The sequence below is a fragment of the Lupinus angustifolius genome, chromosome LG08 (assembly GCF_001865875.1).
Source record: "Lupinus angustifolius cultivar Tanjil chromosome LG08, LupAngTanjil_v1.0, whole genome shotgun sequence".
Lineage (NCBI taxonomy): Eukaryota > Viridiplantae > Streptophyta > Magnoliopsida > Fabales > Fabaceae > Lupinus > Lupinus angustifolius.
In genome coordinates, this window is record NC_032016.1 from 20,465,757 (window position 1) to 20,537,845 (window position 72,089).

Sequence of the window (72,089 nt, forward strand, 5' to 3'; positions counted from 1 at the left end):
TTAGCGAATCATAAATAATTTAATCAAAATATAAATCAAATCAATTAATTATCATAATCAAATGAATTTCTTTAATATTTTCATTATCACATCCTATTAAAGAGAAATTCAATCAAAAAACATAATAAAAAATCAAATAACAAAAATAATTGTGGATGACAATTATTTAGTTTTTAGATAATAGAGCAAAATACATTCAAAGGAAATCATGTCTAATAATTTGAGTTTCTAAAGTGTAACTACCAATTAATATCACTCAATTAATACATTCAAAGATATTAATGAGTTTTGTTAATTTATTTATTGTGTTTATTAATATGGAACTTGAAAAATATTAAAGAAAATAATAATTCAAATAAATAACAAAAAATTGAAATTAACATCCAAAATAATTGTTCATTTTTTATTGAAAGAGGCAAAACACATTAGAATGAACCAAATAAAGAAAAACAATGCATAATTAAGAAAGCGGTGTTACTATGTCATCTTCAACATCTTATCAACATTCTTTCTCCTCATTTTTAACAGTGTCGTTGAAAATTGCACTGTTGAATAATCATTATTTATTATTACAATATCTAGCGTAATGAATATTTCATTTATTATTAATTTGGTTAAATTATTATTAATTATTTATGATAATAATGTATTTGTTTAGTTAATAGTAATTATTAGCATGTAATCTACTGTGGCTAATTAATATAATTTGATAACTTTTAAAAGGTAATTTTGACCAATGAATTACTAAATTGATCTATTAACTATTTAAGAAAAAAATGTTCTCCCATATCATTATTAGACACGTGTCATGCTCCCTTCCATATCATTATTGGATACATGTCATGCTCTCCTTTATTATTTTTCCTCCAAAAAATTCATATCTTAACATATTATATTGTATACTATATTAATCTTTCACATTTTCTTTCAAACATCAGGACGTGTTATCTCTATTCTTCTCTTCACTTACATTTCATTTTTTTTATTTCATTTTTCCATTTCATTATCTTGGTGCGTCTTCGTTATTGTCTACATATTCATTGATTTATTGTTATTTGTTCTTATTTTATAGATCTCTTATTTTGTTTATATATTTTTTCATTTAATTTTCCATTTCATTATCTTGGTGCGCCTTCGTTATTGTCTTTCTCTTCCAACAATCTCTTTTAAAGTACATATTCATTGATTTATTGTTATTTGTTCTAATTTTGTAGATATGTTCTTTAAATTGTATTGTATTCGATCTCCATTTATATATATCCATTCACTTATGATATTATATTTGTTTGTTGTTATTATTAATCTATTTATCTCCTCATCTTATCTCGCCCTTATATTATTCTCTCTTCATTAGCAGTTTGATTCTCCTTTGAAGCATCTCTACAAGTTGGTTTTCTCTCAATGTACATCTCTTATTTTGTTTATATATTTTTTTATTCAAAAGAATTACTATTTTCATTGATTGTTTGTTCATGTTTCAGAAACATCTGAAGTATATCCTCTTTTGAAATAAGGTAAGGATATAAGTTTTTGCCTAAATTGTGATATTTGATTAAATATCTTACAATAATCCAAGTGTCAAGAATCTGAAGTTTCTTCATTGTCCTGAAAAGGGATGTGTGATTGTTCATAGATGGTAAGCTAATCATATTCTTTTGCCTTTGTTCATTAACCATTAGATATGTCATATATTTATTAAAAAAATGGCATCATGATTTTTGTTAATTTCTATGTCAAATTGCTTCTGCAAAATTTGCATTGACTTGGGCCACCAAAAAAGACATAAACTTAATTGAAAAGTTTAAGAAGATAAAAATGTAACGTAACTAAATTGATAATATTGTGTAATGAATGAACTGTTATACTCATAAAAAATTAAGGTTCGAGGGAACATTGCATTTGGAAAAAAGTCTAGAAAATGGATCCTATGTTGCAATTTGAGATTGGAGACTTTATTTTTAACTTTCAATTCAGAAGAAATAATCATTCTATTTATTACTCATAATTAGGGATGGCAAAATGGGCTTGGCCTGATGGGCCAGCCCGTTTGGATATGTATTTTTAGCGGGCCGGACTGAGAGTTTTAGCCTAAAAGCCCGTATTCAACCCGTTTTGGAAGCCCATTTTTTAGACGGGCCATGGAGGGTCGGGTCGGGCTGGCCCGGCGGGCCAACATTAAGATTAAAGTTCATTTGTATATCATGTTGCTCATTGCAATTAAGATTAAACTTTTACAATTTTAACTTATGTTTGGATGCTTAAGCATATAATTCTTTTTTCTCTTTGTAAAATGAACATTTAATATCTCATTATGTAGTTATCTATTATCTTCACTCTTATCCAATTATTGTACTTGTTATATTTAATATCTCATTATGTAGTTATCTATTATATTCATTCTTATTAAATTATTGTACTTGTTATGAGATAAATGTGAATTTTCATTGACAATTAGGGGTGTTTGAATCAAATTTAAACATTTAATTAATTGAAATGGAAAATTGGAAACTCAAATAGAACTACTGATTTTGATTTCTTTTGAAAAATTAATTGAATTCGACTGAGTTTCAATTTATATTTTTAATGTAGTCAAATTCAAATTAATTTGAGTAATATATATATTTTATTGTGATTGATTTATAATATAATAGTTCTGATTCTTATACACTTTTTAAAATTTAGGAGTTATAAGCTCTATTGTAAATTGTGAGTCTAAAAGTTTAAGACTATAATAGTTTATTGTTTAGAATTTACAAGTTTTGTACTAATGCAATATGTTATTATGAGATTGTGTCTTTTGTTTGTGATTTTTTGTTGTAAAAGACATTTATGAATTGTTTGAATTATTTATTTTTGTATGTGTGTTTTGAAAAAAAAAAACAAAACGGGCCAGCCCGCCGGCCTGCCAACCCTACCAAATATGGGGCGGGCTGGCATTTTGAGCCCTTATAACAATAAGGGCCGGGCCGGGCCGAGCCAGCCCATATTCTGACGGGCCAGGTCGGGTCGGGCTGTCCCATATTGCCACCCTTACTCATAATGTATAACTAGCAAGATACCCGTGCATCAGCGATGCACGGGGCAATACTTCTTTGCTGCAAGATTAATAACACATATTACCTGTACATTTATATGGTTAAGAAACATATGTTACTTGTGCATTCGGGTTGTTAAGAACACACATGTGACCCGTGCATTCACATGACTAAAAACTAAAAACACACATGTTACTTGTACACTCGCATTACTAAAAAAACACATGTTACTCATGTGTTCGCATAGTTAAATCAAAGTAAAAGTCTGAAACATGATACCATATTATTTTTATTAAAATAAATATTTTAAAATTTATAGAAAATGAAATGATTTTTTCAACATTAAATAGGATTTTTTAATGAAAAAATGGAAATCAAATCATTATACTAAATGAGTTTTTTTTTAAAAATATATTTAAAAGTTATATAAAACTTCAATTTGGAATTTGATTTTTCAATTATAATAGAGAAAAATTAAAATTCAAAGAATCTGAAATATTAAAATTCAATTGGAAAAGTGTTACAAAATTTTGATGAGGTGTAACAATGCAATTATTCTTAGATTATAGTAAACGTTAAATAATATACATATGTTAGTGTAAAGAAATAGTTTGGATATGAAAAATGATTTGAATATCATTTAATGCTCAATGTCTATTACATTTTAACATAACAAAACATAGGTACGATAAACATTCAATTTTGGTGGGGTAGCAACATAGACCAATCGCTAATTAATATTAAATTATTAACATATAAAATATATAAAAAGTAAGGATAATGTGAGAAGATACATAATAATAACATGTGACATGAATGAGTTTTTTTTTTTAATTTTTTAATAACTTAGAACATTTTAAGATGGAAAAATGTGAGGAGAATGTGACATATGACATGAAGTGAAAACATGTGAATTATTAACATATAAAAAGTAAGGATAGTGTGAGAAGATACATAGTAATAACATGTATGGGGCGGGCTGGCGTTTTGAGCCCTTTTAACAATAAGGGCCGGGCCAGCCCATATTCTGACGGGCCAGGCCGGGCTGGGCTGTCCCATACTGCCACCCTTACTCATAATGTATAACTAGCAAGATACCCGTGCATCAGCGATGCACGTGGCAATACTTCTTTGCTGCAAGATTAATAACACATATTACATGTACATTTATATGGTTAAGAAACATATGTTACTTGTGCATTCGCATTGTTAAGAACACACATGTGACCCGTGTATTCACATGACTAAAAACTAAAAACACACATGTTACTTGTACACTCGCATTACTAAAAAACACATGTTACTCATGTGTTCGCATAGTTAAATCAAAGTAAAAGTCTGAAACATGATACCATATTATTTTTATTAAAATAAATATTTTAAAATTTATAGAAAATGAAATGATTTTTTCAATATTAAATAGGATTTTTTAATGAAAAATGAAAATCAAATCATTATACTAAATGAGTTTTTTCATTAAAAATATATTTAAAAGTTATGAAAAACTTCAATTTGGAATTTGATTTTTCAATTATAATAGAGAAAAATTAAAATTCAAAGAATCTGAAATATTAAAATTCAATTGGAAAAGTGTTACAAAACTTTGATGAAGTGTAACAATGCAATTATTCTTAGATTATAGTAAACGTTAAATAATATACATAGGTTAGTGTAAAGAAATAGTTTGGATGTGAAAAATGATTTGAATATCATTTAATGCTCAATGTCTATTACATTTTAAGATAACAAAACATAGGTACGATAAACACTCAATTTTGGTGGGGTAGCAACATAGACCAATCGCTAATTAATATTAAATTATTAACATATAAAATATATAAAAAGTAAGGATAATGTGAGAAAATACATAATAATAACATGTGACATGAATGAGTTTTTATTTTTTTTATTTTTTAATAACTTATAACATTTTAAGATGGAAAAATGTGAGGAGAATGTGACATCTGGCATAAAGGGAAAACATGTGAATTATTAACATATAAAAAGTAAGGATAGTGTGAGAAGATACATAGTAATAACATGTGACATGAATAAGTTTTTTTTTAATTTTTTAATAATTTAGAACATTTTAAGATGGGAAAATGTGAGGAGAATATGACATGTGGTACGAAGGGAAAACATGTGAGGAGGATGTGACATGTGACATGAAGAAGTTTTACATTTTAAGATGGGAAAATGTGAGGAGAACGTGACATGTAGCGGGAAAACATGTGAGGAAGATGTGACATGTGGCATGAAAGAGTTTTTTTATTATATTGTTAATAGATTTAACACTCTATTTGTTTTATCTCTTTTCCCTTCACTTTATTACTCCTAATGTATAGTCATTCTATTTATTGCTTATAATGTATAATCATTTTATTTATCACTCATAATAAGCATTCTATTTATCACTCATAATAATCATTTTATCTTAATTTTTTTTCTTTTTATGTAACTACACATTGATTTGTCACAATATACCCACCATTCAAAATGGGCGGGCTATTTCTTTGCTAGATTGTGCCCAATTTCATATGTGGCAATTCCGCCAAGATCTCTTCGTTAGTTGGGGGAAGAATCCGCACGAATCGGATTTAGAAAATTTACAAGTTAATTCATAATAGCATAGAAATAACTTAACACGATTATTTACATTATAGGGTAATTTCTATGTCAAATTGCTTCCCCAAAATTTGCATTGACATGAACCACTAAAAAAGACATCAACTTAATTGAAAAGTTTAAGATAAAAACGTAACCTAGCTAAATTGATCAAGAGATATCAAATGTTCACACAAGTAATAATTAGTTTTTAGTTATCAATTAATTATATATTAAATTGATAATGTGAACTAAATCAATAATATTGAACTTGTAAATTTTATAATTGTGCTTGCTAATACAAATAGATATATGTCAACTGGAGATTGAATGATTACAACACAAAACACATACAATGAAAATAGTTCATAATGCTTGTGTTTTTATACATTTATTTTATCAAATTATTAAACAATATTACTTATATATATATATATATATATATATAATACTAATACTTACGTGTTTCTAAACATGCATCAAAATCTACTTGGCTCATACGATTGCACATGTAACATGTGCACTCTAAACCATGTGAATGCACGAGTAACCTGAGTGTTTTAAACCATGTTAATGTAGGATAACATGTGCATTCTTAATCATGGAATGCACGGGTAACATGTATATTCTTAACCATGTGAATGCATGAATAACATGTGTGTTTTTTACCATATAGATACATAGGTAACATGTGTTTTTAACTATGCGAATACACAATTAACATATACATTCTTAACCGTATGATAAAAAAATATTGTCTCATGCGAATGCATGGTAACTTATTAGTTAATTTTCTAAAAGTTAACTTTCAAACAATACTATAAGTACAATTCAATTGAAAGAATATACCAATTTATTGACTAGATTAATAAACTACACGTTACCTCAAAAACTACAAACTCAATTAATCAAAGAATATGGAGACACAAGATTGTACATTTTTTTACAGCTACCTGCCAAAATTGCAATCTAGGAAATAGGAAGTATTGGTTTTACATACTTTTTACCATTGTATTTCATACATGGAGTATATGGATACTTCAAAGTGCTTATTGATATTATATCTATACAATACAAGTCTAAATTAATGTGGAGATGAATATGTCTCTGTTTAAACAAAGAGAATAAAATATTTCATTTAGATAACTTATTTCCTTAAATCCATTCAGTATTTGACATGTATCTTATTTCCATTTTTTTCAAGAAATTTTATTTTAAAACATATTATAAAAAGAAAAATAAGACACATAATTAGAGTATAATATGGGAATAAAAAATAACACTAATAAGGGAATCAAGAAAGTAAACAATAATAAGGGAATCAAAAAATAAGAAGGTCATAAAAAATATATAAAAGTTAATAAAGTTAAACAACAACTTTATGACATGTTTTTTCATCCACACATAATTACCATTTAAGTAAAATTATACAGATCAAAACATTGCATATGTCTAAATATCTAGGACATTACAACATTTCCTTTTAAGCCTAATGACATGGTGAACAAACATCTAACACTAAATAATTAATATCATAACTCCATTAATTTCTAGAGAGTAAAACAACATATGATTATAAGATACTTGGAAATAAGATAGGGATGAACATGGATCAGATTAGAATGAGTAAGGTTTGTCCCTTATTCGATCATAAATGTTGGTCGGATTATTTTTTTAAAACCTAAAGCTAATTCAATCTTGAATGCAGACCAAACCAGTCATTGAAATCAAATCCGACCCTAGACCTCATTAAATATAATTTATGTTTTTAAGTCTTCTCAATGTTACTTATTATGAATATGTAATTTCACATATAAAATGATATATATGCATACAATGGCGGAGGATGGAAGGGACAGGTGAGGGCAACTGCCCCCTGGTTTTTGAAAAAAAATTAATATTTTTTTTATCCTTTTGTCCTACAAAATATATATATATATATATATATATATATATATATATATAATATTATCTTATAAAATGTGATGTTTTATAAAATGTGTTGTTTTATGTGTTACTAATTATATTTTGTCATAAAAATACTTAATTATTAAAATTTTAAATTTTAAAATGTGACATATAGACTGACACATTTTTTGGAGCAGATATACTCCCTTTACCTACACCCAAATGACTTGACGTTTTTATGAAGATTCTAGTTGAAAATTTTACCTCTAATCCATAATGTATGTTTATTTATATTTTTATTATTTAGTTAATTTTAATTAAATATTATTGCCTCTCCTAAGGTTTCGGTCAAGATCCACCACTGTATGCATATATATTGCTAATCATGTAATACGATAAAAAATTTAGAAAAACAATAATATCTTCAACCAAAAAATATCATTATGCCACAATGATTAAACACACATATAAACATGGTGAATTAGTGACCATGTGACAGGTTAGAATGGATAATGTTATCCTTTACGAGGCGCCAAATATTGATCTAGTCTAGATTTTGAACTCAAACTTGTCCCTAAATCCGATGAAATCCAACTATTTTTAGGTCAGATCATAATTGGACCAAACTTAATGAGCATATAAGGTTGAGTCCTGGTCGCCCCTAATATAAAGTATGGTGCAATTTCTTCTAAGATATTAAAAAGGTGATGTATCATATATCTAATACCATGAAAATCAATAGGATGTTGTCTTTCTGTTAGCAACTTAATACATGTTCATCAACTTACACTATGTTATGTTTGGATTGATGAGAAAAAATAGGGAAGAAAAACTCTGGGGAAATTTAAAATCAAATATTTATTTTAATAAAATATAAGAGAAAAATGTAAATGTAAGATTTTACCAATTGAACCGATAAAATGGTAGGATGGACATAATTTTCATACACCAGCCGTTATAATGAATTCAGATTGAGATTAACTCGAAGCAGGTGGGGCAACCAGAGAATAATTAATAGCTTTGACTTTTTAATTGTATTTATTTGTTTCCTAAGACGTGTTAATCATCTGAAATTGTTTTATTCCTCCTGAGAAGACGTGCTAGTGAACGCTCATAATTGTCATACTCAAAGGTTTCGACTCCAAGCTATCAACATCATTCACATGTTTGTTTTGAGATTGACTGTTACTATTTTATAAATGTAGAAATCAAAAACTGTCAGAATACGATGAAATTGTGCTGTCTACCTTAGAGCAGCAACAACCCAACAACCATTCCATATTTTTATATTGCATTCACACCTATTTTTTCAGCATTCTTGACTTTCCTTGTACTGGTAATCAATTATTTGTTTCCTTCGATTTGAATAAAAATTATTAAATGAATTTTGTCTACTATTACTAATATCGTTTCTTTCTCGCAGTAAGTTTTTTTGGTGTCAATTACAAAAAAATATATAAAAGAGACTTAGTTAATTTTTTTATTGTTCTTTTGTCTTAGTTTCTTTGTGTGCATAAATATGAAAGTTGTATCATAATGGCAGGTGGAACCGGTCACCATATCAATATGATTCAACCATTATATAGACCATAAAATTATATTAGTCAAATCTGCTAAAATTTGTTATACCAATGATTTCTTTTCTACAAATGGTCATTTTAGTTGTGCCTTTGTCTACATGAGAATTATATTAGTAGTTACTTCTTTTTTCATCGACAATAATTTCAATTGTGATTATATATGCAAACTTAGCAATTTACAACATATTTCTAATAATTTTTATGAAACTAATCATATAATCATTTAATTATTTTCATTTTTAAAGGAATTATTTACAATAAGCTAGCATTGACTTGAGAGCCATGTTAAAGGACATTTGATTTGATCAAATATCTTCTCATTTAGAATTAAATTAGTTTTATTTTATTTGAATTTATCTATAATTTATGTTTATATTGTTTGTTATTATTAGAGTAGTTATTATCTGATAGGAAAAGTGCATAAAACCCTATAAATTTTATGTCTTTTATAAGTAATCACAATAAATTCTTCTTAATTACCCCTTAAATTTTAATAGTTTATGAAATTGATCCATGTATAACTATATTATTAAATTACTAATAAACCAACAAGAAAATCACAACAATTAAACTTACAAACAATAACAATACAGGTTAGTAAGTGTTGATATTTGGATAAAACCGCCATCAAAATGCAAAAAAAAAAGAAGAAAATGAGTAAATTTTAGGGTTAAAAATAATTGATACAGTAATTTGTATATAAAAAATAAAATAATAAATATCTAACAATGGAGCTTAAAACGAAATGCATAGGTAGAATACTTTCACCGCTAATAATTTAACATTATTGTTAAATATAGACTAATTTCACCAATATTTAAAGTTTAAGAAATAATTAGAAATAAAAAATAGTTTAAAATTTCTATTTTTGAAAGAGATAAGGACATAAGGTTTAGGGTTTTTTATGCAATTTCCCCTATCTTATCGTTTTTAAGAACTTTTATCTATATAATAAATTACTTTGATAGACTCAAATTTTTATTATCATAAGTAATATATAGATGTCAATTCTCGACTATATGCATGATTTTTTTAAAAGAAAATTATAACAACTTTAAAGATCTCTCTATCTTGAAAAGGAACTTAATTATTTCAGTTGTATTTTTTTATATTTAAGCAAAGGTGCAAAGGCACGCAAATATATTGATTAAAAAGTTTAAAGAAGAAGGAGTGTTACAAGTCATAGAATCAGGACATCGTAAATTTTTAAGTAATTGATTAATCTAATAAATCAAATCCAAATAACATTATATATGTTGGAAGTTTATAATATGGAAGATAATTACCTGTTATCAACGGTGTTATCATAATGATCATCAAAGTGATCAAACTGGTTAGAGTATAGAGTACTGGTATAGTGATATAGTAGTTTAATCAATGGTCATTAATTAAACCGCATACCAGCAAAATTAGATATAATAATATAATATATTATTATTAATGTTAAAAAATCAATATTTTTTCAATTTCATTAAAAAATTAATTTTAAATAAAAACTGGCCGGTATGTCCGGTACGATTCAATTGAAAATCGATCGGTATAACCGGTTTTGGCCAGTTTTAATCGGTATGATTGCATGACCGATATAATTACTGTACCATACCAGTATTGAGACCGGTTCACCAGTTTGCTGGTTGAACCGGCCGACACGAACTGATTTTTATAACATTGGGTGTCCTAATTCCTATCATAAATCAATCATATATTGACATGTGAATAAATAAAAAAAATTAAAAACAAAAAATAATAAAAAGTAGTATTCTGATTGACTTTGAGACAGAACGTGATATTCTGTTTTATACATGTGATCTCTTTCTTTATAATATATGGTTGTAGTAGTTGAAATAGACAGAGATATTGAGTGAAATGAGTAGGGCAGGGATTACCCTCCTCCTAGAATAAGAGTCTCTTATCATTTTATATTATTAGATCGACATAATACACACATTAAAATTATTTTAACGGTAAAAATGACGCAATCATTTGTATGAAATGGTGCAATTTATTTTTCCACTCAGATAAATCTTTGAGACCATATATAATATTGCAAGGAAAATGAACTGTATTGAGATGTAATGGAGAAGACATGTTAAAAATTAAAAATTGTAATGAGGAATTAAATAGCCAAAAAAAATCAAAATCTGATTCTCGATCTCTATCCAGCTATGTGGGGATCCTCTACCTTGCATAACAAATACTTCTGCTATTATATTATAAACCATGTACTCCATACATAATAAGAAATAACAAACGTTTGCATCATTAATGACTAAAAATAAGGGTTGAAGATTAGAATATCACTGCCAGTGCATCTTATTCTGGGTTTCTAAGGTTTTTCATGTATGAACATGAATTTGGATAGTCACTCAATTCACACGTAATACCCAACATTTGCAAGGTCTATATAACCTCATTATCTCTTGTTGTGTATTCAGCAAAAGCAAAATGAGAAACATTTCAAAGACAACATACTTCACTTTCATTCTTATAGTACTAGTTGCAGTTCATGCTGAGGGGCGTGCCCTTGGTATAAGAACTACTGAGTTAGTTTCTGATGGAGTGGATGATATTCAAAGTGAATATTCTCTCCTGCATCTCACAGGGAGTGAGCCATCTGAGGAGTACTGCGAGCAAATGTATGGTTTCTTGCCATGTTCCACTAACATTTTAGGTCATCTTTTTCTGATTTTGGTATATGAGTACTTGTTATTCCATGGAGAATCTTACTTGGCTGCTGGAGGTGAAAAGATCTTTGAGATTCTTGGCCCTGGCATTTTTGGTTCTAGTGCCTTTGATCTCCTTGGTGCCCTTCCTGAGTCTCTAATTCTTCTTGGTATTCCACATTCTTTTTATCCTTTTTCTTGAAATAATCTTTGCTTATAAATTATTACTAGTTTTTTAATTTTTTGAGATATGCCAGGAGTGTACTTTCTTTTATTGTGCCAGTGCTTTCTTTAAAGTATGATTACTTTTTAGTATATGCAAACTTTTTTTGAAGAGAGGGGGGAATAGTGCACTTATGAGGATGCATGAGAGGCACCGCAATAAGAGTGTGTTTCAATGAGTGTGTTTCAATTAGTGTGTTATTAGTGTTTGTATGAGTACCATTTTGCCTGAAATAAAAAATAGTTTAAAATTTCTATTTTTGAAAGAGATAAGGACATAAGGTTTAGGGTTTTTTATGCAATTTCCCCTATCTTATCGTTTTTAAGAACTTTTATCTATATAATAAATTACTTTGATAGACTCAAATTTTTATTATCATAAGTAATATATAGATGTCAATTCTCGACTATATGCATGATTTTTTTAAAAGAAAATTATAACAACTTTAAAGATCTCTCTATCTTGAAAAGGAACTTAATTATTTCAGTTGTATTTTTTTATATTTAAGCAAAGGTGCAAAGGCACGCAAATATATTGATTAAAAAGTTTAAAGAAGAAGGAGTGTTACAAGTCATAGAATCAGGACATCGTAAATTTTTAAGTAATTGATTAATCTAATAAATCAAATCCAAATAACATTATATATGTTGGAAGTTTATAATATGGAAGATAATTACCTGTTATCAACGGTGTTATCATAATGATCATCAAAGTGATCAAACTGGTTAGAGTATAGAGTACTGGTATAGTGATATAGTAGTTTAATCAATGGTCATTAATTAAACCGCATACCAGCAAAATTAGATATAATAATATAATATATTATTATTAATGTTAAAAAATCAATATTTTTTCAATTTCATTAAAAAATTAATTTTAAATAAAAACTGGCCGGTATGTCCGGTACGATTCAATTGAAAATCGATCGGTATAACCGGTTTTGGCCAGTTTTAATCGGTATGATTGCATGACCGATATAATTACTGTACCATACCAGTATTGAGACCGGTTCACCAGTTTGCTGGTTGAACCGGCCGACACGAACTGATTTTTATAACATTGGGTGTCCTAATTCCTATCATAAATCAATCATATATTGACATGTGAATAAATAAAAAAAATTAAAAACAAAAAATAATAAAAAGTAGTATTCTGATTGACTTTGAGACAGAACGTGATATTCTGTTTTATACATGTGATCTCTTTCTTTATAATATATGGTTGTAGTAGTTGAAATAGACAGAGATATTGAGTGAAATGAGTAGGGCAGGGATTACCCTCCTCCTAGAATAAGAGTCTCTTATCATTTTATATTATTAGATCGACATAATACACACATTAAAATTATTTTAACGGTAAAAATGACGCAATCATTTGTATGAAATGGTGCAATTTATTTTTCCACTCAGATAAATCTTTGAGACCATATATAATATTGCAAGGAAAATGAACTGTATTGAGATGTAATGGAGAAGACATGTTAAAAATTAAAAATTGTAATGAGGAATTAAATAGCCAAAAAAAATCAAAATCTGATTCTCGATCTCTATCCAGCTATGTGGGGATCCTCTACCTTGCATAACAAATACTTCTGCTATTATATTATAAACCATGTACTCCATACATAATAAGAAATAACAAACGTTTGCATCATTAATGACTAAAAATAAGGGTTGAAGATTAGAATATCACTGCCAGTGCATCTTATTCTGGGTTTCTAAGGTTTTTCATGTATGAACATGAATTTGGATAGTCACTCAATTCACACGTAATACCCAACATTTGCAAGGTCTATATAACCTCATTATCTCTTGTTGTGTATTCAGCAAAAGCAAAATGAGAAACATTTCAAAGACAACATACTTCACTTTCATTCTTATAGTACTAGTTGCAGTTCATGCTGAGGGGCGTGCCCTTGGTATAAGAACTACTGAGTTAGTTTCTGATGGAGTGGATGATATTCAAAGTGAATATTCTCTCCTGCATCTCACAGGGAGTGAGCCATCTGAGGAGTACTGCGAGCAAATGTATGGTTTCTTGCCATGTTCCACTAACATTTTAGGTCATCTTTTTCTGATTTTGGTATATGAGTACTTGTTATTCCATGGAGAATCTTACTTGGCTGCTGGAGGTGAAAAGATCTTTGAGATTCTTGGCCCTGGCATTTTTGGTTCTAGTGCCTTTGATCTCCTTGGTGCCCTTCCTGAGTCTCTAATTCTTCTTGGTATTCCACATTCTTTTTATCCTTTTTCTTGAAATAATCTTTGCTTATAAATTATTACTAGTTTTTTAATTTTTTGAGATATGCCAGGAGTGTACTTTCTTTTATTGTGCCAGTGCTTTCTTTAAAGTATGATTACTTTTTAGTATATGCAAACTTTTTTTGAAGAGAGGGGGGAATAGTGCACTTATGAGGATGCATGAGAGGCACCGCAATAAGAGTGTGTTTCAATGAGTGTGTTTCAATGAGTGTGTTATTAGTGTTTGTATGAGTACCAATTTGCCTCTAAATACATTTTTCTTTGTATCATTTACATGGTTCTTGTTTGTTGCTAGTTACTGGACTCAACAGTGATAAAGAGAGTGCACAAGAGTATGCTTCCAGTGGCGTTGGATTGTTGGCTGGATCTTCCATTTTGCTTCTGACAGTAGTTTGGGGAACCTGTGTTATCATTGGAAGTCAAAATTTGAATGATGACCATAATCCTAGTGGATCTAAAAGACCAAAATTATCAATAAAAGAATCACTGACTGGTATGTTATCCATAGTTACTCAAACCCCTAATGTTTTCTAATTAAAGTTACATGTTTGGTGGTATTCAACTTATAGCTTTATTATTCTATGTTAACTAACATTTCCATTCAAAACATTAAAAGAATGAGGATTTGTTTTTTATGTTTCAAAATCTCCGTAACTTTACAATTGCTCAAATATAATTTTTATTTGTGATTAAGTTTCGAAAGGAAACGAAGAAAAAAAAACTTAAGAGTCATAAAATATAAGTTTTTTTTTCTTTTCATTCTCCTCCAAAACTCAATTTACAAATAAATTGTAAGTGTGTGATTGAAAATCCCTTTGCTATATAGAGTACTTGGTTTTGTAAACTTAATTTTGATTAAAAATGGGTTTATAGTAACTGACTCATGTTTGGATACTTTATTCTTAAAGTTGTTTGATAGAATGAATATTGTTTGAGAGAAGAATGAACACAATTGCACCATAAACTTTCAATGAGTGTTTATTTCTTATATATATTTTAGATTTTTTGCCCACATAAATAAATTACAATAAGGGTTGCATTATTGTTAACCGACGTTAGTAATTAATATATTTTATAAAAATATATATATTAAATTTTTATAGTAAACATTTATATTATATCGCTTCACAACCCTAAAATTTCTCGGTCAGTGGTCTAAGAGAGGTTAACCAAATGGGGAAATTAAGGGTTTGATGAGAGTTGGATTTTGGAGAAAAATGAAGGGGAAAAAAGATTTACGAGTCATCTTACAAGTGTATTTCATGACCCCAAGCCTTCTTTTTACTCTCATTCCTCTCCAAAATTCAACTCTCATACTAACCCTAAAGTTTTGTTTGGGAGTTAGGACGGAAAGGAAATGAGAGGAATGAGAGGTAAGGAGGGGGGGTGGGGGGGAATGGAAAGAGAAGGGAAGGTAAATTCAAGTAAATCCCTCTCTTTTTTTGAAGTGTGAAATTTAGATAGGAGGTGGATGAAGGGTTAATATAATTCAAAAATATTATTTTACCCTCTTTAAAAAATCAATAATATGTTATATTGTATAATGTACAACAAAATGACATAAATGTAATCATAAAGTATTGTAAGGATAATTATGTATTTAACATTGTTTTTCTTATAATAAAAAACCCAATAAGGGGAACACCAAAAAATGGTATAATGAGGGCTTTGGAGTTTAAAAATTCTCCAAAACCTTCCCACTTCTCTAATTAAACTCCCAAACAAGGAAATTCTCTCCTAAGCCCTCTCATTCCTTCCATTTCCCTTCAAAATAGGTTTCTCAAACAAGGCCTAAAGCAACACTTGTGCTACCAAGTTGGTCTCCTTTAGTATATTTTCTCAAGGTTATGGTTGGTGAGACATTATTCTTAACTTCATTCGGGGTGAATTTAATAGAAAAAGACTAGGATTTTCTACCTCTAGATTCAAAAATGTGTAAGCTTTTGGATTTCTTTGTATTCCTTTTATTTTGGTAATATATTTGGATGTTGTCGTAACTTACCTTAAAAAAAGGTTAACCAAATAAACTTTGATTTTTTGTTCCTAAATTTTTTTATTTTTATGTTTTAAATTAACCATATCTTACTAAATAGTATAAAAATATTATATTAATTTTTATTTTCATTTAGGAGGCAATTTGAAACCCAATAAGACATAACATTCCATTCGAACCAAACCTGGTTTTAAATACATAGTACTGAACTGACCAGTGGTATGAATGTGGAAGTAATTAATTTGGGAAAAATAGTTAAGAATCATAACTAACTTTTCGTGGATGGAGAAGTGATTTTTTAACTTCTTCTTTGAAGCTTGAACCAAGTTGTAGATGACTTTTGAACATAGAGTATAATGGAGAGAAGTAATTTTTTTCTTTATATTTTAAGAGTAAAAATATAATATCATTTTAAATATAAAAAAGATATAAATGTTAACTTATATTGTTTTTCATTTATCATATTTTTACACAGTATTTACTTCTCCTTTAACTCAGTTTTGAATCCCAATGCCAAACATGCACTAACTCGTTTCATTTCATTCTCTGTCTCCATTTGATGGATTTGTAGGTTCTGGCCTGATCATGGATATAGACACAGTGAATATGTCAAGAATCATGGTCCTCTCAATTATACCACTCCTTATAATGCAGATTCCCACTTTATTCAACCTCTCTTCTACACTTAGAGCTCTGGCCTTGATGCTTTCTCTTACCATTGCTGTCATTTTTCTCATCTCCTACTTCATATATCAGGTTTCTCATCCAACATTTCCTATTAGCATCACCATTGAGTTAATCCAATCGCTTTGTAAATTGCACTCAATCTTATTTGTTATAAGAGATCTATATAATTTGGAATTTATTTGGTTACTTGAAAACTTAGAGAAATGATATTGCTACCATCCTATTTGATGTGGAAGTAAGACCAATGAATCTTAGTAGATGAACAAGTCTTGAATTATTTTTTGACTCTTGAGAATTATAAAGTCCAACTTAGAAAGTTGGAATATCACTTTTCAAAGTGTCTTGAAAAATATGACAACAATTAATCATTCACTATGTCTTTATGATGAAGCTTTCTTCCCCTTCACTATATATAGGGGACTCGTGAGGAAGAGATATAACAAGCAAGTGAGAAACAACATCATAAAGAGAAAGTGAGAGAGTTCATCTACATAGTGTGAGATTTGTATTCCTAGTAGAGTTTGTATTTCCATCATTTTGTTGAGATTGAGTGTTATCCTCTTTGTAAGAGAAAATCAAACATTGTAATCCTACTTTTTATAGTGGCGATATTTTTTGGATTAGGTCCCGTGGTTGTTTCCTTCTCACATTGAGGGGGTTTTTCACATTAAAATTTTTGGTGTTATTCTTCTACTTTTCTCTATTTTCTTTATTCACTTGCCGTTTCTACAAGTGCCTATTTTACATCACAAATAGGAGATAAATTGGTTCTGAATTTCTCAACATTACTAAATGTAGTGAGTTATCCATGTTACAGCGTAATGGTTATAAATATTGTTGCTTACACTCATGTGTCAACCTATTTGAATGTTAAATATTTTCATTGAATGTTTTCAAATTGACTTGATTTTTCTTGCAATCAAATCTGCAGGTATTTGAACCTCATATAGAGAAGGCAAGACTAGAGTATATTAAACATGATCATTTAATATTAAGGATATTCCAACATGTTAACAAGCAAACTCTTCAAAAGATCCTTGCTGAGGATGGAACTGCTAATGTTGCAGCAATAGATGGGTGAGATGAGATTTCATGAAACATTTCTCAAAAGGGTTGAATAACCATTTGCCTAATTATATTCTTTAAACAAGTACTGCATACATAACCATTTATACTTCATTTTGCAGTCTATATCAAGAAATAAGTCGTGGGGAGGACTTGTTAGCTTCTGACATTAAAGAGATGCTGCTTCGGAACAAAGAAAATATGGTAAACATCACAGAGGAACAAATTGCAGGCGTGTTGAAAATTTTCGACCGAAATGGCGACCAAGTAATATCTAGGGAAGAATTTGTGGATGGCTTAACAAATTATATTAACCAAACAAAGCGTGCTTTGGAGAGGAAGTACATCGCAAAAGAATCAATGAACAACTTGTATAAAGTAAGTAACTCTTCACCTTCCAACATTAATTTTAAATTGTGAGTGTAATTATAGTTACTTACTATAGTATAGTTGAAAAAATCAAAATCTTATGTAAGATCAAAATGGATATGTAAACACATAAAATAAAATGTGTAATCATACCACTAATCATAAGATTCTAGCAATTATTAAAAAATTAAATATATACATAATAAATAATGAATTTTTTAGTGTAAACAAATGTAGATGATGTTAGCATGATACAAGAAATTTTTACATTCATAATTTATAATATATATAAAAATTTAACTACATATATTATAACAAAAGGGCAATTAAATGTACATTATCACTTATATAAATGAATGAATTTAGTAATAACACATTTTTAAGAATTTTTGAAAGTACAACTAAAAATGATGAACCCTACTGTGTTGTGAAAGTGGGGAAGACAAAAAAATGAATTTTAAATTAATTTGTAATTATTAGAGTTAAACATAGTAAATGACAAATGGTTAGAATTCTAAAAAATATTTGGAAGCCCATTTTAGTAGCTTTTTAACCGGCCAAAATATTTGATATAACACAAATATTAAAGATATTAGCAAAACAAATGATTAGAGTACTTAAAGACACTTGAAAGTTCACTTTTGTCCCTCTTTTAATTAGCCAGAGCACAAGTATTAAAGAATAGCTGACTTTCTTATTTTTTTAACTAGTATGACTGTGGTTATGGTCATTGTAACTGTTTTGATACAAATTGCTTAAAAAAGTAATTTTAAATTTAATGTTGTCTGTACAATGTGCGACTTAAATGTGGTTTGATGTAATTATGTTGTGGCTCGATGTAGCCACATTATTGGAATTTAGTGTCACACCACGATTATAATGAGATGTGGTTGTGACGATTATTAAAACTACAATATCATGCCCTTCATTATGTGACAGTGATATGTAATTTGAATCATTAATAAGCATGATTCATTAGTAGTATAAGTAGTTTGCATCACTTCATAGGTTCATGACTTTATGCTGCTCTTGTAAATAAAGAAAGACCTTGTAACATGGATATAATATATTTTTATATGAATGATCGTTTCCTAGTACAATAATCAACTGATATTTAAGAAAGTGCGGGGTTTTAGTATTTGAGACTTGATATTTGTTTATAATTTTTGCCCCACATTTATGTTTATTAGGAATAGAGGGAGCATCTTTACCATTTTCCTTGCTAATTAAGTGCACCCTTACTATATTTTATAGTCATTTGTGAAGCCATGGATTGAACACACAAGAAGAGAGCGTAAATTAAAGGAACATATTATAGCTGAAGTGTTAAACCGTGCTCAGATTGATATGGTTGGAAATCTTTGTAAAGAGGATGGCACACCTGATGAAGCTGCAATCAGAAGGTTTGTCATATTTACATCACAATCTTGAAGGGAAATGTTTGTCATATCTACATGCAAATAGTAACCTTAAATTTTTTAGATGTTCAAGGGCTTCTGCATTATGTATCAGACTTGAATATTGTAATTAAATATTTTAAACAATAGAAAAATTTATAGTTGACGCCACTTGGTTTTCTAATAAGAACCCAACAAAGTTTAAAATATTTTATAGTAATGTTTTTCATAACACCTGTGATTGTGATGCAACAGATTATTTCATCGAGTTGATATCGATGGTGACGGTCATGTCTCTAAATCAGAGTTAAAAATATTAGTCAGGAACATTAATCTTGGTGAGGTTGCAAATTCAGAGGAGGCAGTTACAAAAATCATTCATGAACTTGACCTTAACAGGGATGATCAAATCAGTGAGAATGAATTCGTTGAAGTGTTTACAAATTGGACAAACAGAAATTCCATTAATGCTCCTCACTTACTACCCGTGCATCATGAAAATCAAGTATATGCTCTATTCCTTTATTCCAATAACTCAAATTTAATGTTGCTTCAATTTTTAAGGGTTATACACTGAACAATATTAACTAACAAATGCTCTCACTAAAATGATTGTGTTAGGCCTGGGAAGAAGTTGAAACCGTGGTAGAAGATAAGCGAATCAAAGGAATAAAAGCTTGGTTAGGCGCTTTAGGATATGTGATACTGGGAATTACTATGTTATCTCTTCTTGCAGAACCCTTAGTACATAGTGTCCAAAACTTCTCTGAAAAAGCAGGAATCTCATCGTTTTTCATCTCATTTATTATTGTCCCCATTGCTACAAATTTTAGAGAAGCAACAACAGCAATAAGAGAAGCTAGCCATAAGAAGAGAGGCAATACCTCTCAAACAATTTATGAGGTTTGTTATACTCCTTCACAAATTTCCCTTCACTTCACTAATAATCTATTCTAAGTTTGTAACAATATATCTATGTGAAAATTGGGTTCAATGCAGATTTATGGATCAGTTTTCATGAACAATATTCTTGGTTTTGTGGTGATCTCCAGTCTAATATATATGAGAAATATCACTTGGGAATTCTCAGCTGATGTATTGGTTGTGGCAATTGTATGTACTGTGATGGGTGTCTCTGCAAGTTTTCGCTCCACTTTCCCTCTCTGGACATCTTTTCCTGCATATGCAATGTACCTTCTATCATTAGTTTTGATTTTTGTTCTTAAAGATGTTCTGCATTATGTTTAGTTTTTTTTTTCTATTTGGATTTTTGAGAGCTAGCATGAACAGTTTAGAGACAAACTGTGAATGCAAATAAATAGTGTCTGAATAGGGCATCAAATTAACAACATTACACCTATATTTGGTCGACCTATTGAAGCAGTTATCATGTTGTATACAATGTTTATCCATGTGAAATTTGAATTATGAGTAAGAACAATGGTTAATTTGAGAATGAGGACATCCAATTTCAACCTAATCAAGCATATGAACTTTCAAGTAATTACTTCTCCAACCGTTGCATTTTTCTTTTCCATAAAACAGGACTTCAAATGCTATAATAAGATGAATCCTTCCATGCATCTTACCGTCAACACTTAGGTCAGTAATGACATGTAACACTAATGAAGAGTTACACCAATGTGTTATTTATTTAGTTAAGAATAAAAATAATAAGGAGAAAAGATATATGTGGAGAGCAAATTAATAAGATAATAACTATTATCCCTATCAAATATAAGTTATCTATTTCGGCTATTAAAATAATGACATGTGTTCTATTTAATTTTTTTTATAAAATATTCTAAAAACTAAAAAAGAAGATGTATGTCATAATTTTAATAATCGGAAGAAATAATTTATATCATAGTATAAGAAAATATTTTATTCTCAATGGAGAGCTTGACAAAGAATATATGAGATATGTTATTTAAAAGATAAAGTAGAGAAGGAAATTTTCTTTATTCTAATTTTTATTGAAAAATAAGTTGAATTATATATTTTGAAATTTGATGCCTGTCACATATCACAATTCATATCGAATATTGAACTTTGTTGTATTCGAGATAATTTGAGTTGAATAAAATCTGAGCCTTATTTCTCCCAAGATAACTTTCACTATTCAATAATCTAAAAAGCATTGTAACATAACCCAAAAAAGCAATGTAACGCGAAAAGTCAATGTTATCATCTTGTTAAAAAGTCCAACATCTAATATGTGAAGTGATTGCATTATTTAAGTTAACATATGAAATATCTATTTCATGCTATATATGACTGTATCCAATCACGCCATATCCAACATAACAAATAAGTTTTATCCTTCTGAAAATCATTATGCCCAGGATATATTTGGTTAGACCAAGATCTTTCACAAAGTTTTCTACCATTTAATGCTTCATATATCCTGCAATTAACGTGTCATCAACATACAAATCAAACATGATGCATGTAAGTGTCAACAAACTTCTTAATACAGAATTAGCTCATGAACTCATTAAACTTTATGTGTCACCGTTTTCGTGCTTGTTTCAGGCCGTACACTGTCTTTGTTATGGATGATTTTGAAACAAGCATTATAGAAACTCATTAACATTTTGAGATACATGTCAAACCTTGATAACAAATTATATTATTTTAAAATATTTTATTCATTCTTTATCCTCTTTTTATTGTTTATTTTTTTTATCGAAGGTGCAACTACACCCACAAGTATTGTTTATTGTCAATGCTACACAATTTGTTTCCGTCATTTCAACACAGTTTCTCCGTTTCGTTGTTGGAGAATTTTAATTGATGTTCCCACTAGTCCTTTGAAAACTTATCTTTCATTAGGACTTTAGACTCCTTTACTACTCTTTCTTTTTAACCTCACTTTGTATTAATAAATGTAATTATCCATACTATTGCACAATATTTGTTGATGTTATTGAAGTGAAGGATTTTCTTTGAATGCTTGCAAATTAACTTCTCAGTCAGAATAGTAAAACAATATTGCTTAAAATTGTCATTTAACAGCGCTTTTATAGCGTTGTTTATGTGCAGTAGTACATAAGATTATATTTAACAACATTTTTTGAAGCACCGTAGAAGATAGACATTTAACAGCGCTCACTGAAGCAAGCGCTGTTAAATATCTATTTTCTAATTAAGACAATTTATCTCCCTGACATTCTATCAAACACATGACAAATATGTCCTTACAGAGCGTTCTTGTGTTCCTCAGTGATCAATACAAGCTGCAAATACAAATAATACATGACATCTCTGTGAGAGATATTTCCAAAATATCTGAATTCACATAGCGATTATATACATATTTTGGTTTCATAATATATTAAACAGAATGATAATTGGTTTAGTGGTTGTACCTATTAGCAATGAATTGGAGGTCACAAGTGGATGAATCTTCAAACTTGGTGGGGTTGAAGTTTCTTGGAGTTTAAACAAACAAACTTATATAGCTGACTCCACCATGGCTGCAAAATTTATTATTCTGGCTACAACTAGTAAAGAGACTCAATGACTAAGCAAATGATTGTAGGAGATACTTATGTGGTCAAAGCCAATGACACAAGTATCTATACATTGTGATAGTCAGTCTACACTTTCAAAAACATATAGCCAAGTGTATAATGGAAAATTCAAATATATTTGTTTAAGATATAGCTATATAAAGGAATTAATTGCAAACAAAGTAATCTTCATAGTGTTCCTAAGAACTGAAAGAATCTTACAGATCCTTTGACGAAAGGTCTGACAAAAGATATGATGTTGAAAAACATCATTGGGGATGAGACTCAAGCTCATGTCTAATTGGTCATCGATAGTGTTAACTCAACTCACACTTGAGTAGCATCAAGTCTTGAGTTCAATGATGGAAAATATTATAGAGTGATTGCAAGTACTTGACTATAGACACATCCCAAGTGATAAAAGTACTTGGACCATAAGCACAAAGTTGAAAGGTTAAGTTTTACTCTTAATAGACATATAGCAAGAATTTGTTGGAATACTTATTATGGGTGCATTTCCGATATAGTCTACCTATATGAGAATGAAGTTGGCCGCTTCATAGAGTTAAAGGGATTGACTCTTAAATTCTCATGAAAAGGATACATGACACAAGGTCTTATCAAATGTGTCATATTTATAATTCTTTCAATAGTTCCGAGATTTCATGTGTGAGTTGTGCACGCTTATTCTAATGAATAGTTGGTTCAAAGCTGGTCTACTAATTTTATTCGGGATAAGTGGAACCCATAACTTACTAAGTAATGGTTCAAATTGTAAAATACCATTATCTGAAACCATGATATTTCCAGATTTATGAGATTTCTTATATTTTGAAAATGGCGGGAGATTGTGAGAGATATTTCCAAAATATCTGAATTCACATAGCGAGTATATACATATTTTGGTTTCATAATATATTAAACAGAATGATAATTGGTTCAGTGGTTGTACCTATTGGCAATAATTTGGAGGTCATGAGTTCGATCCTGCTTGGATGGTTTTGTTCCAAGGATGTGTTACTTGCCAAACAGTGTACCTTACCACTAAGCTATGGAACTCATTCAGATAATAAGTGAACCGTGTTAGTATATAGCTATTCGTACTCTATAAAATGAGAAACTTCAAGGCATAATGATACATCTGAAAATATGAAATTTCTCATCTAAGAAATCATCCTCCATTTCTCTAACGCATGAGAGAAGTGTAGGAAACATAGATTTGTAAACTACTATCAAAAGATATGCTTGGTGTGTTGGTGCAAAACACATCAAGGTTTCCCAAAGTATCCTGAAGGGGATTCGCTGTTCATCTCATTTGCATCCAATATACTTAAATTGGTGGGGCGAATCGAACCTAAAGGTTAGTGTGGCAACACACGCTTTGGAGGTTTCTACATGCATATCAATCAACCATTTCTTTGTTCAACGATGCAACATCTTCAATCAAGTTTTCTCACAATCTCTAAACAAATCATGTAACAAAGAATCGTATCCTATTTTTTATGAAGTAAATTTTCATATAACCTAAATATATCAACATAGACTCTAACATGACAAATTAGAGATGCGCGTATAAAGTGCAACACCAGATATGCAGAATAATTTAAAAATGTTAGTTCAGTTATTCCATATAGATGTAACTGAAAACTATCAAAACGTAAATAAATATTAAAAATGCTTCATAAAAAGTATATTTCAGAAAAGTAATAGAACTCAAGAATGTTAGACATCAAGCCACAGTAAAATAATAGTATAAGCTCGAATAGCTACCTTTAGATTAGATACATGTACAATCTGTAGTACTGTGATTATTAGCGCAACTCACTGTTACAATAACAAATGAAAGAGAAATGATGATTAAATGGACATATCCTCACAGTTTCACGTGACAAGTATAAAAACTGCAGATAATTTTCATATCCTATATCTAGTACTTGCAAGACTATAACCTTAGCATAGTTGTGCAAGGAAACATAAGGAAATAGCTAAAATAAGATAATGATTTACCTTATGCTTGAAGAGAAAAACCAAAAATCGATAATTTGCTTGAAGAGGGAAACTAAAAACAAAAGAGAGAAAAAATGTAACTTATGGAGAAGAAAAGTAAGAGAAATAATAAATTGAATGTGATATGTGTAATTGTGTATTATTGTGTGAGGTTTTGTTTTTGAATTTGAAAAGATTCCCACTCACTAAAACAAACATTTTAGTATGACCTTTAACAACGATTTCTTCAATAAGTGTTGTTAAAGATAATATCATTAACAATGCTTATTGAAGAAGTGTTTTTAAATATATGAAGTATGATCTTTAACAATGTTTTTTTAAATAAACGTTGTTAAAGATAACAACACCTTTAACAACGCTTATTGAAACAAATGTTGTTAAAGATAACAAACAGTATGACATTTAATAGCGTTTTCTTCAATAAACGATGTTAAAGTAAACAATTTTAACAACGTTTTTTAACAGCGTTCAACATATAAGCATTGTTGAATGAACATTGTTAAATATCAGTTATGGCATAGTGTCTTACTTATACTAACTAATCTGAAGATTTTTAAACCTCATACCGAGTAAACAAGACTAGAAACGTGGTCGTTGGAATTGTTAAGTGTCAAGTCATATTAGATATGAGAGAAGAAGTAGAAAAGTTTATAACCGGAAACTAATGTATTAATTAAAGTTTTAGTTTAATATGTGGTGTCTCACTTGTGACTCTTCATTCTTCCAATACTTGGATAATAATGGAACTCCTTAATGGTCGAAGGCTTCCAGTTTGCAGTCGGTCCAACAAGTGGTATCATAACTGATGGTTCGGTTGAGACAAAATGGATAAAAGAGGAAGCAAACCGATAAGTGTATGATACTCACACTTCAGAAGAAATTGTTGAATTTATTCATTCAATATGGTAAATTAATTCAAATATAAAGTCTCATATTTCTAGAGAGAATGTACGAGGTGCTTAATTCGCCTAGTGGCATGATTGTACATTTTTATATCTACTCCTTGCAAGTGGTGCAACAAAAGAATAATTAATTTTATATATTTGTATACTAAGACGTGCAAATCATGTGAAATTGTTTTTTCCTCATGAGAAGACGTGCTAGTGAACGCTCATAATTGTCATTCTCAAAGGTTCCAAACTTCCAACTATCCACATATTAACATATTGGTTTTGAGATTGACTTTTATTACTTTATAAATTGGAAAACAAAAACTACCAAGATAACATACGAGGATCAACTGTCTTCAATCATGTTTTATTCTCTGTCTCAAGTCTATCACATTTTGACACATGAATAAAAGAAAAATTCTAAAAACAAAAAATAACAAAAGTCACATTTTCATTGGCTTGAGACATGTAATGAAACACCTCCCGCCTGTCCCAAATAACAATGATATGTGAATGATGTGGATATTTTTAGCTTAAAGCAGCAAAACCCATTCCATATTTTTATTCCGACTACGTTTATTTTGTGCTGTCAATTACAAAAAATAAATTAGACTTACTAAGTTTTAAGTCTTTGTAAATAAGAGTCAATTTGTCTGAGTTTTTAGACTTCCAAAATACTTCTTAGAGTTCTGACCAAGAACATTTCTAACAGAATTTCCCATAAACAATGCTATCTCCATAAAAACATGTTTGCATCGACCACATTTAGAATAAAAATAGCCAAGTGGTGTCACATGTAAGTATGTTTATTAAGGTAGAATTGTCAACCTCAAAAATGCAAGATGTCTCTAGATAATAAAGACTGCAGTTAAACAATGGACCTTTAACAAAAATATTTTAGAATTGCAAGATTCATACCATACAAAAAAATGAAGTAAGATATAAAAACATGTTTAGGGTAATGTCAAAACTTATTAACTCATTAAAAGATTATGAATCTTCCATAAGTTTAGCCAATAAAAGTTTTAATTCATTGTTAAGATTATAGACGAGATTTCACTTTCAGAATAATGTATCTCCTCATATCCGGAGATAATTTATCTCATTTGGCCAGTAAAAATGTGATATGTGTACTATTTTGTTTATTTTTAAAGATATTTTTGTAGAAAATAATGAAACATGTCATGATTTCACTGAGTGGCAGGAGAAGATAACTTATCTCCTTATACTCCTTTTAAATGTTTTATTTTCTCACACGTGCAAGTACATTGAGTCTATACATATATATAAACTCATTATCTCTTGTTGTATTCAGCAAAAGCAAAATGAGAAGCATTAATTCAAAGACAACATACTTCACTTTCATTGTTATAGTACTAGTTGCAGTTCATGCTGAAGGACGTGCCCTTGGTATAAGTGCTACTGAGTTGGTTTCTGATGGAGTTAATGATATTCAAAGTGAAAATTCTCACCTGCATCTCAAAGGGAGTGAGCCATGTGAGAATATATGTGAGCAAATGTATGGTTTCTTGCCATGTTCCACTAACATTTTGGGTCATCTCTTTCTGATATTGGTATATGAGTACTTGTTATTCCATGGAGAGTCATACATGGCTGCTGGAAGTGAGAAGATCTTCGAGATTCTTGGCCCTGGCATTTTTGGTTCTAGTGCCTTTGATCTCCTTCGTGCCCTTCCTGAATCTCTCATTCTTCTTGGTATGCTAAGTCTTTTTATCCTTGTAAGTTATTACTAGTTTTGAATTTTATTGAGATATATGCAAGTAGCACACTTTCTTTTATTGGACCATCGGTGATGCATTATTTAAAGTATGATTACAATGGGATGACATTTTTACCATTAAGTATTAATGTAAAAGAAATAATTTTTCACCGGATTCTTTGCCTTAAATTTTTAGTACATGCAAACCTTTTTTCCTTTTTTGTTACTAATGAAGAGAGGGAGAGAGTGCACTTACGAGGATAAGATACACTGCAATAGAGAGTGTTTCAATGAGTGTGTTATTAGTGTTTGTATGAGTAACAATTTGACTCTAAATAACTTACCAAATTTTTTTGCCTCTAAATACATTTGTCTTTATATCATTTACATGGTTGTTGTTTGTTGTTAGTTACTGGACTCAACAGTGATAAAAAGAGTGCACAAGAGTATGCTTCCAGTGGCGTTGGATTGTTGGCTGGATCTTCCATTTTGCTTCTGACAGTAGTTTGGGGAACCTGTGTTATCATTGGAAGTCAAAATTTGAATGATGATCATAATCCTAGTGGATCTAACAGATCAAAGTTATCAATAAAAGAATCACTGACTGGTATGTTATCCATCTCTGGTAGTGTGTTACTGAAACCCTAATGTTTTGTAATTAAAATTACATGCTTTGTGGTATTCAACTTATAATTTTGAATCCCAATGCCAAACATGCACTAACTCGTTTCATTTCACTTTCTGTCTCTATTTGATGGATTTGTAGGTTCTGGCCTTACCATGGATATAGACACAGTGAATATGTCAAGAATCATGGTTTTCTCAATTATACCACTCCTTATAATGCAGATTCCTACTTTATTCAACCTCTCTTCCACACCTCGAGCTGTGACCTTGATGGTTTCTCTGATCATTGCTGTCATTTTTCTCATCTCCTACTTCGTATATCAGGTTTCTAATCCAACACTTATTATTAGCATCAATATTGAGTAAATCCAATGGCTTTATCTATTTGTACTCAATGTTAATTGTTATGAAATCAATATAATTTCCAATATTTTAATCACTATTTGGGTGCAAAAGCAATCGAACGTTCATTTGATAAAAAATAGAAATAAAGGAACAACTAAATTTTAAAAAAATGAAATCTTACTTTGATCTCGTTGCTAGAAATCTCATTTATGTTATCTCTAGCTCTCTCAATGAAAACTATTTGTTCGTTGAGCAAAAACTTCTATTTCGCTCAATGAGAGGCCAATTCGCTCAGCAAAAACTCTGATTTGGAATCTATGGTTTTTGTCTAATGAAATTTCTAGTTTAGTAAACCAAACTTATATCTAAAGAACTTAACATGAATGAATCCATGGATTATGTTCCACCAAGAATTACAATTTGAAATCACCCCAAAAGTTGCAAGCCTATCTTGCATAGTTATTTTCTTCCCTGTATATGTGAGAGATACTTTGAACTCCATTTCCTAGATGAGTAGTTTGTAGTTTCTCAACACCCAAGCATTTTAATTCCTCCTTATAAGGCTTGAGCAATTAATTGAAAGTCGCATTCCAACCATAATTCATCTCAATCTCTTTTATGAGCTATTTCTTTGGGGGAATAAGAGAGGGAGTAAAAGCATTGCTTGGGTGTTTTGGTTGGAGGTTTGCAAACCCAAATTTCTTGGGGGATTGGGAGTAAGAGATTTATCTCGTTTCAATAATTCTTTGATTGGTAAGTGGAGATGGCGTAGATTGGAAGAGAATGATGTTTTTTGGGTTAAGGTGATTAACTCAAAATATGGGGATGATGTCCTTGCACATGCTAAGAATTCAGATTCTACTTGGTGGAGAGATTTATGTAAAATTGGCTCTAATTTGGAAGACGATGGTGGTTGGTTTGATGAGAACATTTCGAAGGAAATAGGAGATGGAACTCAAACTCTTTTCTAGACAGATATCTGGGTGAGTCATCAAAGGTTGAAAGAGCTTTTTCCTAGATTATATGCCTTAGCTTTAAATAAAAGGGCAACAATGGCGGACTGTGGAGGTTGGGTTGATGATGTGTGGAGTTGGAAGATTCAATGGCGTCGTCATGTGTTTGATAGAGAGGAGAGTATGGTTAGAAATATGTATGATTTGATTCGTCATCACTCTTGCAAGAAGGATATTGCTGACAAATGGAGATGGGGTCTTCATGCTTTCGGGAATTATGTGGTGAAGTCGGCTTATCTCATTCAAGTTGATTCAAGTATTATGCCTCTAGGTAACATTTTACTTAAGTCTTGGATTAACTGCGTTCCATCAAAAATATGTTGTTTTGTCTTGAAACTTCTTAAATATAGAATTCCTACAAAGATTGAGCTTTTCAAAAGGCAAGTTACTCTTATGACTGGGGAATTGAAGTGCATTTTTTGCAAGAACCATGACGAGTCAATTGACCATCTTTTTCTATCTTGTGATTTTGCTTCTTCTGTTTGGAAAGGTGTTCATTTGTGGCTTCAAGATGATGAGCCGAAACCTACAACAATCATTGAATCATTGAACATGCATGATGCTATTGATCATATAACTAGCGGTTCTCAGATGTGAAGGATGATATGGTTTGCTGTTGTGTGGTCTATATGGATTATGAGGAATGATGTCATTTTCTCTAATAAGCTAATGAGTTTTATGCAAATAATGGATCTCATTCAAGTCCGATCTTGGTCTTGGTTTCAATCAAAAGTTGCTCTAACTTCTTTACTCTTTGCTAATTGATGTAATGACCCAATTGCTTGTATTTCTATATTGTCTAAAAGATTAATTTATGATCTTTCTCTTATATTGGGTTAGTACTCCTTGTACTTCTTTAATACATTTTCACTAAGAAGAGTCTTGAATATCATAGTATTATGCAAAACAACCCAAGATAGTTTAACTTTTATCTCTAAAGAGTCCCCACCTCTAGCAGGACTAGGGTTGCCTTTTGTTGCACCATGAGTGTTTGCTTTTATCCAACCGTATTAGAGAGGAATCAATCAACCTAAAGTATATAATTTCGAAACTCATTGGCTACTTGAAAAATGAAAACTAAGAAAAATTAAATGATATTTGCACCTATTAACAAATGCAGTAAGTTATCCATATTACAGCACAATAGTTATAAATGTTGTTGCATACTGTCATGAGTCAAACTATTTGAATGTTAAATATTTTCATCGAATGTTTTCAAATTGACTTGCTTGTTGTTGGAATCAAATCTGCAGGTTTTTGAACCTCATATAGAGAAGAGAAGGCTAGAATATATCAAACATGATCATTTAATATTAAGGATTTTCCAACATGTCAACAAGCAAACTCTTCAAAAGATCCTCGCTGAGGATGGAAGTGCTAATGTTGCAGCCATAAATGGGTGAGAGGAGATTTCATGAAACATTTCTCAAAGTGTTGAATAACCATTTCCCTAATTGTTTAAACAGGTGTTGTGTACATAACCACTTATACTTCATTTTGCAGTCTATATCATGAAATAAGTGGTGGGGAGGACTTGTTAGCTTCTGACATTAAAGAGATGCTGCTTCAGAACAAAGAAAATGTAGTAAACATCAAAGAGGAACAAATAGCAGACTTGTTAAGAATTTTCGACCGAAATGGCGACCAAGTAATATCTAGGGAAGAATTTGTGGATGGTTTAACAAATTATATTAACCAAACAAAGCGTGCCCTGGAGAAAAAGTACATCGCAAAAGAATCAATGAATAAGTTGTATAAGGTAAGTAACTCTTTGCCTTGTAACATAGAGTCATGGATATCATATATTATTATATCCAAGATCGATTCCTTGTACAATATACCAATATTTAAGAAAGTGCAGTGTTTTAGTCCTGGAGTCTTGATATTTGTTTATAATTTTTGCCCCACATTTATGTTTATTAGGAATAGAGGGAGCATCTTTATTCCTTTCCTTGCTGATTAAGTGCACTCTTACTATATTTTGAACAGTCATTTATCAAGCCATGGATTGAACACACTAGAAGAGAGCTTAAATTGAAGGGACATATTATATCTCAAGTGTTAAACCATGCTCAGACTGATAGGGTTGGAAGTCTTTGTAAAGATGATGGCACACCTGATGAAGATGCAATCAGAAGGTTTCTCATATTTATATCACAATCTTGAAAGCAAATGTTTGTCATATCTTCTTGCAAATAGTACACCTTAATTTTTTTAAATGTTCAAGGGCTTGGACATTCAATTATGTAGTTAAGGCAACTTGGTTGTTTAATAAGAACACAACAAGAAATTCAAATGAAGGATTAATTATGTTATTATATAACATATGAAACGCTCTGTTAGGGCTCTGCTTCATTTCCGATAATCTTGGTTCTCCAACAATCTTGGATCTCCAACAATCTTGGATTTCTTCCTACATCATGACAACAGAGTACATTCCTTGGAGGTTCTTAGAAGGAGCTACACATGTGGAGACAAATATCAAAGGAATTGACCAAGATCCACCTCCATTGAGGAAAACTTTTGCACAAGCTTTGGGGGAAACTTGTGACATCTCTTCCTCCCAACTCCCTCAACCTTGCATCAAAGGGGACACTGTGGCCATAAAAATTCCCGAAGCCGAATACTTTGTTGGACTTCAAAGACGCAAGTTACATCTTCATGGAAGAATCATCTTGTCTAAAGGAGACACTCCTTTGAAATTTCTGGATCTGAAATCTAAACTTAGTACCATGTGGAATATGATTGCCAACTGGAATATGCTCTCTCTTGGCAAGGGCTTCTATGAGTTTTCCTTCTTGACAATGGAAGAAATGAGGAAAATATGCTCCATAGGTACATGGAACCTTAAACCTGGAATCTTGAGGCTATTTCTATGGACTCCAGATTTCAACCCCAATCACCAAAAAACAAACTCACTCTCAAACTTGGATTAGTATTACTAGTTTGCCCCAGGAATATTGGAGTCCAAAAATCATTTTCTCTATTGCTGGAGGTATTGGAACTCCCCTGTCTTTAGATGGTGCAACAAGTAACAGAACTTTTGGCCATTTTGCCAAAGTTCTTGTAGAGATTAACCTGAAAATGGAGCTGCCTAACCAAATCTTGGTTGAAAGAGAAGGGTTTGCTTTTTTTGTTGGTATTGAGTATGAGAACCTGCCAGAAATTTGCACAGGGTGTAGTGCTATTGGTCATCTCCTTGCTCAATGTCGCAGGGTGACAAAGAAAAGCTTAGTTGATGAATCAACAAAGGCTAAAGCCAAAGGTCAGCAAGTCTCCAAGCCTAATCTTGAAGTTGCACCTACAAATAAGGTCAAAAAGGTTCCCATGCCTATTCAAAGGGAGGATGCCCCTAATCCTATAATAGACAATGCCTTTCAACCCAGAGAGATTAATGACTTAGTCATTAATCTGGAGATTGACAGTGGGGAGGTCAATATTGATACTCTGGGCAATCTTGTGGGAAATCCTGCTTCTCTAAGTCAAGCTAATGAGGACAACTCAGACAAAGAACAGGAGGAGCTACATGTGGTTGACTCAGATGACTCACAAGCTAATGTCATTGTGCAAGAAACTGCCAATTTGGATAATAATGTTGCCTCTTCTGATATGAGGTTGCTAGGCAGGCTCTAGGCAGATGATAATGTCTCTCAAGATGGAGAGGAGGAATTCACACCTGTTATGTCCAAATCTCAAAGGAAAAAGCAGAGGAAAAGTGATAAATCTCAAAGGATTCATAATACCCGAAGGGGTGGCTATTTAACCATTGTCCAATGAAAATCTTTTTTTGGAATTGTAGGGGATTTGGTAACCATAAAACTAGGATTTTCTTCAAAAATCTTTGTATGTCTACAAAGCCTAAGTTAATTTTCCTTGCTGAGCCTAAAATTCTTAGTAGTAAGGTGCCAGATAGGTATTAGACTTGCTTAAATCTCAAGCTTTTTGTGGTCAATGATAGAGGTTCCCTCATTCCTTCCATTTGGGGCCTCTGTAACCGTGATCTTGTTCCTACTGTCCTTATGAACACTGATCAACATATTTCTCTCTCAATGTTGGTGGATAACAAGGTTCTGCATTTTTGTGTTGTTTATGCTAGTACTACTTACCTCCTTCGGAGGCCCCTTTGGTCTGAAGTCCAACATGTAATCTCTGATAATCCTGGGCCTTGGTGTTGTATAGGGGATTTTAATGTGGTCTTGGGAGCTCACGAATGTAGAAGTCTCAGATTACCTGCCAGAATTCCTTCTGCTGAGTTTCAGACTTTTATTGACAATGCTGGCCTCATAAGTCTTCCAACTACGGGTGCTCAATTTACTTGGTCTAATAGGCGTATTGGTAATGCTAGTACTGAGAAAAGGCTTGACAGAGCTATGGTTAATGATGATTGGGTTAATGATTTCACTCATTTTGTTTGTTGCACAATGTCTAGAGTTGCTTCTGACCATTTCCCTTTGTTATTCTCTAGTAACAATCTAGTGCAGTCTCCAAAATCCTTTTTCAAATTTCATAAAATGTGGTTGCTTAACACTGACTACAGAAGATTGGTGGCAGAGGTTTGGAATGTTGAGGTGGTGGGATGTCCTATGTTTGTTTTATCAACCAAGCTTAAAAACCTGGAAAAAGAGCTTATAATTTGGAATCATAATGTCTTTGGTAATATTCACCAAAGGGTCCTTGCTGCTAAGGCCAATGTTGTTACCATTCAAAATTGCATCAATGATCATGGTCCTGAGAATAGCCTTTTGGTTGAGGAAGACTTGGCTCAATCTGAGCTGATGGATGCTCTGTTAGTTGAAGAATCATTCTGGATGGAAAAAGCCAAAATTAATTGGCACACAATGGGTGATAGAAATACAAATTTCTTCCATAAAGTCACCAAGATAAGATATGGCACTAATTCTTTGTCTATGATCAAGGANTCTTATTCATGATGTGATTCTTAGTTTGATCACTGATGAGGACAATTCTATGCTGACTAAATTGCCTTCTTACACTGAAATCAAAGTTGTTGTGTTTGCTCTTAATGGGGACAGTGCACCTGGCCCTGATGGCTTCTCTGGTTGCTTCTTTCATAATTTATGGGACATTATCAGTATTGATGTGGGTAATGCTGTTTTGCAATTTTTCAACCAGGGTTGACTGATGAAAAACTTAAACTCTAACTCAGTCATCCTGGTTCAAAAGGTCAAGGGTGCTGATAGAATTGAAGACTACAGGCCTATTGCCCTTGCTAATTTCCAATTCAAAATCATTACTAAGATCCTTGCTGACAGATTAGCTATTATTGCTCCCAAAATCATCTCTAAGCAGCAGAGAGGATTCATCAAGGACAGACAAATTAAGGATTGTATTTGCCTAGCTTCTGAAGCAATAAATATGTTAGATCATAAAGCCTTTGGGAGCAATTTGGCTATCAAACTGGATATCAAAAAGGCCTTTGACACAATAGATTGGACTTTCTTGTTGGACACTCTTCATGCTTTTGGTTTTAACCATAAATTCATTCATTGGATAAGCACTATTCATGATTCTGCCAAGCTCTCCATTATTGTTAATGGAAATAGTGTTGGCTTCTTCAAGTGCACTAGAGGGGTTAGACAAGGAGATCCTCTTTCTCCCTTGCTTTTTTGCCTGGCTGAGGATGTCCTGAGTAGGGGTATCCTTAAGCTGGTCAATGAGAAGAAGATAAGCACAATTGCTGGTCCTAATAGAATGCATTCTCCTAGTCATGTTCTCTATGTTGATGATATTCTCATCTTTTGCAAGGGTGTCAAAACAGAGCTACTTTGTCTTAAGAAACTTGTTTTGGACTATGCTCAAGTCTCTGGTCAACAAATCAACACTCAGAAATGTAGATTCTATGTCATCAATGCCAATGCCAGAAAAATTAATGATATTTCTTCTCTGTTGGGTTTTGTTAGGGGTTCTCTCCCTTTCAACTACCTAGGGGTTCCTTTGTTTAAAGGTAAACCTAGAAGGTATCATCTTCAACCAATTGCTGACAGAATTCTTGCTAAATTGGCAANTCTGTTGGGTTTTGTTAGGGGTTCTCTCCCTTTCAACTACCTAGGGGTTCCTCTGTTTAAAGGTAAGCCTCGAATGTATCATCTTCAACCAATTGCTGACAGAATTCTTGCTAAATTGGCAACCTGGAAGGGCTCTTCCTTATCCATTATGGGCAGAGTAGAATTGGTGAGGTCCATTATTCACAGCATGCTCCTTTATAGTTTTCATATTTACAAGTGACCTGCTTCTCTGATTGATTGTTTGGACAAAGGAATTAGAAACTTCATTTGGTCTGGGGACATTGGCACTAGAAAGCTTGTCACAGTGGCCTGGAGCAAAGTCTGTGTTCCCATCTCTCAGGGAGGATTGGGGCTGAGATCTATCAAAATGTTGAACAAGGCTGCCCTTCTTCATCTAGCCTGGGATATGAGATGTGACAAACATGATTGGGTCAGATTCTGTAGGAACAGGTTTGGTAATTACAAGGATCCCCCTAATATGCACTTTAAATCCTCCATCTGGCCTGGCATCAAAGAGAACTGGTCAATCACATCTTCAAACTCAATATGGTTGATTGGTAATGGTGAGAATGTCAACTTCTGGAAGGAAAATTGGCTAGGGGAACCTATTGCTGATACTATGGGAATCCCTGCTCAAATACAGAGCTCTCTTCTAGCTTCTGTGTCTGATTTCATTATCAACTCTAAGTGGACAATTCCTGTCCCAATTGAAAGCCTCTTCCCTGATGTTGCCCTTGGCATAGCAAATACAATTAGATCTAATGGTGTTGATATGCTAGTGTGGAGGCATTCTGAGGATGGTTTGCTATCTCTAAAGGTTGCTTATGATTTTGTCTCTAATTATTCTAATCCTCTCAACTGGTGCAATCTAGTTTGGTCTAAGGTGATCCCTCCTTCATGTTCTTTCATCACCTGGACGATAATTCATGGTAAAATGCCTTCGGATGCCAACTTGCAAAGGAGAGGTTGTGTCTTGGCCTCTAGATGCAATAGTGTAAAAAGGCCATAGAAGACACAAATCATATATTCCTCAACTGCAACTTTGCTATTGATATTTGGAATTGGCTTATGTCAATCTTCTCATTCCAAATCAACTTAAATTCCATAAAAGAGTTGATCATCTCTTGCAACAAAAATCTCAGCAAGCAACTTCAACAACTTTTGCTAATCTGTTCTGTCAGCACAATTGCAACCATTTGGTTTTGCAGGAACCAAATAAGATTCGAGGACATAGTGATCTCTGTAAATCAAGCAATTGCTAAGATAATTAGGGACACATCCATCTCAGGCAATTACTCTTCAATGGCTGCTAATCCTTCTATCAATGATCTGATTATTCTCAAGCATTTCAAAGTCAGTATCCACTACAATTCTGCTCCTAAGATTACTTAAGTTCTCTGGTTGGCTCCTTCGAGTGGTTGGATAAAAGCAAACACGGACGGTGCGACTTTCGGTTGTCCTGGTCATGCGGGTGGAGGAGGTATATTTAGAGATCACAAAGGAGTGTTCCTTCTTGGATTCGGCTCCTATCTTAATATTCAGTCTGCCCTCTATGCTGAGCTTTATTCTGCCATTAAAGTTGTTTCCTTGGCCTACAAGAAAGGTTGGTTGAACATTTGGCTTGAAGTTGACTCTGTTTTGGTTGTGCAAATTTTCAGAGGTGAGTCTAATCCCCCTTGGCAGCTTCATAACAAGTGGCACAGGTGTACTAAGATTTTGGATTTGCTAAATTGGAAAATCACTCACATTTATAGAGAGGGCAACTCTTGTGCGGACAAATTGGTCTCTTTTAGTGCTAAGTCTAGAAATAGTACAACTTGAAATTCAATACCTTGTTTTATTATGAATGACTATAATAGAAACTTGCTTGGTCTTCATAATTACAGATTTAGGAACATGTAACCCCTCTTTGTATCTCCTTTTCTGGTTCTTTTCTATAATATATCTTGTGCTATAGCACAGTTACTTAAAAAAGAAAAAAGAACACAACAAAATTTAAAATATTTATTGGTAATGTTTTTCAATGCACCTATGATACAACAGATTATTTCAGCAAGTTGATAGCGATGGTGATGGTCACGCCTCAAAATCAGAGTTAAAAATATTAGTCAAGGACATTAATCTTGGTGAGGTTGCAGATTCAGATGAGGCAGTTGCAAAAATCATTCATGAACTTGACCTTAACGGAGATGATGAAATCAGTGAGAATGAATTCGTTGAAGTGTTTACAAATTGGATAAATAGAAATTCCAGTAAAGCTCCTCACTTAGTACCCATGCCTCATGAAAATCAAGTATATGCTCTATTCCTTTATTCCAATAACTCACAAATTTAATGTTGCTTCAATTTCTAAGTGTCATGCACTGAACAACGTTAACTAACACACGTTCTCACTGAAATGATTGTGTTAGGCCTGGGAAGAAGTTGAAACCGTGGTAGAAGATAAGAGAATCAAAGGAATAAAAGCTTGGTTGGGCGCTATAGGATATGTGATACTGGGAATTACTATGTTATCTCTTCTTGCAGAGCCCTTAGTGCATAATGTCCAAAACTTCTCTGAAAAAGCAGGAATCTCATCTTTTTTCATTTCATTTATTATTGTTCCCATTGCTACAAATTTTAGAGAAGCAACAACAGCAATAAGAGAAGCTAGCCAGAAGAAGAGAGGCAATACCTCTCAAACAATTTATGAGGTTTGTTATACTCCTTCACAAATTTCCCTTCACTTCAGTAATTTATTCTAACCATCTATTTATGTGAAAATTGGGTTCAACGCAGATTTATGAATCAGTTTTCATGAACAATATTCTTGGCTTTGTGGTGATCTCCAGTCTAATATATATGAGAAATATCACTTGGGAATTCTCAGCTGATGTATTGATTGTGGCAATTGTATGTGTTGTGATGGGCGTCTCTGTGAGTTTTCGCTCCACTTTCCCTCTCTGGACATCTTTTCCTGCATATGCAATGTACCTTCTATCATTAGTTTTGATTTTTGTTCTCAAAGATATTCTGCATTATGTTTAGTGTCTGTTTTTGGATTTTAAGTTAGCATGGACAGTTTAGAGACAAACTGTGAATGCAAATAAATAGTCTTAATAGGGTATAATACACCAATATTTGGTGGACCTATTGGAGCAGTTATCATGTTGTATACAAGGTTTATCAATGTGAAATTTGAATTCTGAGTAAGACAATTGTTAACTTGAGATGAAGGGATAATAGAATGTTTGATTTTTCACTTTGGTATTGTATTACTGAATCTTTGTAAGTTCCTTTTAAAGCTTTATCTTAACACCATGTGTATTGGGTTGAGCATCCCTTATGCATTTTTCATATAATTTTTTGTCTATAAAAAAACTTAGAATGGGGATAACCAATTTCAACCTAATCAAGCACATAAACTTCATTAACTACTTTTGGAAGGTTGCATTTTTTCTCTTTCCCCATAAAACAAGACTTCATAAGATAAATCCTGCAACGCATCTTACCATCAGCACTTTGGTTAGTAATGTCATGTAAGACTAATAAAAAAAGTTACACTAATGTGTTATTTATTTAGTTTAGAAGAAAAAGAATAAGGGCAAAAGATATATGGGAAGACTAATTAAACTAAGTAACTTACAATGAAGAGCTGGAAAGAGAATATGTGGGATATGTTATAGAGAGAGGTAGAAAATGATTGATGGACCCAACTTTAATAGGGCATCTTAGTATAATAAAATTTGATCCCTTATTTCTCCCAACATAAAATTTGATCCCTTATTTAGGTTCAGATATATATGATACTAGCAAGTTATCCGTACATTTGCACGGGACGATATTTTTTGCCGCATGATTAAGAATACATATTACATGTGCATTTATGATTAAGAATATGTATGTTGCTCGTGCATTCATATTGTTAAAAATTATTAATTATATATAAAGTCAAACCATACGGTTTAACTGTTTAAATCGGATAAACTTAATATGGGTCATCTACTGGTTTAACATCTTGCTCGACTTTCTCAACATTGTTTTTTACACATACATAATATGATATAGTTAGTAGTATCCTATTAATCAAAAAATCATCAATAAATTTATAATTTCATTATTATTTGATTCTAAAATAAGATTAGTATAAAAATAAATATTATTTAACTCTAAAATAGCTACAAACAATATGTTATGATTCATATTATTATTATTATTTTAATATTGCTATAGTAACATTATATTTTAATATTGTATAGGTAATCATATTCCTTTTATTTTTAAATAAATCACATGTCATGAGGGCTTGAGAGATTGACACATGTCATGAGGGAGTTTTTATTATTATATAGGTAATAGATAACAAATGATATACAATAAAAAAAATTATTATTTTAATATTGCTATAGTAACATTATATTTTAATATTGTATAGGTAATCATATTCCTTTTATTTTTAAATAAATCACATGTCATGAGGGCTTGAGAGATTAACACATGTCATGAGGGAGTTTTTGAGAGATTGACACATGTCATTGAGAGATTGACACATGTCATGAGGACTTTTAGTTTTGATGAGAGATTGACACATGTCATGAGGGCTTGAGAGATTGACACATATCATGAGGGAGTTTTTTTTATTATATAGGTAATAGATATCTATTTCAATTATGCATTCAATATATGACTATAACCAATCACACACATATCCAACACAACATATAAGTGTTATATTTGAGGTGTTAATAAACATTTATCATTATATTATTAAATAAGTAAGATTTTTGATTGGGGGATTTATTATTATTAAAAGCATTATTTGGGCAAAAGCTGGCAAATTCACTCATATAGTGTACCTTGACCGAAAAATTACAGTCTTGGTGTATCTTTTAAGAAAATTACAAACCTAGTGTAAATTTCTCTGGAATCGGCAATGGAAATGTCGATTTCAATTTTTTTTCTGACTCCCCAAAATCGTCAATAGGGGGCGGGGAGTTTTTTGATTTGTACTTTTCTACCCCAAACCCGTGAGCCCTAACCTTATATATATATATCGTCAACTATATTATTTTTACACAAACATTTCTCCATTCTGTAATAGAGTAAAATTTCTTTGAAGTGAGATTTTAGTCACCAATTGTAGAGGTTAGTAGATCATTTAATTGCTACATTTATTTTATTCATATAAGTTTATATATTTTAATGTTATTAATTGTTAAATGTAGATGACTATTGTGAGAGATATTGTTAGCGAGTTTAGCGATGAAGAAGAGATTGAAATGTATAGTGATGAGAAGGAGGTTCAGTTTGATGATGGTTCATCTCGTAGTATGACATATACTATTCCATCATCATTTTTTTGAACACAAATTCTGAAGATGGTCGTGATTTTGGACATACCATTGGTTTAACGGATATTATTGATAATGATTTGTTTATTAGTATGCAATTTGAATCTAAAGAAGCCACAATAAATGCAATTAGAGAATTTCATATAAAAAATTCGTTCGACTATGTTGTTGCAGAGTCTAGACCGGACATATACGTTGACAAATGTAAACATTTTAGTGCAGGATGTCAGTGGTGAATTCGTGCTTCTTATAATGTTAAACGCGGTTATTGGAGATTAGGAAAATTAGTGGAACACACTTGTGTATCTATGTTAGTTTCCCAAGATCATAGTAAATTAATTTCGTCATTCATTTCAGACCTTGTTGTTAATTTGGTATCTGCATATCTGAGTATACCAGTTAAGGCACTGGTGAAGGAGGTTGTTAGTCACTTTGGTTATACAATCACGTATAGAAAGGCGTGGACTGCAAAACAAATGGCGTTGACCAAAATTTATGGTGATTGTGAAGTGTCATACAATGATTTACCACGTTGGATGAATGCTCTACAATTTTTTTGTCCCGACACAATTGTGAAATATGAAGCACGTCACCAAATTGTATATGGCATGGAAGATCCAAGTCGAATCATTCTGGATAGAATATTTTGGGCTTTCAAACCATGTGTTGTAGGGTTTGCATATTGTAAATCAATCCTACAAGTGGATGAGACATTTTTGACTGGGAAATATACTGGAACATTGCTAATAGCAAGTTCACAAGATGAAAACAAACGTGTATTTCCAGTTCCCTTTGCCATTATTGAGGAGAGATGAAAGAAGCTTGAGAGTGGTTCTTTTATAATCTTAAGACTTATTTTACCCCTCAACCAAACTTGTGTATCATATCAGATAGGGGGACAGGTTTATTAGCTGCACTCTGAAGTAAGCTGGCAGGATGGTCTAATGTAGAATTAGTTTATTGTATTCGTCATCTTGCTAGTAATTTCAATAAGGAATTCCGAGATTCTGATTTGAAAGACAAAGTTGTAGAAATGGGTATTTGCTATTTATATTTTTGAATTTTAGAAATATTATTATATTACAGACTAAATGAATGGTTCAATGAACATCGAAATGTAGAAATTCCCTCATTGAATGAATAAGTGAATACAAACAAAGGTTGATTGACAATGCATGCAGAGAATAATGAGTGAAAATAGTGAGTGACAATGAAGAGTGTGGTGTAGAGAAAATAGTGAGTGACAATACATGTAGAGTGTGGTGCAGAGAAATAATTAGTGACAATGCATGATGAGTATGCTGTAGAGATTCCCTCATCGAATGACCATAGATTTAAATTGATTCGTTTCATTGAAGGGGGTAGTTGATAGAGATAATATCATTGTTTCAATGCATTTTTTGTGGTAGAGATTCCCTCCTTGGAACTTATTAAAACTCATTCAAAGCTCTTTATTGTGGCAGGTATTGTTCAAGTCATTGAATGGCTCATTGAAGACCAATGATAATTAAAAATTTTGGACATCAAAATCGTCAATGGGGTAGGCGATTTTCATGTTAATTTTTTGACATCAAAATCGTCAATGGGGTGGACGATTTTGTTGTGAATTTTTCGACACAAAAATCGTCAATGTGGTGGACAATTTTTATGTGTATTTTACTTACACAAAAATCGTCAATGTGGTGGACGATTTTTTTGAATTTTTCTTGAATTGTTTTCCAACGGCAAGTCACAATCATCCACTCACATTCACTGTTAGAAAAATAAAACATCCTACACTTGATTGTGGCAATTTCACTCACTCACATTCATTATAAAAATATTGGAGTACCTCACATCCACTCTTCACACTTTGTTCACTTCTTCACACTTTCTTCACATATACACAGTTTTTAATGGAGTATATTAATTTAGGGCCAATTGACACTTTACTACTTACAATGCAAAATGATCATATATCAAACAATGTCTGGAATGACATTGAATGTACTTTTCGGCCTAGATCTTGTTTCTGGCAATCACTACCTTCTGAACCAGTGTTGAAAGTTATCCGTAACACTGTTTTTGGTAACTTGTTGACACTTGAAGCAGTAGATATCAACAATCATCTACTACTAGCATTGATTGAGAGATGGAGGTCGGAAACACATACTTTCCACTTTCCATGTGGAGAGGCCACTGTCACTCTTGAGGATGTGGCTTACCAACTTGGCATTCCGATAGAAGGAGAAGTTGTTACCAGAGTGACAAGTACGGATTGGGAAGCATTTTGCATCCGGTTGTTGGGTGATGTTCCAGTAGGTAACGAATTAATGGGGTAGAGGGTGAAACTCACTTGGTTTGAGAGGATATTTCGTGATCTTCCTAAGAATGCTAATGAAGTTGTTATTAAAAAACACGCTAGACCATTTATTCTAAGAATGATCGGTGGATTTCTCATGCCAGATACATCAGGTAATCGAGTCCACCTTATGTATCTCCCTTTCAGTTGGGGCTCAGCTGTATTGGCTTGTCTTTATCGAGGACTATGTCGTGCAACAATAATTAGTGATCAAAAAGAGATTAGAGGATGTCTACTAATCCTTCAATCATGGGCATATGATCGCATTGAAAATTTTGTACCAAGACTGCGCGACCCAACAATATCTTATTTTCTATTGGTCAAAAGGTATATATTAATTTTATATTATATGTAAAATTTTAATTAACAAAAGTGATTCAAATTTTTTTACTAACTAACAAGGATTAATAATAGGTGGTTACAACATTTAATCACTACCAACATCTCTAGACATACTGTTAATATCATACGTGTAATGTTTGACCGTATGCGTGTTGATCAGGTATATTTTATGTAGGAATGTATATTGTTTATGTTTGTATATTTTTGTGTAAAATAATAAGTCAAACTTTCATTTTGTTTGTATATTTATGTTTGACTATTTTTTATGTTAAATTTTTTAGTAACATTTTTACCAGTTTCGGTGAATGCCGTATTACCAACGACATTTCCTCCCAAACATCTCGGAGAGAAACCGATCACGCGTGTCGATAATCTGTTTCGCAATTGTGGAATAGCACCATAATGATCGGGTTATGAGGCAATTTGGTTTTGGTCAACCAATTCCACAAGATCCAGTGAATTGTGAAAAACTTCATAAAGTTGACTTACGTGGCAAAACTGATTATGACTGGTCACATAAGCATCGTCGCTGGATTCAAATATGGAATAATTAGGATAAATATGTGGTCGATGGTTTACCCGTAAATACCCTACATTTGAACCACTACTCTGAGTATATGCAGTGGTACTTAAAAAAGACTAGAAGATACATATTTAGAGATGAAGCACACTATGATGGAATGGTAACTTTTTTTATAAATTAAACTTTCTCTTTAATCATATTATTTACTTCTAATTTTCTCTAAACTTTTTAGTACACCTTTGCAAAAAGAATTTGTGATCAGAGTCGTCCTCTAGCTTCACTTATAAATCTCACACAATCTTTATGTGATGTCTTCTCATCTGCCGTGAAATGATGAGAGCATTGGCTGAACTATACCACAATGCATACTCTACTCACATTGATGAAGCTCCTCCTACTCATCATTATCATATGCCGGAAACTGACTCTCCGCAATGAACTCTGGTGGATAGTCATTCTCAAGGACATACTTCATCAATTACTCATCGACAACAACAACAACCGCATGTTATTTCATAATTCAGTTTGTCAGGTGTTATGGCTTGAAACTCTACTTGAAGAACTGAAGATAAGAAATGAAAAGAGTATGGTGTTGTTTGTGGATAACAAATCAGCAATAAATCTTGCTAAAAATCCAGTTTCACATGGCAGGAGTAAACACATTGAGACTAGATTTCATTTCTTAAGAAGTCGAGTAAGCAAAGGGAGATTGAAGCTTGATTTTTGCAAAAGTGAAATGCAGCTTGCTGACATCCTTACCAAACCGTTGAAGAAGGAGAGGTTTGAGATGTTGAGAATCAAAATAGGGGTAATGGCAGCAAAGGGAAACTGAATTAAGGAGGGGTGTTATTTCATAATTCAGTTTGTAGTTGTTAGTTTACTTTCCAACTATAGAAATACAGTTAGTTGTAAGCAACTATATATAGCAAGTGTAGTTCGTAATCTAACTAAGTCTTTTGCCTTTGCTGAATACACAAAAAGATAACTTTACTTTTCTATCCTCTACTTCTCTTCTCTTCTTCACTCGATATTCACTCTTTTCTTCCTTCTTCTTTACTTTGTTTCTTGATTTGAACAACACCGTATAGGTTCATAAGTTATAATTATTCATACAATTATTTATCATCAAATTCTCAAATTCCACTACCATCAATGTTTGCTACTACTTCAAGTACACCATTGTTGGCATACGATTCTCAACAATATTATCATCCTACTATGTCGTCTACAAACATTTTTGGTATACAACATACTGATGACGAAGTAGTGGTTGAGGATGTTGATGAAGATGAAGATGATTCAGATGATGAGGAGCCACATTTGGCGACACGTGGTAGAGGGAGAATCTCACAGCGGAATGAACAACAATTAAGAGTTCAACCGTGGAGAAAACTAACTCCATGTGGCACTTCATCACACAGACGTCATTAAAGTTTTCTGGGATTTAAACAATTAAAATTTTAATAGTGTAATGTTTTGTTTTTTGAATAATATTATTGTGTTGTGTGTTGTTAGGATTAAGGTTGACAAAAATTATTATGTTGTGTGTTGTTAGGGTTAGGGCTTGAAATACTAAACCCTAAAACTAATAATATAAGTCCCTCATTGCCGATTTAGGGGGAAGAGAAAAAAAATTAAAAAAAATAAAAAACTCCCCCTGCCAATTTAGGGGGGAAAGAGAGAAAAAAAATACAAAAAAAAAAAAACTCCCCCATTGGGGAGGAAAAAATAAAAAAAAAATTATAAATCTTCTCCATTGTGGATTTAGGGGTTGAGAAAAAAAATTATAAAAAAGTAAAATTCCCCCCTATTACCATTTTAGGGGAGTCAGATAAAAAAAATTTATAATTTTGCTAAAAGGTGCACCAAAATCATAATTTTTCGGTCATGCTGCATCACATGGGTGAATTTTTCTGCAAAAGCTTAAGAGAAAACTTGGAGAAAGCTAAAGCAAACAAACATGCAATTTTCAGGGGAAAGGATGAGGAAAAAATCTGCATGACTCATTCAGACGCGAAGTGTCAAATCAATGAAATTATTTGAACATGCTACAAAACCATTTACTTGCTCTTTATACCAATCAATAAACACATAGTCATAAGTGAGAGGTTAGCATGTAAATGACATTGGAACTCCTTCTGTTCCTGCTCATGTTGTAAGACATATTTAGTTGTTTACACAAATGACAAGAAGAGGATCATTTAGGAGAAAGCAAGGTTAATTCTTAAAAGAGGACTAAGAACCCTAGCTACTAAAACAACCGATAAAACGTATCAAAGCTGATAGAAAACTTCAACAAGAAAAATCACACACCTAATACTCATAAAAAAGAATGCCAAGCAGTTTTCACAATGTCAAGGTCATCAATCTCGGGTAGTTGGTCATAAACTCATGAAACCACATACAGCAAGTTCTGCAATCCTGCAAAAGATGCAATAACTAAGCTACCCAGAAATAAATATAAACACTTTCCTCCGTACCTATTAATTATATACAATAAAGACAGCAACTTTCAATCCTGCAGGTTCCATCAACAACTATGAAGAACCTTCTGAATTAAACCACGAATAATCAATAATAGTATCCATAAAATATTTAGAAAATCGAAACCCTATAGTCATAAATTCATAATAAAGGAAAAACCATAAATGGGGTGAACCAAGAAGTAACAAAAATTGTGAAAGCAAGATAAGACTTGAACGATTACAAGATATAGGAGCGTTTTTCAGCTACAGATTCAAGCACCAAAAACAGTACAGAAAATTTTGGGTCGTCGTCCAATTTTAATAAGTCCTCAAAGTAGTTTTTCTACATAGTTCTCCCGAGGCAACTTCATAATACCTTCTAATCTCTTTATGAAAATCCCCATACCAAGGAATTGTTTGGCTTGACCAAGATCCTTCATCTTAAAGTTTTCATCCAATTGGTGCTTCAATATGTTAATTTCAAAGCTTATAAAAAAAATGTTAATTTCAATCATATTGCATCGTGAAATCAACATGTTGCAAGGATAATATAACCGTGGGGAAATTTCTTAACATAGCAATTATGATCCATGTTACAACTGTACTATTAAATCCAGAGTTGCTCATAAACTCACATTAAAATATTTGTATCACTGTTTCGGTGTTTATTATTTGGCCGTACAAGCTTTTGTGAAGCTTGCATGCAAAATCAAACTTGCCTTGAACTTCAAAACGTTTAGGTTGTATCATATAAAAGTTTTCTTCTAAATCCCATGTAAGTATGCAATTTTAATATCTAACTATTCCAAGGAAAAGTTCTTTACAACTACAAAACTCGGGAAAACTCACAATAAATATTAACATACTAACATTTACTCATAAAAAAAATCTTTGAGAACAATAGAGAAATCTGTCAAGTTAATTTAATTTCCTATTTCTAATGAAACCCTTTCACTATATGTCTTGACCTGTATCTTTTGCCAACACTGAATTCTTCCTTCAATATACAATATTGAGGATAACATTGATAGTGGTTATATTGACAAGAGAGAAAATTTCAAAGGTATTCAGCAGGTTTTGTCCACACTCGCACGCTTCATGTGAAGTTTACTCATGTCAGAATGCTCCAAGTCAAACATGTTTAACCATGAAGTTCTTAAGTGATGGGCTCCCAAAGAAAGATGTTTCTTGTTAGTATAGATAGTGCAAACCATTCATTGTAATTCATCATCAACTATATAGTCTCGTATCTATATCATCTCAAGATCTCTCTCATCCCGGTATGAAATTGGTTCCATTGATGTGCCCCTCCACCTAGAAGCATGTCAGGAGTCTCCCATTACTCATGTCTCTTGCACCTGTGACCATTTCATCCCTTGTAAGCCCTAGGTATCACATACCCACTAACTTCAGCTTAGTTCATCCTTGAACCACACTTCTTGAAGGTGAGCGCCATCGTTGTGTAATCTTCGTTAGCCAATACCACTTTGTTTGTCCATCTCTCTCATTCTAAAAATTTCTCTTTATAACTTCGTCAATTATTTTGGAAATTTTATTTATTTCTGCATTTATTTAGTTATAAAATCGGGGTGTTATAAACTCAACTTTTACCTTATCATCCTCTGATGTATTCTTGCTTCTGTTGGCTACGTCACTTTCTAAAGTTTGTTCTAATGCCACTTTCACATAAAGTTCTGTCTGCTTACTTACACTCATATAATCAAAAGATGAAGAAAATATGTTAATATCACAATGGAACTAGACAAGGTTTGTGAATTGAAGAGAAGGGAAGAAGCACAAGGAGACGGTGGTTTGGTATAAAAACTCTTTCTAGTTAAGGACTTTGGAGCAATTATAAATATTCATCATTACTTACTATATACTAAAGTGCTAGATTCAGGTCAAGCCGAGTGCATTTGGGTGTGAACTGAAGGTAAGTATGCACTAGTCCGTTTGAGTGTTGATTATTGAAGAAAGAAGAGAAATAAAAAACTTAAGCGTCATCTTATAAATATATTTTATGGTTTTTAAATAGGGAATAAAGTATGTCCTGGTGTCAGGTAGAGGTTATCTCCTCACACCTACTCATTAATAAACACTTTTATTATTTTACTTTTTGTTTTCTTATTTATTTCAAAAATAGGCAAAAAAGTAGTTACGTGTGATTGTATAAATGATATAAGTAGAGAAGTTATCTCATACTTTACCATCTTTTAAATATTACTTTTAATTCGTACCTTTCAAAATCTAACTAGCAATCATTTCCTAAATCCTGCATGCTACCATCTTTTTTACTCACAAAATTGGAGCACTCCACAATGATACACTGGGCCAGAGACAAAAAACCCATGTGCCATGAAGTTAAAAGTCACTGGTCAATATTTAAAGCAGGTAAGGCAAATATAATCACCTACTCACTGCTCAATGTTTCACTCATGCAGATATAATCACCTGGCTCCACCACATTAACAGAATGACTAACACATGAGTTTATTGACATCCATGAACTTGTTCAATAGATGGCTCCACTTGTAGAACCATTATAGGGCATTGCCATACAACGTCAAAGAAAAAATTCTTCAATGTACACAGCACCAACATAGTAAGCATACAAAGCTCAAGAGATAACAAACTGAATCCATAAGTTTTAATGCATCATATACCGAAAAAAGTCTGTACAATTTGAAAAATTCCAACAAATAAAAGAGTTGGACAATGTGACTATCACTATGTCTATAATTGCAAGTTCATATACATAAAATAAAATATTCAAGAAGAGCACGGGTTGGAAGAGTACGAGATGTATAAACTTAATCGGTTTTTACACACTCTTCCCTCCAGGAGTCAATCCTTCTGATTTGCATATGGGGCACACATTTTTCACAAGCAACCATTTCCTTAAACAATCTGCATGATACTCGTGTCCGCATTTGAGAATCCCAATTTTCTCCCGGTTCTGATATTCATCCTGTACAACCACATAAAGTTATTCTTAATTAAAACTGGATTACCAATTAGTACATCAGGGAGCGGTTTGTTTAAGCTTTAAAAAAGTGGTTTTTAGATTGTGTAACAAATGATTTCACTTTTTATAGATTTTGGTGAAAAGCATTAGTTATTAGTGTTTATGTAAAATTAAACTAACTATTCATGTCAAGAAGAAACTACAAAAAGTAAATTCTTATTATAATCAGAAATCTGATTATTGTGAGATTTTTATTATTGCTTAAATGTGTAGAACAACCCCATAAAGTTTGGCTTGTGAAATATAAATGAAGAGTAACTTCAATATTATATAGAACCTGTACAAGTTCATACCAGGCATATTGTGCAAGAATCAGTTTTCTGTTCCTCATAAGCAACCTCCAAATTAATAGCAGTTGTGGGTACTAAATAAGTCTTTATCTTCATTTGAGTTGTAATCATTTCCTCTGATAACCCCGTGCTTACATTGCCAATCCGCTCGCCCAACGCAAGAAGCTCCTGTGGTCAAATTCCAAAGAGTAAATAATTTAAATATTCCATAAGCAATAACTTTTTTTGTATCCAAGACTTGACATCTATCCACAAAACATTAATAGAAAAAAAGAGTACAAAACAATATCCAACTTTGTCTACTTGCCTCATAAGACATTTCATCAATGTCCAAGCGCATATCTCTGTGGTGGTCGACAAGCAAGGCAACATCCTACATAAATAAGCTTCATTAGTTAGGAATATCAATATATTTAAGTAAAGCAAAATATGATTCTATCTGTATAAAGTCAAGTACCAAAAATAGTTATTAAGAGGAAAAGGAAATATTACATCAACTTGGAAGAAGCGCATAGGAGAAAGATTTTGATGTCCTAGAGTTGCCTCGCGCACGGCTTCTCTATGAGGTTGGTATCTGTGTAGACCTGCAGATGGTGCAGTCTCAACATGCCTAGCACCAATCTCAAAATCATTTCGCGGAATTGTAGCACTGTGTGAAGGATTTGATGGAACCCTATATGAAACTGCGGTAGGATGAAATCTGAAAGAGTGACCTCTCATTCCTTGCATAGGAGGTGTTGGATGATGAAAGTTATGGTGCTGGGGGATAACAGGAGGAGGATGAGGAAACCTGAAGCCATTTCTGTTTCGAGCTGTATCAGGACGCATCTGCAGACCCATACTTGCATCCTCTAAGGGACTTCCATTAACATCAACAGCTGCAGAATAAGAGGGAGAGGCAATCAGAAAGACCAAATCCATACACTTCTTCACAAATTCACACAAAAATTTGAGTGCGCCTTTGTCACTTAAACTGTTACTGTGGGAGGTACATTATGCATAGAAAGAAAAGGAAAAACAGAACACATATAGATTTACTATAATCTTAGTGGCACAACAAAGTTTCACAAAAAAAAAAATTCTCCAAAAAGATTACTGTTTGATTGAAAATACCACATCCTAGAAGCTTTTACATTGATGTGGCATAAACTAATCTAGAACACGATATCTGTGTAATGATAATATATAAATAAAGAAATAAAACACAACTTTACCTTGTATATAAGGCATTGGAAGAGACAGATTCCAGGGTGCAGCATGACCATCATTAATATTACAGTTCAATCGCTGGTCCAGCCAGGGAGGAGGAGCTGGCTGAAAGTGCTGTCCTAAATAGTTTCCTCGAATCAAATGGTTATTGTCATGTCCCATATTAGACTCACCTGATCCACTCCACAAACTACCATCTGCTCCAACGTCCACAAGTGGAGGGATGCTATTTCCTCTATACTGAGGCATTGGAAACGATGCAATATCCATCATACCATCCCCATCACTGTATCTAGCATTGGGCGAAGCAACTGAAGAACTGGCCGAGGCATTGAAATGCTGATAATTTCCTCTTATCCTTCCAGCAGTTTTCCTTTTGTATGCTCCAGATACTGCAGATGTGCTTGAACCATATAACTGACTAGATGCAGTGTGGTTTACAGGCAGATGTAATACACCAGTGCTAGATGAAGGATTCATTCTAGAATAATATAAGTTGGCAGCAGCTGGAATATCCATATCAAGATTATGTTGATTCTGAATGCCAGTGTATTGTGTCACCCCATTCATCATTACATTGTTATATGTATCTGGTAAAAAATGGGAGTCGAGATTAGTTGTGTTCCCTGAAGATGTCGCCACTGTGTGGATATTAGGTGTAGAGATATTGGTCCCACTGGAAGGGATACCCGGATCAGAATGAAAATAGCCACGCCTTTGTTGTTCCATTGCCGTAATAGTTGTTTGATTAATATAAGGATATTTGTTGATGCAATTTAATCCTGATATTGCAAGCACAGTGAATAAAATCAGTTACACACATAGGAAAGTAATTAAAACCAGATAGATGAAATAAAACAGATTCTGCACAAGAAATTATAGCATGCAATCTACTTCTTACACTTCATTTAATTTCTCATTAACCTTAACCAGTAGCTAGCCGACCCCAAAGATGAATAATTTAATATATTATGAAGACTTATATTTCGTTCATATACGCGGATAGATTATAAAGACTGAAGCCAAAACAAACCCTCCAAAAAAATTGTCTAACTTCCCACTCCACAACTGCTACACGAATGCTTAAGGGCAAAGCTAGAAGGTTTTCAATGAGGAGGAAAAAGGACATTTAGTTATGGGTGCCAAGCTAAAGAATTTATATTTGTTGAAAAAGAATATATATAAGAAAAACTTGACTTCTTAAAATTTTGGAGTAGCTATAGCTACCGCATACAAGCACGCTATGTGCATCCCATGCAAAAGCTGGTCCATGATGGTCAGAGATTAATAACAGTTTTTTGTGTAGAAATAAATTTAATAACCATTAAAACAAAGAGTTGTGATATTGTGAACTCGGATTCAATGGTGAAACCTATACGTGACAGTGTGTCCCTTCACTTCAGAACTATAAGCATGTAAATATTACATGTCATTCAGTTTGTGGACATGTCAGGTTTAGGAGTTCACCATGAACCTGAGTCTGTTGTAGAAAACTCTTGTTTGAACAATTTTTTTATACTGCATTATGAAATAAGAAATCATCCGTTACACTTAAAAACCTAGCGAATCTATCCATAAAACTACAACAGAGCGTCACGTTTTATCAGGTCACTATACATAAATTATCATGATACATTGGATCTAAATACGAAAAATCATTAAAAGCAGCTACACACTAAAGGAGAATGTATAGGCATAAGTTTTTTTTGCCCTGAATCACTTCTCAACCTAAACAAGAATTCTCTCAACCTAAACACACTGTCATGAACTACTAAATACTAAATTATTAAATCACGTTTCAAAGATGAATGCAGAGTCTTATTTCATGTCAAGACCAGTAAAAAATAGAGAAAAAAACATCTTTTAGGAGATAGCAAAATTGAACAAATGAGTAAGATGCAAGAAGCAAAGAAAGGGTTCATAACTATAAGAATTCCAAAAAAAATCAAACATGAGAGTTGAATACCACAATGAAAAAAGATTGCTTTTGATTACTACTACAGGTCATGCCCAAAAAACACTTCAAGCAAAGAAAACATGCCCATTTATTTGCCAAACTAAACACACAGACAAAATGATCAAAATGATGATAATTTTTATGGTACAGGTAACGGGTTTTGGAGTGCTCAAGAGGTAAGAATTGAATGAATTGTTGAAAAGATAAAAAAAAACTTCATTAATAAAATCATGGAACTAAAAACATCAAAAAGAGAAAACCCAAAATTGATTGGCAAAAAAGAAAGCAACTTCACAGACACCATCCCATAATTAATCACCAACCAAACAAAACACTAAATTTAAGGATAATAAAAATGTACCTCGTAATCATCAAACTCTTGCAGACACATAAAAGATCGGTGATCAATGATCAAAGGAAACCCAGAGGAACTGAAATAATTGGAGAAATAGAGAGAGAGAGAGAGAGAGAGAGAGAGAGAGAGAGAGAGAGAGAGAGAGAGAGAGAGAGAGAGAGAGAGGGAAAGGGACAAAGAGCGCGGGGAAGAGAAAGAGGATATGCCGATGATGCTTTGGTATATTGTATTCACATTCATTATCATTATATGTATCAAACGTATCTAATTAGATTAGAGGAGATATTGGTCATGATTGCTTCATTAATTTAGTATTTCTAATTTTCTATTTCTTTTTTATGCAATTTTGTTCTTTGGTTAAAATATACACATTCATATATTCTTTAAATGATACTAACAAGAATTTACCTAAAAATAAATTAATTATATTTAATTATGTTTAGGGTTGAGTTCAGGTTCAAAAGTTGACCCCGACCTATGTTTAGGGTCGAATTAGCCTTCAAGCAGTGTTATAAAACTCGGCTCGAACCAGCCGGTCCGACCAGTTCAACCATGAACTGAACGTCTAACCGGTCTGAACCTATCATCTAACTGATTTTCGAAAAATGAGTTGACTGAATTAGTTTAAGCCTAAAATTGGTGACTCGGATGGTCAGACCGGTTGAACCGGCCGAGTCAATCAAAAAATATTTGTTTAAAAAAACAACCAAATCAACGGCGTTTTTAGGTGAAAATTTAATTACTACTTATATTTGTCGTTTCTTAGCATACCTTATAGCAAAATCTTCGTTATTTAATTAAATTTTAGATTTATTGTATGCTTTTGTTGTAGTTAAAGCATAGTTTATATGTTGTTTGATGATGTTTTCAACTTATTTGTGTCATTTTATAGTAGTAAAATCTTCTTTATTGTTTGTTTAATTAGACATGCTAATGTTTTTAAATTTTGAGTATATGATTATTAAATATTGTTATATAGTATTATGAATTTTTTAGAATTTTCAATGTAAACCGAGTTAACCGATCCAACCACTGGCCCACTAGTTGGACCAGTGACTCATTGGCCCAGTGCCTTGATCGAGTCATTGACCGATTCGAGTTTAATAACACTACCTTCAAGTCTAAAGTTGAGTTCACATTCGACATTCAAGATCAAAGTAAAAGACAAGTACCACATGGGAGACATTCATCGTTAGTAGTAATTCTTTTTGTACATTTAATTAAAAATATATTTCTACAAATAAACTAAAAATATATTATTTATATTTTTCTTGTGTAAAAGTTTAAACGTAGTCAATATATTATTTATCACTCATTATATATGAGTCTATACATATGTTTCACTCGTACCATCTTTTATGAAAGGTTATCTTAGAATTGTTAAGTTTCTTAGCATAACTAAATTCATTTAATGAATGAGAATTCTAATAAAGAAATAATTTTAACAATGAAATTTTTTTATGTTCTTACTAATTAAATATTGAAAACTATGTAAAAAACAAATACTAAATCACTAAACCGTCTAGATTAATGACAAAAATAACCGACAAATAATTTTAATGAAAGAAAAGATTTTTCCCTACTATTAAAATTTATCTAGAGGGTCTTATATGTGTTTGACAATAAAATGAAAACAATGTAAAAAGATATTATTAGTATAATGTACATTAGAGTGAGTAAGATGCGAGCCTATCCGTAGATCCATCTTAAATCACTCATTATATATGAGTCCATACATATGTTTCACTCTTACCATTTTTTATGAAAGGGTATCTTGGAATTGTTAAGTTTCTTAGCATAATTAAATTCATTTAATGAATAAGAATTCTAGTAAAGAAATAATTTTAACAATGGAAAATGTTTATGTTCTTACTAATTAAATATTGAAAACTATGTAAAAATAAAGAGTAAATCACTAAACCATCAAGATTAATAAATAAAATAACAAACAAAATAATTTTAATGATGGAAAATATTTTTCCCTACTATTGAAATTTATTTAAAGGGTCTTATATGTGTTTGACAATACAATGAAAACGATGTAAAAATATATTATTAGTATAATGTAGATTAGGCTGAGTAAGACTCAAGCCTATCCATAGATCCGTCTTAAATCACTCATTATATATGAGTTCATATATATGTTTCATTCTTACCATTTTTTATGAAAGGGTATCTTAGAATTGTTAAGTTTCTTAGCATAATTAAATTCATTTAATGAATGAGAATTCTAGTAAAGAAATAATTTTAACAATGGAAAGTTTTTATGTTCTTATTAATTAAATATTGAAAACTATGTAAAAAATAAAGACTAAATCATTAAACCATCAAGATTAATGAAAAAAAATAACCAGAAAATAATTTTAATGATGGAAAAGATTTTTCCCTACTATTAAAATTTATTTAGAGGGTCTTATATGTGTTAGACAATAAATGAAAACAACGTAAAAAGATATTATTAGTATAATGTACATTAGGGTGAGTAAGAATCGAGCCAATCCGTACATCCGTCTTAAATCACTCATTATATATGAGTCCATACATATGTTTCACTCTTACCATTTTTTATGACAAGGTGTCTTATAATTGTTAAGTTTCTTAGCATAAATAAATACATTTAATGAATGAGAATTCTAGTAAAGAAATAGTTTTAACAATTGAAAGCTTTTATATTCTTACTAATTAAATACTGAAAACTATGTAAAAAACAAAGACTAAATCACTAAACCGTCAAGATTAATAAATAAAATAACCAACACATAATTTTAATGATGGAAAAGATTTTTCCCTACTATTAAAATTTATTTAGAGAGTCTTACATGTGTTACACAATAAATGAAAACAATGTAAAAAGATATTATTAGTATAATGTACATTAGGGTGAGTAAGACAAGAGTCTATCCGTAGATCCGTCTTAAATCACTCATTATATATGAGTCCTTACATATGTTTACCTCTTACCATTTTTTATGAAAGGGTATCTTAGAATTGTTACGTTTCTTAGCATAATTAAATACATTTAATGAATGAGAATTCTAGTAAAGAAATAATTTTAATAATGGAAAGCTTTTATGTTCTTACTAATTAAATATTGAAAACTATGTAAAAAACAAAGACTAAATCACTAAACCGTCAAGATTAATGAATAAAATAACCAACAAATAATCTTAATGATGAAAAAGATTTTTCCCTACTATTAAAATTTATTTAGAAGGTCTTATATTGTTAGACAAATAAATGAAAACAATGTAAAAAGATATTATTAGTATAATGTTCATTATGGTGAGTAAGACTCGAGCCTATCCGTAGATCCGTCTTAAATCACTCATTATATATGAGTCCATACATATGTTTCACTCTTACCATTTTTTATGAAAGGGTATCTTAGAATTGTTAAGTTTCTTGGTATAATTAAATTCATTTAATGAATAAGAAATCTAGTATAGAAATAATTTTAACAATGGAAAGTTTTATGTTCTTATTAATAAAATATTGAAAACTATGTAAAAAAACAAAGACTAAATCACTAAACCGTCAAGATTAATGAATAAAATAACCAACAAATAATTTTAATGATGGAAAAGATTTTTCCCTACTATTAAAATTTATTTAGAAGGTCTTATATGTGTTAGACAATAAATGAAAACAATATAAAAAGATATTAGTATTTATTAGTATAATGTTCATTAGGGTGAGTAAGACTCGAGGCTATCCGTAGATCCGTCTTAAATCACTCATTATATATGAGTCCATATGTATGTTTCATTCTTACCATTTTTTAAGAAATGATATCTTAGAATTGTTAAGTTTCTTAGCATAATTAAACTCATCTAAGGAATGAGAATTCTACTAAAGAAATAATTTAACAATGGAAAGTTTTTATGTTTTTACTAATTAAATATTGAAAACTATGTAAAAAACAAAGACTAAATCACTGAACCGTCAAGATTAATGAATAAAATAACCAACAAATAATTTTAATGATGAAAAAGATTTTTCCCCACTATTAAAATTTATTTAGAGGGTCTTATATGTGTTATACAATAAATGAAAACAATGTAAAAATATATTATTAGTATAATGTACATTAGGGTGAGTAAGACTCGAGCCTATCCGTAGATCCGTCTTAAATCACTCATTATATATGAGTCCATACATATGTTTCACTCTTACCATTTTTTATGAAAGGGTATCTTAGAATTGTTATGTTTCTTAGCACAATTAAATACATTTAATGAATGAGAATTCTAGTAAAGAAATAATTTTAACAATGGAATGCTTTTATGTTCTTACTAATTAAATATTGAAAACTATGTAAAAAACAAAGACTAAACACTAAACCGTCAAGATTAATGAATAAAATAACCAACAAGTAATTTTAATGATGAAAAAGATTTTTCCCTACTATTAAAATTTATTTTGAGGGTCTTATATGTATTTGACAATAAAATGAAAACAGTAAAAAGATATTATTAGTATAATGTACATTATGGTGAGTAAGACTCGAGTCTATCCGTAGATCCGTCTTAAATCACTCATTACATATGAGTTCATACATATGTTTCACTCTTACCATTTTTTATGAAAGGGTATCCTAGAATTGTTACGTTTCTTAGAATAATTAAATACATTTAATGAATGAGAATTCTAGTAAAGAAATAGTTTTAACAATGGAAAACTTTTATGTTCTTACTAATTAAATATTGAAAACTATGTAAAAAACAAGGACTAAATCACTAAACCGTCAAGATTAATGAATAAAATAACCAACAAATAATTTTAATGATGAAAAATATTTTTCCCTACTATTAAAATTTATTTAGAAGGTCTTATATGTGTTAGACAATAAATGAAAACAATGTAAAAAGATATTATTAGTATAATGTTCATCAGGGTGAGTAAGACTCGAGCCTATCCGTAAATTCGTCTTAAATCACTCATTATATATGAGTCCATACATATGTTTCACTCTTACCATTTTTTATTAAAGGTTATCTTAGAATTGTTAAGTTTCTTAGCATAATTAAATTCATTTAATGAATGAGAAATCTAGTATAGAAATAATTTTAACAACGGAAAGTTTTTATGTCTTTACTAATTAAATATTGATAACTATGTAAAAAACAAAGAGTAAATCACTAAACCGTCAAGATTAATGAATAAAATAACCAACAAATAATTTCAATGATGGAAAAGATTTTTCCCTACTATTAAAATTTAGTTAGAGGGTGTTATATGTGTTTGACAATAAAATGAAAATGATGTAAAAAGATATTATTAGTATAATGTATATTAGGGTGAGTAAGACTCGAGCCTATCCGTAGATCCTACTTAAATCACTCATTATATATGAGTCCATACGTATGTTTCACTCTTACCATTTTTTATGAAAGGGTATCTTGGAATTGTTAAGTTTCATAGCACAATTAAATTCATTTAATGAATGAGAATTCTAGTAAAGAAATAATTTTAACAATGGAAAGTATTTATGTTATTACTAATTAAATATTTAAAACTATGTAAAAAAACAAATACCAAATCACTGAACCGTCAAGATTAAGTAATAAAATAACCAACAAATAATTTTAATGATGGAAAATATTTTACCCTACTATTAAAATTTATTCAAAGTGTCTTATATGTGTTTGACCATAAAATGAATACGATGTAAAAAGATATCATTTGTATAATGCACATGAGGGTGAGTAAGACTCGAGCCTATCCGTAGATCCGTCTTAAATCACTCATTATATATGAGTCCATATGTATGTTTCACTCTTACCATTTTTTAAGAAATGGTATCTTAGAATTGTTAAGTTTCTTAGCATAATTAAATTCATCTAATGAATGAGAATTATACTAAAGAAACAATGGAAAGTTTTTATGTTTTTACTAATTAAATATTGAAAACTATGTAAAAAACAAAAACTAAATCACTAAACCGTCAAGATTAATGAATAAAATAACCAACAAATAATTTTGATGATGGAAAATATATTTCCCTACTATTAAAATTTATTTAGAGGGTCTTATATGTTGTTGACATTAAAATGAAAACGATGTAAAAAGATATTATTAGTATAATGTATATTAGGGTGAGTAAGACTCGCGCCTATCCGTAGATCCGTCTTAAATCACTCATTATATATGAGTCCATACGTGTGTTTCACTCTAACCATTTTTTATGAAAGGGTATTTTAGAAGTGTTAAGTTTTTTACCATAATTAAATTCATTTAATGAATGAGAATTTTAGTAAAGAAATAATTATAACAATGGAAAGTTTTTATGTTCTTACTAATTAAATATTGAAAACTATGTAAAAAACAAAGACTAAATCACTAAACCGTCAAGATTAATGAATAAAATAACCAACAAATAATTTTAATGATGGAAAAGATTTTTCCCTACTATTAAAATTTACTTAGAGGGTCTTATATGTGTTTGACAATAAAATGAAAATGATGTAAAAAGATATTATTAGTATAATGTACATTAGGGGTGAGTAAGATCCGAGCCGATCCATAGATCCGTCTTAACCCAATGACTTAGGGACGAATCTGACCCGTCCAAATAAATAAAGAAGGCAGACCTGATTAAAAGAGACAGATCTGTCGTCAAAAAAGGATGGGTTCGGATCTATGTTCGGGTCACCCGAGTCGTCCCTTATAATTATATATCAAGAATAGTTGAATAAGTACTTTTCAATATCTATTATGTTCATCTCACATAACTCAAATACTTGCATGTTCATGCAACATATTCACACCACTTATCATATGATCCTCATTCGTTACTACGAACACCCAATTTTGTCATATCCAAAAAAAATGTTCTTCAAAATTATTCAAAAAAAAAATGAATGAGTTAAAGTTTTGTCGTTATTAAGGTTTGATTATGAGATAAATCTCTCAAGAAGATGGTGCATCCATGTATGAGAAGATGAAGATAAGGGAATAACAAGTGAGGAAGAAGATGAACCTCATCATCTTGAATTCTCTCTCGAATTGAATGACAATCAATTTCAATATGCTTCGTTCTTTCATGGATAACAGGATTAGTTGCTATATGAAGGGCAGATTGGTTGTCACAATAGAGCATGATGGGGGTGACATGATGCACTTGTAAATCAGGCAGTAGATAACTGAACCATATTGCCTCACAACCAGCTAAAGCCAAAGCACGATATTCTGCTTCTGTAGAGGATCTAGATACAATTTTCTGCCTCTTATTTTTCCAGGAAATCAGGGCATCCCCAATGAGAAAGAAAAATCCCGTAATTGATCTTCTAGTATCGATACAAGTACCCCAATCTGAGTCACTAAAACCAGTCAATTTTGTTGTGTTCTGAGTTGGATAGAAGAGCCCTTTGTCAGGGTCATGTTTGAGATATCTAACAATTCTCAAACCAGCCTCATAATGTGTATCACTAGGGTTGGCTAGAAATTGGCTCACTAAATAAGAGATATCGGGTCTGGTGTAAGTTAGATAGATTAGTCTCCCAATCAATCTTTTGTATTTCCAGGGATCAGTTAGGATATGTCCACAATTCCCATATAGTTTTGTATTTGGATCCATAGGTGTTGAGCATGGCTTAGAACCAAGAAGTCCAGTGTCATTCAATAAATCCAGGATGTATTTTCTTTGACATATGTTGATCCCCTTTGATGATCTAGCCACTTCTATTCTAAGGAAGTACTTTAGCTCACCCAAATTCTTGATGTTGAACTGTTTGTTCATAAAAGATTTAAGCTGTGTGATTTCCTCCAAGTCATTCCCTGCAACCATTAAGTCATCAACATATACAAGAATTGCAGTAAAACTGTTATTGGTGGATTTTATAAACAAAGAGTAATCAACCTTGGATTGAGTATACCCGAATTTTGTTAAGATGCAGGTGAGCTTTGCATTCCATTGTCTACTGGCTTGCTTTAAGCCATAGAGAGGTTTCTGCAGTTTGCAAACTAGACTTGAATTTTGCACACATAAACCCAGAGGAGGCTTCATGTACACTTCTTCCAGCAAGTCTCCATGTAAGAAAACTGTGTTTACATCCATTTGGTGGATGTACCAATTTTTAACAGCAGATATAGCAAGCATAGTTCTAATTGTTGTCATTTTTACAACAGGACTAAATGTTTCAAAATAATCTAAACCAGCAGTTCGTTGTAGCCCTTAGCAACTAACATAGCTTTGTATTTGTTTATGGTTCCATCAGAATTATGCTTAATTTTGAAGATCCATTTGCACCCTATAGCCTTTTTGTCTTCAGGAAGCTTAGTAAGGATCCAAGTTTGATTATTATTGAGAGCTTCGAGCTCATAATCTATAGCAGATTTCCAATGCTCATGTTTTATAGCCTCTTCATATGAGTAAGGCTCAGTGTGAGCATTGATGTTCAGTAGGAAATGTCTAAAGTTGTTGGAGAGATCATCATAAGACATGTAATCAGAAATAGGATATTTGGTCCCTTGCTTATTTGTAGCAGAGGCTTTTAGGGATAATAGGCAGTGGTAGTCTTGTAAATGAGATGGAGGCCCCTTAATTCTAGTGGATCTCCTAAGACTCTGGTCAAGATCACCATTGGCACGGTCAATGTTATTGAGAGGGACATCAGTAAAATCATCATCAATGTTAGTTCTAGTGGATCTTCTAATGCCATGGTCAGGATCACTATTAGCAGGGTTAGTGTTATTGGCAGGGACATCAGTAAAATCATCATCAATGTTGTGTGTGTTTTGGTTATTATTCACCTCAATTTCAGTCTACATCAACTCAGCATTAGTGTTATTTTTTCTATCAAAGACAATGTCATGTTGTGTAGGATAATCAAGAAAGTGATCATGTGACATATAAGGGGAATTAGGTGAAGAGTATTTACCTCTGTCCTTGTTGTTTGCATTGTCAGTAGAAAAAGGAAAAACATGCTCATAAAAAATAACATTCCTGGATATAAATGTTTCCCTATTCTTTACATCAAAAACTATATATCCTTTTGTGCCTATTTTAAAACCAAGGAAGATACATTTTCTAGATCTAGGATCTAGCTTCTTTCTATGTCCTGTAAGAGTGGCTGCAAAACATAAGCATCCAAAAATTCTAATGCTCATTAAATTGGGATCATGTTTGAACAGAATTTGATATGGTGATCTATGGCTTAGAAAAGGGCTAGGCTGTCTGTTAATTAAAAACACAACATGATTAATAGCAAAACTCCAAAAGCATTTAGGAAGAGATGATTGAAAGAGGAGAGACCTAGCGACTCCTAATATATGTTGGTGTTTTCTCTCCACTATCCCATTTTGTTGGGGAGCTTTAACACAAGTTGTCTCATGTTTGATCCCTTTTAGGGCATAGAAGTCAGTCATCTTGAACTCAAGGCCATTATCAGTTCTAATGCACTTGGTCTTGATGCTGAATTGGGTTTCTACAAAATTAATAAACCCTTTTAACAGGCGTGAGGCTTCAGATTTGAGTCTCATAAGATAGATCCAAGTATGCCTTGACTCATCATCAACTATGGTTATAAAGTATCTATGATCACCTATGGAAGGAATAGATAAGGGACCCCATATATCAACATGAATTAGATAAAAAAAACATTTAAAGATTCAGATAGACTTTGCTGAAAATGTAGTTTCTTTTGTTTAGCATACAAACATGTCTCACATGGATCAATAGAAGTTTTCATATGAATAAAGGGAAACTGTTTTTGCATAGTCACTAATTTGACATGAGATAAGTGACCTAACCTTTTATGCCATACATCATTCTTGTAAGTATTATACTGATTTACATAGGGAACATTACTAATCAAACTAATGTTATTAACAGTGTATAATCCTCTCCTAATTTCAGCTGCACCAATCATCCTCAAGGTACTCTGTTCCTGAATTCTACATTTCATTTTTGAGAAAACCAGCTCACAATTAAGGGATATGGTTAGCTTGGAAACAGATATGATGTTAAAATTAAAACAAGGAATGAAGAGAACATTAGACAAAAAGAAATTGTTTGAAAACAGAACAGTTCCTGCAACAGTTGCAACAACATTACTCCCATTGGGTAATTTCACATGAATAGGGGGTATTTGTCTAAAAGATTGGATATTCGACATTGAATAGCAAACATGGTCTGTTGCACCAGTGTCAAGTATCCAATCTTTCGATATTGATAAGTTATTTGTAGTGTGTGATGTACCTGCTGGGTTGGAACTAATCTGATTGGTAATGTGTAGAGGTTGAGAGTTGTTTTGTTGTTGCTTCATCAATGCTAATATTGCTTGTTGTTGATCCTTAGTGAATGACATTGATCCTGAATCATCTGGATTTTGTTCAGCATCAGCACTGTTATTGACACCGTCCTCCTCATTGCTCATGATGTGATTCACATTGTTATTGTTTCTGAAGCTATGAGGATATCCATGTTTCCTGTAGCATGCATCTATTGTATGACCTAGTTTGTTGCAATGTGTGCATATTTTTGTCCCTCTTCCATAATAACTTCTTCCTCTTCCTGATGTAGAACCTCTAAATCCCTTCCTCTGGCTCTTCCTCTCCCATATGCTTCATCTGTATTGCTAGTCAACACTCTGGGCTCATCATAAGGGTTATTTAATTGTCTTTCTTGCTGGACAAGAAGGGAAAATGCCTTGTTGATGCCAGGGAGAGGTTCCATAAGCATAATTTGGGACCTTACGGCAGAATATTGTTCATTCAACCCTTTCAAGAACCTTATGACATAGTTATTTTCTCTGTAACCCTTCACAACATGAACCACCGTGCTCTTGCATTTGAATTCGCACATACAACATGGAATAGGTCTGAAATTATCCCGTTCTTGCCATAGGCGTTTCAATTGAGTGTAGTATGCATCAATTGAGAGGTTACCTTGTCTTAATCTGTAAAGGTCCTCTTGAACATCACATATGTGGAAGATGTCTCCTTGATAGTATCTTTCTTTTAAGTTACTCCATACCTCAAATGTTGTTTCTAGCCAAAGGACACTCTCTGTTATGGAAGGTTCTAAAGATTGGTTGATCCATGATAGAACCAAGGTATTGCATCTGTCCCAAGTAGCAAACAGATGATCATCATTAAGTGGTTTTGGCAATTCACCATCTATGAATTGGAGCTTGTTCTTGGTCTTCAGTGCCATAGCCATAGCCTTTGACCAAGAATGGTAGTTTCCTCCCTTTAGAGGAACTGATACAAGTGCTGAGCCAGGGTTCTCATTCGGATGTATGAAATAAGGGCTTGATGGATCACTCAAGACATTGGTGGCCATTTAGGGATTATTCGAGGTAGGGATGATTGGAAGATATGAAAGCAGATAGAGGCGCAGCAGAGCTTAAAGCTCTGATACCATCTTAAGAAGATGGTGCATCCATGTATAAGAAGATGAAGAGAAGGGAATAACAAGTGAGGAAGAAAGACTTGCACCTTTAATGGTGAACCGAATGTAAAAGAAGAAGAAGAAGAACAAAGAATGGCAAGAAGATATCAATGAATATACCTCAAACCTTTTATTGAATTGCTTGAATGAATTGAAAAACAAAAAGGAGAACCATATTTATATCCTACTGGTTCTAACAGAAAAGAAGAAGAAAATACAAACTTTCCAAAACTGGAAAAACTACCAAAACAGAAAATAGAATTTAACTACTAAAATTTGCCTAAAAAGGAAAGTCTGAAAATAAGAAATTTAAAGACTTTAAGATATAGTTTGTTGATCTATTCTTCTTTTCTTCTCCTCTTATTCACAATTTAACAAAATCTGTTAGAGATTCAAAAAATAATAAATCAAAGATTGCATTATGGAAAACAAGTCATATCAAATTGATTGCATCACAATATGAGTAAGGTAAGAATTACAATTGTATCAAAAAATATGATTGAGATTGAGTATTATAATATCTTTTGTGATTTGTATAAGATTTAAAAAGATTGTTTTCACCTCTATATCCTTAAGTAATGCAATAATATTAAGATGATTTAGAATTGCTTAAATATTTTTATCTAAGAAAAGAACTTCGAATAATTTTATTTTTTGGGCCAAATAATTATTTTTTACTCATTAGGAGTATTACAATGATTTCTTGCTCTTTAAAAAATATAATATTAATCACGAAACATATTTTTCATTGTACTCGAACCTATCAATGCTTAATTCGAATTTGTTGTTTCTAAAAATAAATGCAAGTTGGAATTCTAAGTTAACATTTTGTGTACTTTGTGTGAACTTCAATTTAAGTTTCATTTTTCAGTTAATACTTAATAGCTAGTTATTGTATCCATTTTGTGTGAACTTTTGACTATTGGCATGTTGCTGTCATTTCAGTTCTCATGTGTTTTTTTATCATTTACAAGAACAACTCAGCTTATGTTGACACTTACAGTTTAAATTGTTCTGAAATTTTTAATGTCTTCTATAATTTTCAGTCATGTGATTGTGATAGTTTTTTGTTTGAATGATGTAATTTATGGTATGTAGTTTAGATACTGATGTATGTGAGATACAAGTTTTAGTTGAGTTTATATATAGATTGTGATAATTTTGATTGTGCATGCTTAAAGATTTGAAAAAAATTGTCATTTTGTCCTTTTTCCAACCCGAATCTGTCCCTATCTTGACCCGTCTTATTTTGGACATGTCTCTCACGTATCTCATCCTAATTAGGGACAAGTTCATATTCAAAAGTTGACCTGAACAATATTTAGGAATGGGTGAGAGACATGTTTAACCCATCCCAACTCGTCTCATAGTCACCCCTAATGTACATATCAAACTAGTAATAGTACTAATTAACTTAACTAATAATTCATTTATTAAATCATGTATCATTAAAATTATATATATATATATATTATTACATTATATTGAAAAACTAATAAATAATATAATAACAAATTTTATTTATATCATTACTTCACAAAACAAATTGAGTGTCATAGTAGTAGGCCACGTTAGAGGTACAAATTAAGGTAGTGGTGTGTTCAATCTCTCTAATAACATCTTTATAAAAAAAATCTGCAAGTACGGTAACAATACAAATAAAAACTATCTGATTTGAACACTTCAACCATATAATTGCATAACAAATATAATTGTTATATTGTACTATTATATTATTCTGTTCACTATAGGACACGCCCCAAGCCAAAAAAATACATGGTTTGGGATAAGATGAAACATTGGATCCAAAGCTATCAAAGTTCATACAATTGACCCAACATGTGAATCTACTACACACAGAGCCAAAGCACACAAGGCTCAATAATATGGAAGAAGCAATTAATTGGAACCTTGGGGGAAGGTTCTTGCAACTGGTTCATTGCATTGGAACCACTATAAAACCATACACAAAGCATGACATAACAACTTTAAATAAGACAAAACCAAGAAGGTATGTCATAATTAGACACAAAAGACCGCAGAATCGGAAAAAGTACACCTAAGAGCATATTAAGGATGTTCTAGAGAGTCATTATTCCTATACCACATTTACCACTAGAGGAATCCCTTGATAATTCATGATGAAACATATTTATATTAGAAAAAGATGTATACATCGATAGTGTAAAAGTTTTTTACATTTCACTTTTTTATCTATCATTCATTTTCAATTATATTTGGCTTTTCATAAAAGTAATCCAAATGAATAGTAAATGATACATTGATTGTGCAAAAGATATTGCACCAACAAATATGATCGCCTTAAAGTAATAGGTAATCAGATAAAAAATTTAAAGACCAACAAAATAAAGTTTTTATAGGTTGTTATAAAATCAAAAAATTCTTGGACAATAAGAAATAAACATGTCATGCGAAAACTCTACATGGAAAAAGTTTGTTACCAAAAGAATAATGCAATGTATATATTGCATTCAGCAATAAATCTTAAGGTAATTTATTAATTAACATTGTACAACAAAGATAGTTGTTCGTTTCGAGCAAACTAAGTAGTGAATATTGATTTAATAAGTGATGAAAGTAAAATAGGTAATGAGCAATTAGAATCAGGCATTTCTAATTTGGATATTAAACTTTCAAAAGAAACATTTTGGTTAAGATACCTTAAAAAGTTCATACTACAAAAGTCAAATTAGCTAGATCACCAATAAGTGGTTGGTCTAAGGCTTTACTGAATTTCCAAGGTCGAACATTCAATTCATGAGAATGATACTTATTGGGAGAGACAACTACGAATCCCAAACAAGATTATTTACTGACTAAGGAAGGTGATAGATACTCTTGGTAGTACAGAAATTAGTCAGATTCAATAAAGTTAAAAAATGAAAAATATAAGAAAATAAAACTACAAGGAGGATCATTTTCCTCGTCCTAATTATAACTATCATTTATATTTTTAAATACTTGTATTTAGCTTATAAAAAAATTAAAAATAAGAAATAAATGAATAACTTCTAAATAAAATTTATCCCCATAAAAGAAGGTACACCAGTGATGATTTAAATAATGCAGTGGTTATTATATAAATCTTTATTTATAGAAGGAATGCAATACATAAATATTATTACATGAGCTATTTAGAATTAGATACAGCATGAAATAAAAAAGAGTTAAGAAGCGCCATTGTTTTATTTCTAGTAGACACACTTACCAAAAAAAAAATCCTGTTCTTTAATCGGGCTCCAAATTGTCGTCAACATCATACTCCTAGCTGTCACCCTCTGTGATCCCTCACTTCTCTTCGTCATGGGTCGCCCACCCAGCAATGGAAGCCCCGCTTTTCGTTTCATTCAGTCCGAGGTACGTTTTCAATTCACTGTATGATATTCCATCTATAATTTTATACTATGGGTTCCTCTTTTTATGCTAAATTTTCAATCTTTTGCTCAATTCTTCAACTGGGTCTCCTCCATGCTGGTTATAGTTACAATTATTGCTTTATTTTCTTTTTAATTAAAAAGAAGCAAACTTGGACTTTATTTTTATTCAAGGCATGCATGTGTTTTATGTGTGATTTCCTGGATAATTGGCTGGTTCATTTCGTTTATGTGCTGAGAATATGTGCTTGAAATTAGTTGGTGTACTTACATTGGGAAAATTGCATTGAGGAAAAATATAGCTGCATTACTTTTTAGTTTTTTACACACCTTGTCTTGGATTCACTTCTTTTTGTGACTAATCCTGTATACAACTATTGGTTTGTGGTGTGAAAGTGATTTACAAATCGGGGTGGCACAAGGATGAATTTTGGATTCGACTGTTATAGATTTATCAAACAGTAAAACATTGTTCCATTTATAATCGATTTAAAAGTATTAAAAAATCCAATTCATCTATGGTCCGGTGAATAAATAAATATCCTATCCATTCATTAATACTTTTTTTTCATGGATGGGTATCTAATCCATTCATTTAGGGGAAACTGTAAATTACCACCTCTAACTATAGGGGTTGTGCAAAAATACCAATGTGGCTTATAATCTCAAACCTGATGCAAAATGAACTCTATTTTGATTTTAGTTAGGATTTTTAATGGTAATGAAGCAAGTGAGCTCTCACCAGCTCGTTTTTAATCCCTAAACCCCCCAATTCCAATAATGTACTCTCCCAATTTTGTGAGTCTCTTTATAGGTCAAAAAAGCAATTCAATACAGATTTCCTTATTTGTTGTTTGGGAGTTGGAGGTGATGGTAGCTAATGCAGCTTATTTGGGGGTAAAAGTAATATTGCATACGAAGCTTTATTCATTACTGTAAAATCGCAAACGTTTCACATTAATTTATTTGAAAATTGTGTGATGCAATCTGACGATCCCCCAGGGAGATGTACTAAATCTATTCAATAACGTGGATTTAAGTGTACTAGGATTGGTAGTCAAAATTGATCTCAAGATGGTGAATGTCAGTGAGTACATAACTATCCCAATTATTCATCATGATTCATGGCCCTCACCCCTAGGAACAGGGACAGAGAGTACCAGCCCCATTTGAAATCATTTCTGCAGGCAAAGAAAATCAGAGAAGAACCACAATAATCCACAAAACCTACAACATCCAATAGCCCACAATTCCAGAGAACTAAATATACCAAATAAAAACCCACTCACCCACAAATAGTGAAAAATGGTGACTGCCTATTAGATTTTGTGCAATTCATCATTTGTTTTCATTGAATTGAATCATCAAGCCACAATTGGCAAGTTATATACAAGCTACCAAAAAAGGAAAGGCAGTTATGTTAGTTATTTAACTAACTGCCAAAGGAAGAAAAAAAACATAAAGCAGTAAAATACATCCGGCAAATTACATCATGATTCCTTGTTCATAAATAAATCCAATAATCCCCCTCAAGCTGGAGAGTAAATGTTTAAAACTCCCAACTTGGGAAGAAGATAAGAGAAAGTAGAAGTGTCCAATGCTTTAGTAAATAGATCAGCCGGTTGTTCTTTGCTGGAAATAGGAAGTAAGTGGAAAAGGTGAGCTTGTAATCTTTCTCGAACAACATGACAGTATATTTCTATGTATTTGGTGCGTTCATGAAACATAGAGTTAGCTGCAATGTATCGAGCAGAATTGTTGTCACAATAGAGAAGAGAAGGTTTGATGAAAGTGATAGGAAAACGTCAAGCAGAAAAGTGAGTCATTGAAGCTCACAAGCAGTGGCTGCAAGAGCCCTTGTACTCAACTTCAGAGGATGATCTTGCCACAGTAGATTGTTTCTTGGATTTCCATGACACTAAAGAATTGCCAAGAAAAACACAGAACCCAGAAACAAATCTTCTTGAATCAGTGCAAGTAGTCCAGTCAGAACCACTGAATGCTTTCAGTTGAAGTGAAGAATTGGATGGATAAAAAAGACCTTGACCAGGAGTACCTTTTATGTATCTGAGTATGCGAGTCAGAGCTTGAAAGTGAGTATTAGTTGGGTTGTTCATGTATTGACTTAGTTGCTGGACAAAGAAGCTCAGATCAGGTTTGGAATTAGTCAGATAAAATAGTCTTCCCACCAACCTTCTGTAAGCATTAGGATCAGTATATGCACTAGATGAATCTTGACAAAGAACAGTGCCTTTAGCAATAGGAGTGAGAGCAGGTTTGGATGCCAATAATCCTGTGTCAACCAAGATATCTAATGCATATTTTCTCTGGCTTAGTGTAATACCTTTGCTTGATCGAGCAACCTTAAGCCCAAGAAAGTATTTCAAGGGTTCAAGATCCTTGATTTTAAACAAGTCATGAAGATGCTGCTTGACAAATGTTATTTTAGTGGCACAATTTCCTGCTAATATGAGATCATCCACATAAATGAGTAGAACAGTGAAGTTGGTGTCATGGTTTTTGGTGAATAAGGAATGATCATGAGCAGATTGGATGTATCCTATCTGTGTGAAAGTATTTGAGAGCTTGATGTACCATTGTCTACTTGACTGTTTCAAGCCATAAAGAGACTTGTGGAGTTTGCATACCTGATTAGGCTTTGAGCATACAACTCCTTGAGGAATAACCATGTACACATCTTCTGTCAAATCCCCATGCAAGAATGCATTATTTACATCCAACTGATGTAAGAGCCAATTTTCAGATGCAGCAATGGCCAAAACCAATCTAACTGTTGTCAACTTGATTACAAGGGCAAATGTATTAAAGAAATCAATTCCTTCCGTTTGATCATACCCCTTAGCTACCAGTCGTGCTTTGTATCTCTCAATACTCCCATCTGATTTGTATTTAATCCTATAAACCCATTTAGAACCTATAGCAATCTTGTCATTTGGTAAGTCAACAATGTTTCATGTATTGTTTAATTCTAAGGCTGCAAGTTCATTTGTCATTGCAATTATCCACTCAGGTGATTTGATAGCTTGTAGGTAAGTTTTTGGTTCAACATGTGTAGAGATAGAGAGAATGTGAGATAAGTGAGATGATGAAATGGATGAGTATGAGAGAATTGAGGAAAGAGGATGAGAAATGTGAGAAGTAGTAGTTGTGTTTTGTGTGGCAAGGTTGCAATGAAAATCATGAAGGTATGTAGGTGGATGACGAATCCTACTAAACTTTCTAATATTTTGTGTTTGTTGAGGAGAAATTGAGGGTGTAGTGGGCATGATGTTTGGTTCAGGAAGGGGATTGATATGTGGTTCAATGGATGATGGTGAGGTAGAGATGTTGTCATAAAGAAGAAAATCAATGGATGAATCAGGGGTCAAAATATCATAAGTGGATGCTTTGTTTATGGAAGAGTAAGGAAATTGATCCTCATAGAAGTGAACATTTTTAGAGATGAAGATTTCTCTAGATTGCAGATCAAACAATACATAACCTTTAACTCCTATCTTGAAGCCCAAAAATACACAT

At 31.9% G+C, this 72,089-nt stretch overlaps 5 protein-coding genes across 8 annotated transcripts in view; 4 read left to right on the forward strand and 1 right to left on the reverse strand.

The window, feature by feature from the left end:
• Positions 13,671–21,264, forward strand: LOC109355310. The gene is made up of 9 exons (XM_019598394.1): positions 13,671–14,237; positions 14,570–14,767; positions 16,839–17,023; positions 17,886–18,031; positions 18,142–18,397; positions 19,643–19,791; positions 20,041–20,290; positions 20,407–20,688; positions 20,785–21,264. The coding sequence occupies exons 1-9, from the start codon at positions 13,850–13,852 to the stop codon at positions 21,031–21,033; spliced, it is 2,103 nt and encodes a 700-aa protein (XP_019453939.1). The 5' UTR covers positions 13,671–13,849; the 3' UTR covers positions 21,034–21,264.
• On the forward strand, positions 27,523–39,120 carry LOC109353987. Its single transcript, XM_019596343.1, has 9 exons — positions 27,523–27,913; positions 28,327–28,524; positions 28,684–28,868; positions 31,156–31,301; positions 31,406–31,661; positions 31,892–32,040; positions 37,972–38,221; positions 38,340–38,621; positions 38,707–39,120. The coding sequence occupies exons 1-9, from the start codon at positions 27,523–27,525 to the stop codon at positions 38,953–38,955; spliced, it is 2,106 nt and encodes a 701-aa protein (XP_019451888.1). The 3' UTR covers positions 38,956–39,120.
• On the forward strand, positions 41,133–42,073 carry LOC109353988. Its single transcript, XM_019596344.1, has 2 exons — positions 41,133–41,235; positions 41,616–42,073. Exons 1-2 carry the CDS (start codon positions 41,133–41,135, stop codon positions 42,071–42,073), a joined length of 561 nt encoding a protein of 186 aa, XP_019451889.1.
• Positions 49,395–53,925, reverse strand: LOC109353285 (E3 ubiquitin-protein ligase RNF38-like). Of its 3 annotated transcripts, XM_019595495.1 has the most exons (7): positions 53,772–53,925; positions 52,044–52,235; positions 51,459–51,845; positions 50,737–51,122; positions 50,552–50,617; positions 50,248–50,412; positions 49,395–49,897 (listed from the first exon to the last, which is right to left on the reverse strand). In XM_019595495.1, exons 2-7 carry the CDS (start codon positions 52,180–52,182, stop codon positions 49,751–49,753), a joined length of 1,290 nt encoding a protein of 429 aa, XP_019451040.1. In that variant the 5' UTR covers positions 52,183–52,235; positions 53,772–53,925; the 3' UTR covers positions 49,395–49,750. The 3 variants fall into 3 exon arrangements, with proteins under 3 accessions (XP_019451040.1, XP_019451038.1, XP_019451039.1); XM_019595493.1 differs by having other exon boundaries at positions 51,459–52,235; XM_019595494.1 differs by having other exon boundaries at positions 51,459–52,241.
• The window catches only part of LOC109355095 (protein SAWADEE HOMEODOMAIN HOMOLOG 2-like), a 12,027-nt gene continuing 8,336 nt past the window's right edge, over positions 68,399–72,089 (forward strand). The window contains exon 1 of one of the 2 annotated variants that reach the window (XM_019598031.1): positions 68,399–68,535. In XM_019598031.1, the coding sequence (XP_019453576.1) occupies positions 68,482–68,535 (54 nt within the window). In that variant the 5' untranslated portion in view covers positions 68,399–68,481. The remainder of the gene's footprint in view (positions 68,536–72,089) is intronic. The other variant, XM_019598032.1, reaches the window with a different exon arrangement.

What these genes read in the sequence shown, in the direction of transcription:
- LOC109353987 (XM_019596343.1), top strand. Translation starts at nt 27,523, where the DNA reads ATGAGAAGCATTAATTCAAAGACAACATACTTCACTTTCATTGTTATA. An exon ending in CAATGAATAAGTTGTATAAG is followed by an intron (nt 31,662 to 31,891) that starts GTAAGTAACTCT and finishes TATTTTGAACAG; the next exon opens with TCATTTATCAAGCCATGGAT. An exon ending in CCATGCCTCATGAAAATCAA is followed by an intron (nt 38,222 to 38,339) that starts GTATATGCTCTA and finishes TGATTGTGTTAG; the next exon opens with GCCTGGGAAGAAGTTGAAAC.
- LOC109355310 (XM_019598394.1), top strand. Translation starts at nt 13,850, where the DNA reads ATGAGAAACATTTCAAAGACAACATACTTCACTTTCATTCTTATAGTA. An exon ending in TGAGTCTCTAATTCTTCTTG is followed by an intron (nt 14,238 to 14,569) that starts GTATTCCACATT and finishes GTTTGTTGCTAG; the next exon opens with TTACTGGACTCAACAGTGAT. An exon ending in AATGTTGCAGCAATAGATGG is followed by an intron (nt 18,032 to 18,141) that starts GTGAGATGAGAT and finishes TTCATTTTGCAG; the next exon opens with TCTATATCAAGAAATAAGTC.
- LOC109353285 (XM_019595493.1), bottom strand. Translation starts at nt 52,182, where the DNA reads ATGGAACAACAAAGGCGTGGCTATTTTCATTCTGATCCGGGTATCCCT. An exon ending in TCCAATGCCTTATATACAAG is followed by an intron (nt 51,123 to 51,458) that starts GTAAAGTTGTGT and finishes CTTATTCTGCAG; the next exon opens with CTGTTGATGTTAATGGAAGT. An exon ending in ATTCTTGCACAATATGCCTG is followed by an intron (nt 49,898 to 50,247) that starts GTATGAACTTGT and finishes GTGGTTGTACAG; the next exon opens with GATGAATATCAGAACCGGGA.
- LOC109353988 (XM_019596344.1), top strand. Translation starts at nt 41,133, where the DNA reads ATGACTATTGTGAGAGATATTGTTAGCGAGTTTAGCGATGAAGAAGAG. An exon ending in TGATGATGGTTCATCTCGTA is followed by an intron (nt 41,236 to 41,615) that starts GTATGACATATA and finishes CATTCATTTCAG; the next exon opens with ACCTTGTTGTTAATTTGGTA.